Source organism: Martes martes (assembly GCF_963455335.1).
Source record: "Martes martes genome assembly, chromosome: 1".
Classification (NCBI taxonomy): domain Eukaryota; kingdom Metazoa; phylum Chordata; class Mammalia; order Carnivora; family Mustelidae; genus Martes; species Martes martes.
In genome coordinates, this window is record NC_137888.1 from 158,031,067 (window position 1) to 158,101,400 (window position 70,334).

The 70,334-nt window shown below is 40.2% G+C and overlaps 2 protein-coding genes across 9 annotated transcripts; both read right to left on the bottom strand.

Moving 5' to 3' along the window:
• Nucleotides 1–23,614: 23,614 nt before the first annotated feature.
• Nucleotides 23,615–35,078, bottom strand: ZNF35 (zinc finger protein 35). Of its 4 annotated transcripts, none has more exons than XM_080808555.1 (4): nt 34,975–35,078; nt 31,611–31,926; nt 30,489–30,633; nt 23,615–25,430 (listed from the first exon to the last, which is right to left on the bottom strand). In XM_080808555.1, the coding sequence occupies exons 2-4, from the start codon at nt 31,800–31,802 to the stop codon at nt 24,184–24,186; spliced, it is 1,584 nt and encodes a 527-aa protein (XP_080664681.1). In that variant the 5' UTR covers nt 31,803–31,926; nt 34,975–35,078; the 3' UTR covers nt 23,615–24,183. The 4 variants fall into 4 exon arrangements, with proteins under 4 accessions (XP_080664681.1, XP_080664683.1, XP_080664680.1 ...); XM_080808557.1 differs by having other exon boundaries at nt 31,611–31,929; XM_080808554.1 differs by having other exon boundaries at nt 31,611–31,929; nt 34,624–35,005.
• A 260-nt stretch (nt 35,079–35,338) lies between these two features.
• On the bottom strand, nt 35,339–59,914 carry ZNF197 (zinc finger protein 197). Of its 5 annotated transcripts, none has more exons than XM_080808507.1 (6): nt 59,776–59,862; nt 53,554–54,032; nt 52,133–52,292; nt 51,458–51,549; nt 51,051–51,177; nt 35,339–36,359 (listed from the first exon to the last, which is right to left on the bottom strand). In XM_080808507.1, the coding sequence occupies exons 2-6, from the start codon at nt 53,950–53,952 to the stop codon at nt 36,244–36,246; spliced, it is 894 nt and encodes a 297-aa protein (XP_080664633.1). In that variant the 5' UTR covers nt 53,953–54,032; nt 59,776–59,862; the 3' UTR covers nt 35,339–36,243. The 5 variants fall into 5 exon arrangements, with proteins under 5 accessions (XP_080664633.1, XP_080664631.1, XP_080664632.1 ...); XM_080808505.1 differs by lacking the exon at nt 35,339–36,359 and adding an exon at nt 37,016–41,736 and having other exon boundaries at nt 53,554–54,023; nt 59,776–59,891; XM_080808506.1 differs by lacking the exon at nt 35,339–36,359 and adding an exon at nt 37,016–41,736 and having other exon boundaries at nt 59,776–59,891.
• Between the last annotated feature and the right edge of the window lie 10,420 nt (nt 59,915–70,334).

A 70,334-nucleotide genomic window follows, 5' to 3' on the forward strand; every position in this document is an offset into this window, starting at 1 on the left:
GAGAACCTATGGAAAATGACATACACTGACCTGTGGGAAATGCATCTGTGAGGAATGGAGAGGTCCCTGACATCTGGGAAAGCACTAAAGATTCTGGAGACTTGGTCAATGTCAGAGTAATCAGCTAAGAACCGCAAGAAAGAATGTGTCACCTGGATCCCTGCGTTCCCTCGAGAATGTGAAAGCATTTTGGTGACTTAACTAGTGAACCGCAAGAAAGAACGTATCACCTGGATCCCTGCATTTCCTCAAGAATGTGAAAGTGTTTTGGTGACTCAACTAGTGAACAATGCCACAATGATATGATCTGCCCTGACAGTCGAAGGCCGAAGCTAGAGCCTCATCCTAATGCTGGCCTGCTGCTCAGCTCTTGGGGTATTCCTCCACACACCCACCTAGTGGACCCCTATGGTCAGCCACAAGGAAGTTTGAACCCTAGTCCTTTAAAAGTATGTGTGGATTCACAGGTAATGTCCATGTACTTAGCTCTGAGAAATATGCCTGACTAGCACGGAATTTACAACAAACATATTGTTTCTTGGAGATACAAGCATTTTCAGGGTATGTGTGGAAACATAAGGAGAGTAAGTCTATCTGCTTCAATCTAAGAAGAAACACAGTAGACGAAGCTTCTGTCAATTGTTAACTTTCCAGCAGCTAGAACCTTGATCATAGTATGTGCGAATGCCTAAGGGAGGTGCCATCAATGTGTCCCCTAGAAAAGGTCCTGCGGAGGATCCGTCAATCGGCTAACATCTTCTTTCCTGAAGCTAGAATTTCCAAATATATGTACAGAAGCACAAGGAAAGAGCCATATGCTTAAAATCTGAGGCACTAATCCAAGATGAATGGAGCTGCACACTAACATCTTGTTTCCTGACTGTGGAAGCAGACTCATAATAGAGGTCTGGAAGGCAAAGGAGGGGACCATGTCCTTAACTCTGGGAAACAATTCTCAGGGAAATTTTCCACAGGAACTTTTCCAAGTTGTGATTGTAAGTGTCAAGCCAGTCTGTATGCCTAAGGAACAGATGGTTAACTTATCTCAGGAAACACCACTGTGAGGAAATGTGGTTCATCATACAGCTGCCATTGTGTAGAAGAAAGACGCCATTCCAAAGTGAGTGTCAAAGCCAAAGCAAAGGGCCATATGCTGATCTCTGAGAAACAAACGTGTGCAGGGTGCCATGGTCAACCTCTAGAAGTGTCTCCCAGTGTATGTATGGACGCATAAAGGAATGTGCTATCTCCTGGAGTCTAGTGACCACAATGTTGGTGAGACTGTTTTTCGAATAACCACTTCCTCCTGAAGATAGAAGCCTTTCAGAAAGGGCTTGCCCAAACATATGGACAATTACGTCCTCTTAGCATATGCCCAGTGTGTGTGTGAGATTCATATGATGAATTCCTGTGGTAAATATGTGCTGATGTGAGGCATGGGTGAGGGGTTGAGTTGTGGCATGTAGGCAGTATATGCATGGTGTGTGGCTGCTGTCTGTGGGGTGATTTCTTTGTTGCTTGTGGAGTGTGTGTGAGGGGAATAGGTGACATGATTGTCTGTAGGTGAGTGGAGTGGAGTGTGTTTGCGGTGAGGTGGTGCTTTTGTGTTTTTATGGGTGGTGTGTGTTGGAGATATGTGTTTTGTGTGGAATAGGTGTAGAGGGTGGGAGCATAGGGTGGTGTGTGTGGTCTCAATGATGTGGGCAGGTGCATGTGTTCTATATATTGTCTGTGTCATGTCTATATTGTTTGTGATGTACATGCGAAAATTGGGTCAATGAGTGGTATGAATCGGCTGGGTGTGTGTTATACAAGGGGTTTCGGCGTGGGGTGTGTGTTGTATTTTTGTTGGGCATAGTTTCTATGGCATGTGGTGTGTGCTTGTGCTGTAGGGATGGCGTGTGTTGGAGGTGTGATGTGCTGTGAGGGAAGTGTTCCCTATGTTTGTTCTCCTTTTGGTGTGTGTGTGTGTGTGTGTGTGTGTGCTATGAGTGCTGTGTGTGGTGTTCATGGGTCTTCATGGTACATGTGTGTGTGGTGTAAGGGTGGTACCTGTCTCTGGGTGACTTACTCATGTTGGTATTGTAGGTGTGGTGTGATTCTTCTGGGTATTGTGTGTGCAGTTTCTGGAATTTCTTGGTGGTGTGCATGTTTGGCCTCGTTGTGACGTTTTGGGGGTCGTGTGTGTGTAGTGCCTGTGTAGTGGTGTGTTGCCTGTGTGCGTGTGGCATGGGTGCTGGGTATTTAGTATTGGTGGAGCACACGCCTGTAGGCTTTGTGTGTGTGTCTGGCCATGTGTGCATGTGATATACGTGTTGTGTGTGTGAGGGGTACGTGTGATGTATTTGTGAGGTCTAGGGGAGGGGAATGAGTCATCCATGAGGTTGGAGTGTTGTGTCTGTCGTGCATGTGAGTTTCAGTAGGATATGGGCTGTGTGTGCCTCTATGTGTTTGTCTGTAACATTGATGTTCCATGCACGTGATATATATGTGTAGATTATATGGGGCATTTTGGGTGTGACTGTGCTGGATATGAGGTCAATGAAATGTGTGTGTATGGTATATGTCTGCTGTGTATGGTTTTGGATGGGTGTGTGTAGAGTAGGTGTGTAGCGTGCCTTCTGTGTGTTGCATGCATTGTGTGAGTGCTTGTGATGTGTCGTGAACTTGGGGAGTGTTTTCTATATTTCTCTGATAGGCGTGTGCTACGTGTGTCCTGCGAGCATTTTGGGTGTGGCACAGGTGTGGTGTATGTTGTATCTGGGCACTGTGTGTGGTGACAGGATGGTCATATGCATTCATGTGTGTGTGGTGCAGGTGTGCTGTGTGTGGTGTATGTGTCTTCTGTGTGTTTTCTGTGTGACGTGTGAGTGCAGTGTAAATGTATGTGTTCTATGTAGTAGTTGTGTGTGTATGGTGTATGTCTAGTATGGGTGTGCTCTCTTGGTAGCGTATGAGTGTTGAATGTGTGCTGTGTGTTCTATTGGTGCATTGTTGGCAGGCTATGGGTTGTGCATGGTGTGTATGTGTAGTTTGTGCTGTTGACATGTGATGGAATACATCAGTGTACATTGATTTCATGGAGCCTGTAGGGTGCGCCTTGGTATGTGTTATATGCAGCAAGGGAGGTCATGTGTTTGGTGATTGTACAGGTAATCAGCAGTGCACTGACCACAGCACCTTCTGCAGCGCCTACACAGGGTTGGAAGACCATCATTTTTGCAGGGATATCAGACACCAATTATGGTTGCTGCAACAGGAAAAAAGCGAGAATTTGTCAAAATCTGGGACAATTCTGTGTGAGTGAGAGCTCCAAGACACCTGAATATGAGCCAAGACACAGTTCAAAATATGGAAGGTTATGGGAGTGCCTATTAAGAGGATCCACACAGGAAAGGAAACAAATGGAAAAATCAACCTGGGAAGGAGAGAACTAAGTTTGTTTCCCCTTGCACCAGGAATGAAGCCAACTCCCATCCAAACCGCTCATTTGGCCTATACACAAACGTTTCCTGCTGAGCCTCTTCAGACACCTGAAGTTTCTGGATGTCTCAGGTGTTCTGAAACCCAATTTAGAGGGGCCTTGCATTCAACATAAGCACAGCCCTGAGAACTCTGTGGAACTCTCCTCTTTCAAGGGAGCATATTGCTCTTAGAGACATGGAATGTTCCGTAGGGCTCCTCTAGTTACAGAAAAAGAGAAAAGCATAGAGGACCTGGTGGGCTCTGTGGTTTAAGTAACTGACTCTTGGTTGCAGCTGAGGTCATGATCTCGTGAGTTGTGGGATGGAGCCACTTGTCCAGGTGCGTGCTCTGTGGGGAGACTACACGAAGAATCTCTCATTTTGCCCCTCCCCCAATTCATGCACATTCCCCCATCCCTCTCTTTCACAAAAAACAATGATGTTCTGAATGGAACCACTAGCCCAATCTCCCAAAGAGCTGGAATTTTCAGGACTAAAAAACACCTCTGGGCTCTTGCAAAGGGAAATCTCCACTGGCTACGCCAGAGAGTTGGTCAGCAAGAGGCTTCCATTCTTCTTTTAGAAACAGAGGGACAAAGTCTGCCCTTGGAACTTTCTCCTGCCCTTCAAGCCAGTGCCTGGAGATAGCAGTCGCTCAGGGGAAGCAGGTAATTCCTCTCTATGGATGCTCTTGTGTCTGCAACTGGGCCTTCAGTCAATATTCACTGAATATGCGCTGAAAGAGCCCTCACCAGGACCATCAGAATACTCTGCCTGCCCTCGCCATCTGGTCTTCAGAAGGGAGGTGTTAGAGTGAGTCAAAGAATAGAGCCATCTGACCACCCATTCCAGTCCTTACTCCATGCAGTGAAGCAGCATGCAGTCACAAGAAGGAGCACCAGATTCCTTGGCCATATCTGACCCTGACTGCTCTCACTGAGCACAGGACCACAACGGAAACTTGCTACCAACCACTGAGTGTTGGCTGTGTGAGTGACAGCTCCAGATCCCATGAATGTGAACCAAGGAAAGGTTGGAAATTCAGTAAGCTTGGGAGAAGGGCTACAAGAGGGCCAATGTTGTCCATTCCAATGGGAATGAAATAACTCTGACAATTGTTTTAACTTTGTTTCCTTTTGCTACAGAAATGTGATCAGGTGTCTCTCAAAATCTCCAGCCCAATGTGGTTTTGATTTGAATCTCCCTGATGGCTAGTGATGATGAACATTTTTTCATGTGTCTGGTAGCCATTTGTATGTCTTCATTGGAGAAGTGTTAATATCTTCTGCCCATTTTTTAATATGATTGTCTGTTTTGTGTGTGTTGAGTTTGAGGAGTTCTTTATAGATCCTGGATATCAAGCTTTTGTCTGTAGTGTCATTTGCAAATATCTTCTCCCATTCCGTGGGTTGCCTCTTTGTTTTGTTGACTGTTTTTTTTGCTGTGCAGAAGCTTTTGATCTTGATGAAGTCCCAAAAGTTCATTTTCGCTTTTGTTTCTTTCGCCTTTGGAGACGTATCTTGAAAGAAGTTGCTGTGGCTGATATCAAAGAGGTTACTGCCTATGTTCTCCTCGAGGATTCTGATGGATTCCTGTCTCATGTTGAGGTCTTTTATCCATTTCGAGTTTATCTTTGTGTACGGTGTAAGAGAATGGTCGAGTTTCATTCTTCTACATATGGCTGTCCAGTTTTCCCAGCACCATTTATTGAAGAGACTGTCTTTTTTCCACTGGATATTTGTTCCTGTTTTGTCGAAGATTATTTGACCATAGAGTTGAGGGTCCAGATTTGGGCTCTCTACTCTGTTCTACTGGTCCATGTGTCTGTTTTTATGCCAGTACCATGCTGTCTTGGTGGAAACAACGTGTGTTGGAGAGGATGTGGAGAAAGGGGAACCCTCTTACACTGTTGGTGGGAATGCAAACTGGTGCAGCCACTTTGGAGAAGAGTGTGGAGATTCCTCAGGAAATTAAAAATAGAGCTTCTCTATGACCCTGCAATTGCACTACTGGGTATTTACCCCAAAGATACAGATGTAGTGAAAAGAAGGGCCATCTGTACCCCAATGTTTATAGCAGCAATGGCCACGGTCGCCAAACTGTGGAAAGAACCAAGATGCCCTTCAACAGATGAATGGATAAGGAAGATGTGGTCCATATACACTATGGAGTATTATGCCTCCATCAGAAAGGACGAATACCCAACTTTTGTAGCAACATGGACAGGACTGGAAGAGATTATGCTGAGTGAAATAAGTCAAACAGAGAGAGTCAAGTATCGTATGGTTTCACTTATTTGTGGAGCATAACAAATAATATAGAGGACAAGGGTAGATGGAGAGGAGAAGGGAGTTGAGGGAAATTGGAAGGGGAGGTGAACCATGAGAGACTACAGACTCTGAAAAACAACCTGAGGGTTTTGAAGGGGCGGGGGGTGGGAGGTTGGGGGAACCAGGTGGTGGGTATTAGGGAGGGCACAGATTGCATGGAGCACTGGGTGTGGTGAAAAAACAATGAATACTGTTATGCTGAAAATAAATTAAAAAAATTGTTGAATGGGAAAAACAAAAACAAAAAACAAAACAAAAAACAAAAACCTCCAGCCCAGCCTCTGCTGCCATATTACAATCCCCTCTCCTTCTCAATGTCCATGTATTTCTGAGACCAAATTGCAATGGATCCTGGGGCCCAACCTAATGCACAGGCCCAAGTGTTCAGCCAGACTCCCAGGTTAAAGGAGAGAATAATTCTATGAGATACGGGATCCAAATGGCCTCAAGACTGAAGCTAGTGTGGAAGGTGATCCAGTGGGTGGAAGTGGATACAGAGAGCCAGAGTTCCTCAGTAGAGAAGAGACTGTGATAATGTCAGAAAGGAAATGACTAGCAAGCACACTTGCCTAGTGAGCTCGCCATATCAGGAATAAGAAACAGCTGTGCCTCGGCAAAGGGAACCTCCATTTGCTTCACCTGAGTATCTTGTCAGCAAGAAGTCTGAATTCTATTTGCTGAATGAGAGAGAAAGCGTCTGGCCTTGGCTCCATTTCTTGTCCTTCTGATCAGTGGTTACAGGTAGGAGTGGCTCAGGGAGAGCAGGGGTGCTTTGGGTGGCGAGTCTCAAGTGTTTTGAACGGGGACTCGGGGCACTCTACCAGGCAAGGCCTCTTTCTGAACAGGCCATGCTGTGAAGCATTCGGAGCAGGGGTGAGCTATCTTTTCTTCATAATGAAGGCACGTCAAAAATCCTGCAAAGGGAGGCAACCTAAGTATGTATCAGCAGGCTGACACCAGTCAAGTAAGCAGGTGTGTGTGTGTGTGTGTGTGTGTGTGTGTGTGTGTGTATGCTTCTTTGCTCATTATATGAGGAGTGTGTGTTACCGGTGGTCGTGTTGGTGGAGTGTGTGTGACTGTGTGTGTGTAGTGGTGTTGATTCAGTGTTATGAGTCTGACAGGTGTTCTGACTTTTGAGGTGTATGTGTGGTTATATATAGGTGTGTTGAATAGGTGACTGTATCTCTGTGCTAGAGTGTTGCTTGTGTGTGTAGTTCATAAGTCATACGTATATGGTGTGTGTCTTGTGTGTTGTATGTGGGGTTGCTGTGTAATGGGGATGTGTTAGGTATGGTGTATATTTGATGTTTATTTAGTGTATAAGGGTCATGTGGTATGTAGTGTGTATGTATGCTATATATGCAATATGTCTTTGGGGTATGTGTTGTACGTGGTGTGTTTGTTACTTTGTTCCTGCTATATGTGCAGTGCGGTTTTGGGTGAACTATGTTTGCTGAGTGTGGTGTATCTGTGGTGTGTGTGTATGGGGGGGCTTGTTGCCTTTCTATGTGGTCTCTGTGTGGTATGCTTCTGGGAGATGCACGCTGTGATGGGTGAATCATAGTGTGTGTATGGTGTTTGTGTTGTGTATGCTCAGTGTGTTTTTTAGTGGGATAAGTGTTGTGAATTTCTCATATATATGTGGTGTCTGTTGCTATGCGACCTGTGCATATGTAGTGTATGCATTTCACTTATGCTGCTTGTGCAGTGTGCATTGAATTGTATAAAGTATAGATGTGTGTGTGGGTTTGGTGTGGTTTCCATGTATGCATTTGGTGTATGTCTGGTGTGTGTGTGTGAGATTAATATGATGAATTCCTGTGGTCCATGTGCGGTTATGTGAGGTGTGGGTGAGTGGCAGAGTTGTGGCATGTAGGCAGTGTATGCAGGGTGTGTGGGTGCTGTATGTGTGATTTCTTTGTTGCCTGTGGAGTGTGTGTGAGGGAAATAGGTAACGTGATTGTCTATAGCTGTGTGTAGTGTGTTTGCGGTGTGGTGGTGCCTTTGTGTTTCTATGGGTGATGTGCACTGGAGATATGTGTTATGTGTGGAATAAGTGAAGTGCATGTGCAATGAAGAAGTCAAACACTCTCTCTTTGCAGATGCCATGATACTTTATATGGAAAACCTAAAAGACTCCACCCCCAAACTACTAGAACTCATACAGCAATTCAATAATGTGGCAGGATACAAAGTCAATGTACAGAAATCAGTTGCTTTCTTATACACTAACAATGAAAATACAGAAAGGGAAATTAGAGAATCAATTCCATTTACTATAGCGCCAAGAACCATAAGATACTGGGAACCAACCTAACCAAAGAGGTAAAGGATCTGTACTTGAGGAACTGCAGAACACTCATGAAAGAATTAGAAGAAGACACAAAAACATGGATCGGAAGAATAAACATTATTAAAGTTTCTATACTGCTTAGAGCAATCTATACTTTCAATGCCATTCCTATTAAAATTCTACTGGCATTTTTCAAAGAGCTGGAGCAAACAATCCTAAGATTTGTATGGAATCAGAAGAGACCCTGAATCTCTAAGGAAATGTTGAAAAAGAAAAACAAAATTGGGGGCATCATGTTGCCTGACTTCGAGCTTTATTACAAAGCTATGATCACCAGGACAGCATGGTACTGGCACAAAAACAGACACATACACCAATGGAACAGAGTAGAGAGCCCCAATATGGACCCTCAACTCTATGGTCAAATCATCTTCGACAAAGCAGGAGAAAATATCCAGTAGAAAAAAGACAGTCTCTTCAATAAATGATGCTGAGAAAATGTGCACAGCTATGTGTACAAGAATGAAACTCGACCATTCTCTTAGACCATACACAAAGATAAACTCGAAATGGATAAAAGTTGTCAATGTGGGGCAGGAATCCATCAGAACCCTGGAGAACTTAGGCAGTAACCTCTTCAACACCGGCCACTTCTTTCAAGATATGTATCCAAAGGTAAAGGAAAGAAAAGCAAAAATGAACTTTTGGGACTTCATCAAGATCAAAATCTGCACAGCAAAGGAAACAGTCAACAAAACAAAGAAGCAACTCACAGAATGGGAGAACATATTCGCAATTGATACTACAGACAAAAGTCTGATATCCAGGATCTATAAAGAACTCCTCAAACTCAGCACACACAAAACAGGTAATCACGTCAAAAAATGGGCAGAAGACATGAACAGACATTTCTCCAATGAAGACATACAAATGGCTGTCAGACACATGAAAAAATGTTCATCATAACTAGCCATCAGGGAGATTCAAATCAAAACCACATTGAGATACCACCTTAAACCAGTTAGAATGGCCAACAGTAACAAGACTGGTGTGGGTGGTGGGAGGTTGGGTGAGTCTGGTGCTGGGTATTATGGAGAGCATGCATTGCATGGAGCACTGAGTGTGATGCATAAGCAATGACTTCTGGAACACTGAAAAGAAATTTTTAAACAAATAATTAAAAATTAATAAATAAATATGGCATCACTTATTTCCCTAATTCTGTTTTCATGCCTTCTAAGCTGTTTGTTCCAGGCCTCCTCCTGATTCTTTTTCTCTATCAGTTGTCTATCAGTTGTCCTCTAGATCACTCATTCTATCTTCTCCCTCAGTTACCCTAGCTGTTAGAGAATTTAGATTAGATTGGAACTCATTGAGAGCATTGTTAACATCTTCCCTGGTGGCTTTCACTTCTGCTCTAATCAATTACATTTTGTCATTAATGGCTTTCTCCAGCCTAGCCATTGCCTGGATAATTGTTAGCCTGAATTCCCTTTCTGACATACTGTTTATGTCCATATCCAATAGCTCTGATGAAGAGGGCACAGTCCCTGAATTTTTCCTCTGTTGGGCATTCCTCCTTCTAGTTATTTTGGTGAGAGATGGCTGAGGGGATGTGTATGAATGTATCAACCATGATCCAGGCTAGCTGTACCCTGGAATGCTTTAGAGAAATCAGGAGTCCCCACCAAAAAGAGAGAAAAAAGAGAAAGAAAGAGAGGGACAGGAGGGAAAAAAAAGGGTGGGGGAAGACCCAGGCCTAATGGACCCCAAAGGTAAGATTTCCAAATTATACAAGCAAAACAGACAAAAAAAAAAAAAAAAAAAAAAAAAAAAAAAAAGACCGACAAAACTAAAGGACAAGAAAAGAAAAGAAAAGAGAACCCAGGCAAACTGAATCCCAAGTATAAGATTTATATACTACCAGATCAAAAACAAAGACCAGAAACACTGACAGAAGAAAAAGATGGGAGGGTGGGTATAAGTTCTCAGTGTGGGCAAGGAAGGTATTTTGATTCTTCTTGGGTGTATCTTGATATCTTTGTTAAAGGACTCAATTTTCCTGAGATAAAGGGGGATTAAAACTGGTTTATATTTAGTGGTCGTATTGACTGGGGAAAGAGGATTACCTTGAAGATTATCTCTATGTGAATTTTAAAAAAATAGAAAAGCAAAAGAAAAACACAGGTATGTGTATCCAAAAAGTTCAAGTTAAAAGGTTATTATGGAATTTGTTGTACTGCACCTCTCATTGTTATGGTAAATAGGTTAAAAAATATGAAAAAATTAAAAAGAACAAGAATAGTGGGAACGAATTAAAAATAAAATTTCTATCTAGAAGTATGTAGGCTTTAGGGCAAAACTGGGAGCTTAATATCTTCTTTCCCCCTGATTTTGGGGTTTTACAGTTATATGAGGAACCTGTGGTTGCTGTCCTCTTATTTTTGGCTGGCTTTCTGGGGGAGGGGCCTGTCACGTGGTTTTTCAGGCAGTCTTGCTAGAGTTGAGTCCTCCTGTCCCCTATCAAGATTGGGCTGTGAGGAAACCAGTTTTTCAAGCTTTTGTTCTCTGGAGGTTTGTTTGTTTGTTTTCCTTCCCTTGGTGGATTTTGGCAGTTCTTCAAAGGTTTAGAGGAAAGCAAACTGCACCCAGTCCTCCACCTCAAAGACAAGCCTCAGTCTGTTCCCCTCTGGGTGGTCCAGAGCACATAGACTCCCCTCTGCCACCTCCCACTGGCAGAGCACATCCCCAGCCACAGTGTCAGGGGTTGCAGGAGCTCCAGCTTGTCTCTGCACCCAAGTATTGGTCCAGGGACCTCGCTTCCAGTGGCTGCTTTTGCTGCAGCTGTCTGGGCAGGTCCAGACCACCAGAAAGATGCCAAGCAGAGATAGCGTGCTGGCATTTTCATGTTGGCCTGGGTTGGGAGTGTTCAGACTCTCGCCAGTCCTAGAGAGCACCAGCTAGCGCCCTCATAGACCTCTCTAAAGGGAGGACATGGAGTGCAACTCAGACCCTGGTCACCCAGCACATGTGCAGAGTGTAAAAGACTGTGGTCCTAGAGAGCACCAGCTGGTGTCCACACCAGATTCTCTCATGCACGCCATCACCCAGATCTCTCATGCATGCCAGTGGTTCAGGGAACATGGCCTGGATGCTTCCCTACACTCTCTCTGGCACGGTGCTGGTGGTGGTCATCCTGGGTCTGTGGGCTTAAGCCCATGCCCCTAACTGCCTGATTCCACCAATTTCCCCTTAAGATCTTTTGCTCCTTTTGAGTGCTTTTAACCAAACTCCAAGTTAATGCTGGTCCCCAATCATAGGGCACTCTTGTATCGGGGTATTACTTTCCAATGGGTCACTTCTGGTGGCTCCCTCCCCCTTTTGTTTATCTTCTGAGATCAGTCCAATATTCCCACTCCACTTTACCTGTCCACTGGCATCTTCTCCCCCCGTACAGATCCAGAAGTGTATAATCCTACATCTCAGGCTTATTTCATGGATGTTCAGAGTGTTCTGGTAGATAATCAGCTCACTTTAGGGGACCAGTTGAAACAGCGTCTCCTACTTCTCTGCCATCTTGCCCCCCTCCCCAGCAATCTATACTTTCAATGCCATCCCGACCAAAATGCCACTGGCATTTTTCAAAGTGCTGGAACAAATGATCCTAAAATTTGTATGGAACCAGAAGAGACCCCAAATTGCTAAAGAAATGTTGAAAAAGAAAAACAAAACTGGGGGCATCATGTTGCCTGATTTCAAGCTTTACTACAAAGCTGTGATCACCAAGACAGCATGGTACTGGCACAAAAAAAGACAGATAGACCAGTGAAACAGAGTAGAGAGCCCAGATATGGACCTGCAATTCTATAGTCAAATAATCTTCGACAAAGCAGGAAAAAAAATACCCAGTGGATAAAAGACGGTCTCTTCAATAAATGGTGCTGGGATAATTGGACAGCTATGTGTAGAAAAATGAAACTCGACCATTCCCTCACACCATACACAAAGATAAACTCAAAGTGGATGAAAGACCTCAGTGTGAGGCTGGAATTTATCAAAATCCTAGAGGAGAACAGGCAGTAACTTCTTTGACATCAGCCACCTCAACTTCTTTCAAGACTATCTCCAAAGGCAAAGGAAACAAAAGCGAAAATGAACTTTTGGGACTTCATCAAGATCAAAATCTTCTGCACAGCAAAGGAAACAGTCAACAAAACAAAGAGGAAACCCACCCACGGAATGAGAGAAGATATTCGCAAATGATACTACAGACAAAGGGCTGATATCCGAGGTGTATAAAGAACTCCTCAAACTCAACACTCAAAAAACTGATAATCACATCAAAAAATGGACAGAAGACATGAACAGACACTTCTCCAAAGAAGACACATAATGTCTTTTCAAATCCTTCATTTATCCCAGCCTCACACTCAGCTTGGAGGGAGTGAGATGACTGACATTTGGAGTGGTTAGGGTGGCAGGTAAGTGAGAGGCACTGCCAGTCTAGAATGCCCTCTTACCTACTAGGAAGTTCGAGAGAATCATCTTTTCCCCAGTTGTACAAAGTGGTTCCTGCCCCAACAACCCAAGGCCAGAGGAATCAGCTTGGGCAGGCTCGAGTCTTAAAGGAAGCTTCCCTTGCTCTGGGCTGAGCTTCTTTTCTAACCCCCTACTCCCCAGCCCCTCACACCACTCCACTGACCCCGTTACTTACCCACCACCCACTCCATGTCTTCACTCTTCTCGCCCATTGGGATTCTCCTCCAGCTGGCCCTGGCGCCATCCCCAATACTCCCTCCATCCCCCACCCCAGTTGCAGACTACTCTATCCCCTCACTGACCTCAGGCTGCAGTCCCCACTTCACTTCCACTTCCAACGTGCCCCTTCCTGCACAGTACTCGGCCCTCCCTCTCCCTTGCCCATGAATGTGGCCTCTCCTCCCCCAACCCCAGCATTTCTATCCCATGTCGCCCCCTCCCATTATCCCTACCCTCCATTAACCAGAGTGCAAGGGGGTGGCACCAATGGGCCCATCACAGACCTTGGCTGACCTCAGGCTGGGTTGCTGGAGTGTACCCCCACCCCCACTGGGAAGGAAGTATCTGGCTGCAGGGTTTCACCCAGAAGTTCAAGGAAGCCAAGAGGGGTCTTCATCTTTGTGGTTCTGCAGCTTGGTTCCTCTTGCTGGGCCTGAGAAAAATGGGTCGGCAGTGGAACTAGGACCCAATACAGTTGTTACTCCAAAAATTAATTTCAAATGGACCTAACTTGAAGAACTAGGTGCTATCATGGGAGAATGTATACTTTGAAGAGGGGGAAGTCTCAGATTTGACTTTAAAACTGAAATATCCAAACATTAAAAATTTAAAAAGTATAAACTGGGGAATATTTGCAACACATATGGCAGATAAGTAGTTTCTATAATACAGAATCCATACAAACCAATTCTTTTTTAAAAATTATTATTAACATATAATGTATTATTTGTTTCAGGGCCCCCGTCTGTGATTCATCAGTCTTACACAACACACAGCACTCACCACAACACACACCCTGCCCAATGTCCACCACCTAGCTACTCATCCCCCCACTTTCCTACCATCCAGCAACCCTCAGTTCGTTTCCTAAGATTAAGAGTCTCTTATGGTTTGTCTCCCTCTCTGCTTTTGTATTGTTTCATTTTCCCCTCTCTTCCCCTATAGTCTTCTGTCTTGTTCCTTAAATTCCACATATCAATGGGTGATGTGATAATTGTCCTTCTCTGATTGACTTCGCTTAGCATTAAACCCTCTAATTCTATCCATGTCCTTGGAAATGGCAAGATTTCATTTTTTATGGTTGTGTAATATATACACATTATATGCATACATATATACATATACATATACACATATATGTGTGTGTACGTGTGTTTGTGTAATATTCATATCTTCTTTATCCATTCATCTGTCAACAGACACCTGAGCTCTTTCCATGGTTTGACTATTATGGACATTGCTGCTATAAACATTGGGGTGCACGTGCCCCTTCAGATCACTACATTTGTATCTTTGGGGTAAATACCCAGTAGTGCAATTGCTGGGTTGTAGGGTAGCTCTATTTTCAATGTTTTGAGGAACCTCCATACTGTTTTCCAAAGTGGCTGTACCAGCTTGCATTCCTACCAATAGTGTAAGAGTGTTTCCCTTTTTCCACATCCTCTCCAACATTTGTTGCTTCCTGTTTTGTTAATTTTTGCCACTCTGACATAAGGTGGTATCTCATTATGGGCTTTGATTCATATTTCCCTGATGCTGAGTGATGCTGAGCACTTTTTCATATGTCTGTTGGCCATTTGGATGTGTTCTTTGAAGAAATGTCTGTTCATGTCTTTTGTCCATTTCTTGACTAGATTATTTGTTCTTTGGGTGTTGAGTTTGAAAGTTATTTATAGATATTGGATACTAGCCCTTTATCTGATATGTCATTTGCAAATATCTTCTCTTATTCTGTCAGTTGTCTTTCAGTTTTGTTGACTGTTTCCTTCATTGTACAGAAGCTTTTTATCTTAACGAAGTCCCAAAAGTTCATTGTCTGTTTCTCTTGCCTTTGGAGATGTGCCTAGCAAGAATTTGAATGGCCAAGACCAAAGAGGTTGCTGCCTATGTTCTCTTCAAGGATTTTGATGACTACCTGTCTCACATTGAGGTTTTTCATCCATTTTGAGTCTACTTTTGTGTGTGGTGTAAGAAAATGGTCCAGTTTCACTCTGCATTTGGCTGTCCAATTTTCCCAACACCATTTGTTGAAGAGACTGTCTTTTTTTTTTTTCCATTGGATATTCTTTCTTGATTTGTCAAAGATTAGTTAACCATTGAGTTGAGAGTACTCTTCTCAGTTCTCTATTCTGTTGTATTGATCTATGTGTCTATTTTTGTGTCCGTATCATATTGTCTTGATGATTGCAACGTTGTAATAGAGTTTGAAGTCCAGAATTGTGATGCCACCATATTCGGCTTTCTTTTTCAACATTCCTTTGGCTATCTGGGGTCTTTTCTGGTTCCATACAAATTCTAGGATTACTTGTTCCAGTTCTGTGAAAAAAGTTGATGGTATTTTCATAGGGATTGCATTGAATGTGCAGACTGCTTTAGGTAGCATAGACACTTTAACAATATTTATTCTTCCAATCCATGAGCATGGAGCATTTTTCCATTTCTCTGTGTCTTTCCCAATTTCTTTCATGACTATTCTATAATTTTCTGAGTACAGATCTTTTGCTCTTTGGTTAGATTTATTCCTAGGCATCTTATGATTTTGGATACAATCGTAAATGGGATTAATTCTTTAATTTCTCTTTCTCCTGTCTCATTGTTGGTGTAGAGAAATGCAACTGATTTCTGTGCATTGATTTTATATCCTGCCACTTTGCTGAATTCCTGTATGAATTCCAGCAATTTGGGGGTAGAGTCTTTTGGTTTTGCCACATAAATAATCGTATTATCTGCAAAGAGTGAGAGCTTTACTACTTCTTTGGTGATCTGGATGCCTTTTTCTTTCTTTTTGTTGTGTGATGCTGAGGCTAGGACTTCTAGTACTATGCTGAACAGCAGTAATGAGAGTGGACATCCCTGCTGTGTTCCTGACCTTAGGGAAAATGCTCTGTTTTTCTCCACTGAGAATGATACTCACTGTGGGTTTTTCATAGATGGCTTTTATGATACTGAGGTATGTATATCCCTACACTGTGAAGTTTTAATCAACAAAGGATGCTGTACTCATAAAACCAATTCTTACAAGGATCAATAACTCAACAAAAAACTTCTAAAGAGCATGAACAAGCAAATGACAGAAAAAAGAAACACAAGACTTTGTAAACACCTGACATGATATTCAGTTTCACTCATAACTGAACACAAAATAAAACACGAGAGAAGATTTTACCTGTCAGACCAGAAAACAATAGTTTTAAAGAAGACTCATGGAAATGGGAATTTTTACACACATACTGGGAAATGCATTCGCAATTTCAATCAAAATACCAGAAATAACTACCCTTTATCAACTTACCTTGCAAAGTCACACACACAAGATGGTGTGCCAGACTATTCAGTATGGCATTGTTTGTAAAACAAAAAATAGAAAAGAACCTATGTGCTCTACCAACAGGATACGCTACATGAATCGTGGTACACCCATACAAATCACTATCACATAGCAAAGAAAAAAGAAAGAATGACGTAGATCTTATAGGCTAATACAGAACCATCTCCAAGACACACTAAATTAAAAACAAAACAAAACAAGGTGTAGACAGTGCATATCCTAAGCTCCAGTTTATGAGTGTGTTTAAAGGGAGATACATAAGACTGTAAATGCAAGGACTCTGGAAGATCAAGAAATTTCCAACAGTTACTTCCAGAGTATCCCTAACCTGGAGTGCTCTAGGCTAGGAGGAAGACTTACTCTCTGTTGTTTCCTTTTGTAAATTTTGACGAGAACGGTCTTTGGAGGGACATTGAGAAAGTAGCCTGGAAGAAAGGGGCAAATTGACTGTGAACAACACTCTTGAAAGCAGGGATTATAAAAGAACTTCCCTCCTCAGGTGAGGACTAAATCAGATAAAGAATATTTGGCATTTAGCCTCCCACACAGAAATCCCTCAATAATGGGGTGGTTACAACCTTGCTATTAGGACTTAAGTTGCTTCTCCCAAACCCCTGCCCTACAGGGGCAACCTACCCCTTGCAGGGTAAGTTGATAGAGTAGTTATTTTTGGTATTTTGATTGAAATTGCAAATGCATTTCCCACTGTGAACAAAGGGTGGCCCCAGAGAGTCACAAGGAAGCCAGGGCTTCTCAGGCCTGGGCCAGGACTCATGGGTCACAAGTCATGTTTCACCAGAGTGTGGAGGCTGATTTCTCGCTTGGGGATTTGCTGCCTGATCTTTCATGCCTCTAAGGCCTGCTCATTCCATCTGTGCCTTTTATTCTGGCCCCAACACCGCCTGAGTCAGAATCTCCCTTGCAGTCTGACAAAAGCTATCTGTATGGTCTCCAGGATTCTTTTCTCCCTCACCAGCCTCCACACTCCAACCACAACTATATGTCACAATCAGTGTGGTTATATATATTCCCTGACTGAACTCTGTCCACCATTAGGTCCTTGGTAACTGGTCTCTTTATTCCTAGTTCCTTATTCTGCGGCTCTCAACTACCAAACTCCCCGAAATTTTCTCATCACTCTGTATGACCATGATCTTGCTTTTTTGAAAATTAGCTTTTCTCCTCCTGATCATAAAAGTAATTGAGGTATATTGTAGAAAATACAGACAAAGCAGCAAAATTTAATCATGAACCATGCCATGTATTGCTGTCTTTAGTCTTTTCTATGCATGCATATTTAAGAAAACTGGGCTATCTGAACCCACATTTAATTTTGTACTTAGCATTGTCCATTTAATATTGGGAATATTTTATATTACTAAATATCCCTTAAATTATGATTTTAGTGGTTGCATAATATTCAAGCATATCATAATTTAATCATTCTCCTATCACTAATCACTTGGGTTGCTTTCTTCTTCTTCTTCTTTTTTTTTTTTGTAAAACAGTAACACTGGCAAAATATTCATTTTTAGGATAGCTAGGTGGTAGTACTATATCCAAGCATATCAACATTTTTTAAAATGTTTTAACTTCCCCTAAAATGATAATGAATTATAATGACTTAAAATGTATAAATAATAATGTGATGAGGGGAACAAATCTCTATAGGATGGAAAAATGCACTGACACACCCTGCCAAATCCCAAAGCAACTTGGCATTTGGAAACCCCAGGTATATTAAGGGTAGGAGGGAAAAATGAGGCTAAAAATAAGGGCATTAACCAAAAGTCTGTAATAACACTTGATTTTCTTCTCTCCCACTCCTTGAGAAGCATTATGTCATCCAAACCCCAGATAAAAACAGCAGAGGATTTCCGGCTAAAGAAGCATATGATCCTCACACAAAAGATCTCAGCATTCTGGCATTGGAGGTTTCCAGGGAGTTTGCTCCCTACCAAGTACTCTAGAAGGATGCCTCTTAACTGAGTAAATCCCACTCCCACAGAGATCGCAGTTGGACTTTTGATACATACACAGAGATTTATTTGTATCTGTCAGTAAGAATCACAAAATATTCAAGGAAAGTCTCCAATGAGAGTAAACAAAGAGAAAAAAGAAAGGACCCAGGGTCAAGGGCATGAAGGGGTGAGACATCAAGTGACAGAGAAATCTTTAAGAAAAGGTATCTCTAAAATGAGAATAGTATACTATAAAAAGGGAACAAACGGGGGGGGGGGGGAGGCTTTTCAGAAATTATTGCCAAAATCAGAAATTCACTAAAACAGGTTGAAAAATAATGAAGGTATTCTCCCTGAAAATAGCACAAAACAAGAACATGGTAATAACACAGAAAACAGTTGAGGATCAATCCATAAGCTTCAACATTTGATTGACAGGAATTCCAGAAAGAGTAAAAACAGAAAAAAGAATATGGAAGGGGGAATTATCACATAACACAAGAAAATTTCCAAGAATAAAAGTAGCTTGAGTCACTAGATTGAAAAATTCCACTGAGTATACTGGGGAATCGAGTGCACCAAGAATAAAGAGGTGACTTTAAAAGCTTCCAGGCATGGGGGTTTGGGAACGGATCACAGTAATGCAAGTAGTATTTACTGTAAAAGAAATAAGAATCAGACTGGAGGGACTCGGTTACGTGGCTACCTTCAGCTCAGGTCATGATTCCAGAGTCCTGGGATCAAGTCCCACATCAGGCTCCTTGCTCAGCCGGGAGCGTGCTTCTTCTCCCTCTGCCTGCTGCTCCCCATTTGTGCTCTCTCTGACAAATAAATATATAAAATTTTTAAAAAATCAGATTGGAATCAGGCATCTACAAGTTCTGGGGAAATCTTTCAAGGTAAAATTTCAGAGCCAAAGTACCAATCATGATTGAGGACAGAGAAAGATGTTTTTTGATATATAAGTCCACAATAATTTTGTCTTTCATATACTCTTTCTTGGCAAGTGACTTGAAGGTGTGCTGCAGTGAAATGATGGAATTAATGAAAAAAGAGAAAGATGTACGACTCAGGACACAATGAAGTTCCGTATAACAACGAAACAGTGGGCAGGAAAACGTCAAGGACAGAACACCGCAGGAAGCTAGAGATCTCTTGAAGAGAAAAAAGAGGAATCAACAGAGTATCTAATTGAATGGAGAATCTGAAAATCACTCAGAGTATGCTAAAAGCCATCAGTACAAGGGGAAAAGAAAGACAACTAAAAACTACAGTAAAAACAAAATGCAGTGTGCATGTGTGTGTGTAGTCATAGCAAGCTACTTAGATCTGCAATATTTATATGGTCATAATAACATCCATGCTGTTTATTTTCAATTTTTAGAACAAGTCAATAAACAAAGCATAAAGGACTAACTATGGTTACAGAATAGAGTTCAAGAATCGACTTGACATTGTCAGAGGCAGAGAGGTGGAAAGGGAAGAAGAAAGAAATGGCAGGGTATAGCCCACATCTTAAAATACAGATTTAAAATACTGTTTATAGTTAATACAATAAAACCAAATATGTAAATATAATAATTTATTCTTTTCCTGATTATAAAATTCTTGTTCCTTATAGAAAATGTGGAAATTACTTTTAAAAAATGACTTTTAATCACCCATAATTCTATAATCTATAGGATTGGGTTTGAGCCTAAGTTCTGCAGTTTACCATCCATCTGTATGGCTGTGAATGTCATTTAACCACTTACATTTTCTTATATTTCCTTCATATAAGTTATCTACTATGTTTTAACAGTATAGAGTATATGAAAATTATATGAGAACTGTACTATATACACAATTATTAATCCATTTTTCTCACTTTAAAGCATAAAGTAGATACATACCATATGCTCTTCCATACTTCTAAATATATACTTGCTAAATGGCAGTCAAAGGGCTCCCAAAGATGAGATTGGAATCAAATCTTAAAAGAAATCTAAAGCTAGGCTCAGTAGACCGGGGGGGGGGGGGGGTGGATAAGAGGTGGTGATAATAAGCACCAGAAACAGTGTGATCAAAGGCACAGAGAAAAGCAAGCCCATGCCTCCAGCCTACAGTAAAAAGTACATGGAAAGTGGGAAGATAAGGTTGGAAAGAAACTGTGAACACCTTAGTTAATCATGTTAAAGGGTCCAGAGAGGCTTCCTATGAAACATCAGAAGGATTTGGTAGGCCTTGTTTGCCTTTGGACTCCAGGAGCTAGCACCATGTTTGCCACAGAGTGAAAAGTACTGTTGTAGCCAAAGAATGATACACAGAAAGCCAGAAATACATCCTGGATTTCCAGTTTGGGTGCTGGATAATGCTGTAATTTGCTTAAGGAGGGAATCCAAGATATAGAAGGTTGTTTTGGGGCAACATCCAGAGCTTCTAGACTTTTTTTTTTTTTTCAATGCCACGGGCAATTATGTAGTACATCCCCAGGTGTGACTTTAGGCCCTAGAGGATTCAAGAACTGGCCTCAGTGAAACTATATGCTCCCACAAATGAGCAAAAAACTGAATGTGCTATCCACATTTCTTTGGAAGAGGCTTAATAACTTCCATTAGATCCTCAAAGGGGCTGTGAGCCCAGAAAGATTGAGAACACTGGATGGAAGAGCAAGCAAAGTGACAGATGTGAAAGGACACCTAACTGCCTAGGCAAGGGAGGGAAGGGACCCAGAACATAGATTAGCTTTGCCCAAAAACTTCGTCCTGAGCTTGGAGGAACCCATGGGCAATTGAGGGGTGTCAGTGTATGTATGTCAATGATGATCCTCTCCCATGCCCCCCAAAGTACAAGATTTTATTATCACTTTCACATCACTGTGCTCCCCTTAATACATAACTGTTGCACCCACTTGAGACTTCTTCGCTCTACTCTTAATACCCATCAATTATCCTGGCTCTGATAGCTCTTGGCAACTTAAGAAACAGGGCTTGAGTTCCCACTCGCTTATAGAAATAACAGCCAAGGGTCACTTTAAAAATGCCAAAAAAAAAAAAAAAGAAAGAAAAGAAAAGAAAAAAGAAGTAACAGCCAAGGGAGAAAGGATTTGACCTCTAGGAAAAGGAAAACCTAAGCCAACAGTGACAACTAAGAGTAGTCACTTCTCATCTACCCAAAACCATACCGGAAAAGGAGGGCAGTAATTTATTTTGAGGGCTAGAAATGAATTGGAAGTAAGATTTGTTAGCTGAGTAAGGATCTGGCCTGGTAATCCACTAGGCTCCCTGGGTGCAGGTTTGTGGAAATAAAGACCTGGAGATGAAATACAGTAGAAATGTAAAAAGGAATTTTGTTGAATGGGGAATATGAAAGTATGTTGTGTAAAACTTGGTTTGCTCATATATATATTTGGTATATTCACCTAAAATACAAATAAAGTTAGGGCACACAATCCTTACAGCCAAGGTACAGGACATCCAATGCAGCCAAGGTTGTTAGCATCCTGTTTTGCTGAAACCACACAAAGCCCTCTGCACATCTACATCTTTATACTAGAGCTTCCCCACTCCACCTTTGACCACATGCATTTGTGGCCTGCAGAATTTATTTGACTGAAGTGTCCCTTATCTTGGTTACACACTGGGTTCCCCTCCAGAATTGGAAAAAAAACAAAAACAAAAACAAAAAAACCCACAAAAAACCCCCCTTGACTCTGAGAATGAAAAAAAAAATTTAAGTACACTAGGTGATTCTAACATGCAGTCAAGTGAATACCATTATTACACTACAAGGCTGGGTCAGTGATTCCCAAATCTAGCTTTACATCACAATCACCTGCATGGCCTTTTTGAACTGCCTATGAACAACAATCTTTACCCACGAAATCACAATCATCCATGACAAGCATTCAAATAGGAGGATGAACATACAATGTGAAGCTAAAACAATTTAACTGTCCTAAGGATCCTAACCTGGTTGATATCTTTCAGGAAAGTGCACTTTTGGTCTTTTGACAGGTCCATGTCAGATTTATTCCCAATCTTCAGACCTGCTCTCCCTCTCTTCTGGGCTTCCTAATCCTGCAGGGAGGAAAAAACCCAACTCGTTCCTCAGCAGATACATGGTATTATTATCTTTGGATCTCTCCACTCCCAGGTGGGGGACAGGAACAGTTACTTTCAAGGTCAGTGAGTGCATGAGCCTTTTTCTCACTTTTGAATCCTATTAATTTCTTAGAATTGTCTATATGATTTTAAAGTGCAAACTTGGAAAAGGTGGTGCACATGCTTGAATGAAAGACCATGGTTGAAGGGAGAAAGAGGAAATAAGCTTTCTTGTTTATGCCTTCTGTACATCAAAGTGCTCTGTAAAATATAAAACAAATGTGCCAGCAAGAGTCCCAATGGTGGGACTTCTACATGAGTTGCACCAGATAGCTTATCACCAGGTAGGGCATTTTTTTATATGCTCTTGCTTGCCCAGCAGGGTGAAGAGACAGACCCAGAACTTGGGAAGACTCAAATTCCAGTCTCAGATTTGCTGCTTACTAGTCACACTGCCTAAGGCACATCCGAAAACCTGTCACCTCAGCTTCCTCACCTGAAAGAGACCACATACCTCTTTCTCAGGCTCTCGGCAGATCTGAGTGGGGATTACAGGTGGTTAGACACAGCACAGCAGAACAGAGAACCCGGACTTAAATCCTGGATTTGAACGTAGGCTGTTCTTTGTTGTTTGACCACTTTCAGCTAAACGGGGCAAACACTTCTTTCAGTGTTCTAAGGATTAAAGTAAGGATCTATGTGAAAGCATAAGAGAAGAATTGGGGGATTTTGATTCTATATATGAAGGTGTATAAACAAAGAATTAAGTTCTATATTAAATACAAGGCAATATATAGCTCTACCTATTGCATAGTTTTATAAATCATTTTTTCCAGGAATAAAGGCTCAATGGTAACGAAAGTTTATCTTACCTTAGCCAGTTTCTTCATCTTTCTAAGTTTTCACATTCCAATACCTTTGAACTTCTCAAAAAAGTAAAGACCTTAGGAGTCCCACTCTGCAGCCTCCCTCTTCCTGTATTTCCCTCTTTGGTCCTTTCAAAATTAGAAGGACTCCATTATTTCTTCTGAAGACCAGCCAAAAAGTGAGAATGACACCCAAACTGAGACCCCTGGCTGGGTCTGAGCAGAACGAGCATAGGTAATATGGGTATGCCTCTCTGCAAGCTTTATTCTTTGACTCCTTTATCTGGGAAGGGGACTATTAGAGGTATCTCACTATGATGGAATGCAATGAAGTCAGGGTCACTTGGAGAGTTGTTGATGTTAGCAAATGAATACTGCCTGGCAGTATTTGTGGCCCCCGTGTTTTGTCTCCATCAATCCTCAAGTGCTTGGCCACACAGACGGCAGAATGGAAGACTCATGAGATGTCCCTAGAGCTTTACCATAAGGTTCATGAGGTATACACAATTAAGAGAAACAGCTGTTTCCTACTTCTATTCATTTTAGGAGCAACAGATAGTTAATGTTTTGGTTTTCTTTCTTTTAATGTTTAAATTGCCTAAGGAATGGAAAGCTTATAAATGTTCACAGGTGAGTTGTTGGTAAATTGCTACCCCATGCAGTCTCCTTAACTAATCATTGCTTCCTAATCCAAAATACTAGAATACAAGATTCAAAGTTTAGAATCCCACCACGCAGCGCTATAGCAATAACCTGCCTGTTGCTCAAGAAACTAAGAGTTTTAAAAAACAAGATTAAGTTAAAATACCTTTCCTCAAATAGGATCTTTATCACTTAGGTTTGTATGACCCATTTCTAAAAAAAGCCACGTTCCGTTTCAAACATGACCAATGCTGGTACAGTTAAAAAGAGTCCTTGCCTTTAGGTGCTTAGCTTCCATGTTTTTTAAGTCAGCCTCTGAAATACTTCTGTGATACATTCTTGAAAACTGTTACTTTTAAGAACATGGTGGGTCTCATTTTTACAGAGGAACAAACAGCAAAGACGTGTCCAATTAGGGTGTAGTGGATTAAGATCAATGCCTGGAGTAACAAGTACTTATTACTCAACAAGATGGGTTCTGTGGTGTCGCATGAGGTGTGAGTTAGAAATGAAAGCTGCACCACACTTGGCACACTCATAGGGCTTCTCCCCAGTATGGGTTCTCTGGTGCACAGTGAGGCTTGACCTCTGCCGGAAGGCCTTGCCACACTCATTGCATGTGTAAGGTTTTTCCCCATTATGAATTCTCTGATGAATAAGCAGGTATGAGCTACACGTGAAGGCCTTCCCACACTCATTACACACATAAGGAAGATCTCCACTGTGAATCCTCTGATGCACAATAAGGCAAGACAGCTGACTGAAGGCTTTTCCACACTCACTGCAATCATAAGGTTTCTCCGCAGTGTGAATTCTCTGGTGCACAATAAGGTGTGAAAAACAACTAAAGGCTTTTCCACACTCTTTACACTCATATGGCTTTTCACCAGTATGGCTTCGTTGATGTACAATAAGATTTGCACTCTGGGTGAAGGCTTTGCCACAATCATTACAGGCAAAGGGCTTCTCCCCAGTGTGGATCCTCTGGTGGACAATGAGGTTTGAGCTCCGAGTAAATGTTTTCCCGCACTCATTACATTCATAGCATTTTTCTGTAATGTGAACTTTCTGGTGCCGAGCAAGTTGTGAGCTATAACTGAAGGCTTTTTCACATTCACTGCACTTAAAGGTTTTTTCTAAGGAGTGGATTTTTTGATGTACGGTCAGATTTGAACTCTGAGTGAAGGCTTTCCCACATTTTGAACAAACATATGGTTTCTGTCCAGTGTGGATTCGCTGATGCACAACAAGGTTTGCACTCTGAATGAAGGCTTTCCCACACTCATGACATTCGAAGGGCTTCTCCCCTGTGTGGATTCGCTGATGCACTACGAGGTTTGCACTCTGACTAAAGCCTTTCCCACACACACTACATGTAAAAGGTTTCTGTCCAGGCTGGCTCTTCTGATTTTTTAAAGAGCTACAACTAAGGCTGTATCTTTCCCCAGATTTCTGACATTTCTGATCTTCCTCTACTTTGAAGCTTTCAGGTACATGACAGTCCTTCACTGTCACATGTCTGAAATCTTTCTTTTCCCTCTTAATTCTCTGCCTCTTTAACATGTTCCCTTTTTCACAGGCTTCTCCTAACTCAGGTCCTTGAGGATTAACTTTCTGGATTCTTCCTGACTTTATGAATGGTTTTTCTGCTTCATCACATATCTCAGTTTTTGGAACCAATAACTGTGGGTTCTTGGTTTCAGCACCTGAAACAATAAATAGAAAGTACAAATGTCAGCTGACATTCTGGCCAAGAAAAAGAACAGCATCATCAAGTGATAAATATCAGGAAGTACATGACTTCAGTGTACATAAGATGGCTTCATCAAAGGAAAGAATTCCCCCCACATCACCTCTCTCTCCCACACCCACAGCAGAATCCACTGTCTTTCCAGCACTTCCGGTAGACATCCAACCTACTGCCTCATGCCAGGAAAGCCATCTTCAGACAGCTCTCCTGACTGTATGATGAAGGATCTTACAAGTAAGACCAGTTATGAAGGACACCAATCTCTACCCAGGCTTGCTTCCTTACCTTAGCCACTTAGTGTGGATTTGCTTACGACCAACCAGTTAATTAGGGACATTCCATCCCTGGAAATGAAGATCTATGCAACCTAGACTTTTGTGTATGAGGAAGCTAGATATCAAAGAAAGAATAAGAATGGACACAAAGGGTCACACTGCATGCCAAAAGGACCAGAACAGCTGAGAAACCTGAAACACTGAAAGGCTACGCAGCACAGAGGTTAAGAATGGGGATTGTGGGGTGCCTGGGTGGCTCAGTTGGTTAAGCAACTGCCTTCGGCTCAGGTCATGATCCCAGGGTCCTGGAATCGAGTCCCGCACCAGGCTCCCAACTCCACAGGAGAGTCTGCTTCTCCCTCTGACCTTCTCCCCTCTCATGCTCTCTCACTGCCTCTCTCTCAAATAAATAAATAAAATCTTAAAAAAAAAAAAAAGGCACATGGATTGTGGAGCCAGACTGCTTGGTTTCAAATACCTGCTCTGCCACTTACCAGCTGCATGACTTTGGGTTAGTAATTTAACTTCTCTGTGCCTGTTTCTTCATCTCCAAAGTAGGGATAATATCTATCCCATAAACCCTGAAAACATTAACTGAGTTAGTCTATAGTAATGCCTGAGAATAGCCTTGGAGCACAGAATTTGGCTCTGTGAGGGTCTACAGTGACTTTGAGCTATGCTGTGGGTCCATATGTCAGGGCTCAGGAGCAAAGATGAACCTTAGGGCATAGGAGTTGTTATGGTGATAGATGGCAACCCTAGAAGGGACTAAAGGATGTGAACAGAGTAAACAGCTGAACCCTTGTGTTGAACTAACAGCTTTGCTTTGTGTAAAGGAAAGCTAATCTTTCGAAGTTTGAGACATTATACAGCCTGCTCCATTATGCCAATATCATGAAAACACCAAAACATCCTAAGTTTTAAAACTCTTGACCAGTGTCTGACTGTTCTACGTTGCCTCAGAACCCCAATGGTGTCAGAAAAGGGGGCCTGCAGTCAGTAACATCATAATTCTTTACGTTTGTCTCCTCTCTACCCCTACTACCCTTGATCTAAGAATGTGCACCCATGGAGCCTAGTGTTGGAAGAATGAACCTTTCAACAGTATTGGAATTATACCAAGCTCAAGAGGACTACCCAGATAAGAAGAAACAAGGGCGAGCAGCAGTGGGAGGCAAGCCTCCAGAGGGGAGATGTTCCTACTGGTGTCAGCTTAAAAGTAAGTAGGAAAGCTGTGAGCTGCAGGTCATGCAGCAGCTGTAGAGGGGAGAATCTAGCATCTAAAAAACATCCCACCAGCACAGACCAGGCAATTCTCCAACCTAGGAGATGAGTGAGTGAGAGGGATGTTGGGATACAAAGCATCAAGGGCGGGCAGGAAAACAGCCCACTATGCCTGGTTATGACAACAGTTACATGACACTCCCATCACAATCATTCAGCTAAAGATGGGTGATGCTGGAAAAAGGCAATACCTGAGGGCTGCACATAGCAGAGCACTGAATATGCCAACAACAAATACTAAAATGCTACTCTTTTTCCAGTTATTTCTATTCCTACTCCTCTGGTATCTTTCTCACATCTATTCTGTTTTTCTCCCTGCAGTTTAACTGCCCTTACCTCATTTTTTTCTTTATTTTTTTTTAACTGAAGTATAATTAACATACAGTCTTATGTTAGTTTCAAGTGTACAACATATTAATTCAACAATTCCATACATACATTCCATGCTCACCACCCTAAGTATAGTCACCATCTGTCTCCGTATCTTCTCTCTTATTTTTTTCCCCACTATCTTTTTCCCCTACTGCCTCTTCATTTCTCCTCTCTTGGTTTTTATTTTAAAAATTAGTGTGTGAAATATTCTGATTTTTTCCTTGTAATGGTTTCATGTGTCTTCTGCTTTTCTTTTGCTCACTACTTTCTTCTCTTTTATGTTCTCTACTTTTCTTTTTCCCATACATCTCACCTAATTTTTCTCATTTCTAACATCTCTCCCCTGCTCTTTTCTATTTCCTCCTTCTTTCCTTTAGCCCGGCATCATCACTTAACCCATCCCCCATCAAGCATCTCTCCAACAAGAGCAAAGTCCAGGAATTCTTCAGTCTATGACCTCAGTTCCATCCCCTGACCTCATTCCTACCCTTTTTACCATGAGATTGAGAACACTAGAAAGACATGAAAGAGAAGACTGGTGGGAATTATGGACCAATTAGAAGCAGTAACAGAAACAATTCCTTTTATTTGCATCATGCTGTCAAAATTATTACAGAAGTAGGTACAACTGTGGCCTACAAAGGTTTCCACATAGTGGTTATTTAACAGTTGCATCACAGGGATGAAGAGCTAGGATCTTGGACAATGCCCAGGGTATAAGAAAAGGAAAGAAGGCTCATTCTGTGTACTCAAGCTCAAATCCCCTTGGGTTATTAATTAGCCAATAGTGTAGAATCTATACCTCTCACTTATTTGAGATGGTATTTTTCCTTTTTTGGATCTTGAAGGATTATTGTAACCCTAGTAAAGAAATAAACTAAAAATGTACTTATAATCAACTAGAGGATAGGCAAAGCAATAACTTTTGAAATCAATTCTTTCCTTTCATTTTTTTAAAAAGAGATCTGAAATGCCATACAAGTCTGCCATCCTGAATGTATTATACAATAGGAAAGGTAATTTAATTTACTAAATTTGTAAGTCATTAATTAGATTTACAAAAGCCATGTGTTTATCAAGATTTTATACATAAGATTAGAAAGTCTGCCTACTTAGGTGTTTGAAATGTTTTAAAGAATTGTATATTAAATTTGAAACTTAATACATTTTATATATTTTTATTTGAGAATGAAAATGAGGAAATTTTTATATAAAGAAATTGATATGTAGGTAGAATAAAATTCTTTAAAAAGTTTTAAAAAACTGGGGTGCCTGGGTGGCTCAGTGGGTTAAGCCGCTGCCTTCAGCTCAGGTCATGATCTCAGGGTCTTGGGATCGAGTCCCGCATCGGGCTCTCTGCTTAGCAGGGAGCCTGCTTCCCTCTCTCTCTCTCTGCCTGCCTCTCTGTCTACTGTGATCTCTCTCTCTGTCAAATAAATAAATAAAAATCTTTAAAAAAAAAAAAGTTTTAAAAAACTGTAAAACCTGAGGTTAACGAAACATGAATCAAAGAAAAAATACAAATATTCTCATTTTTATAAAAATTTTTCTAGATATATAAGTAGAATAAAAATAAATTATGTTTAAATGTTTAAAAACTTGGTTTTAAATGCAAAACTTTAATAAATTCAATAGGAAACTGCAGATAAAACTCTCTCAAATATTAACCACCAGTAACACATCAAAATTTCCAAAACGTATTCATGCGTATTATACATTTTATCATCAAGATGAAACTATTCTCCTTCACCTGTGTGGGAGCTTAGAAAAAAAAAAAAAAAAAAAAAGGACAAGACTGTTTTATTCACCCTTATTCACCTATCACACTACCCAGCACATAGCAAGCAGACCCCCCCCCCTGCAAAATCCTGTTTTATGAATTAATACACTCCAGCTGACAGAACAGGAAATGGAGGTCGAGAGAGAAAGGACTTGTTCAAGGTCACAGAATTATCAAATGCAGGGCAGCAACTGCACTCAGATCTTTCTCTTAATTCCTAGAGCTCTTGTCACTGCTCTTACCTGCTGCTATGCAAGCAGCAGGCAGCACACAGAAAGGTAAATTTTGGCTTGGAACAGGGTCTTGAGGAAGGAGGCAAAGAAGGAAAACAGTGACTGGGGGATGGGTGTCAGTGCTAGAGTTAACACAGTGAATGACCGCCAAAGCAAGGAAACAGAAAAGAAGTGATAATACACAAAATGTACCAGAGAGAATGGAATAGAGAGCAGAAAGTAGGCAACAGAAGCTGCTGACAGTTAGGGGGAACGATTAAAGAAGAGACAAGAAAAGGAAAGGTAATAATCCTAACCTTCTCCACAATACTGATTTAAGAAAGTGGTCAGTCTGAGGAATGGGTTAGAGAGCAGAGTGGGTTCAAAATATTCAGGTGTAGCTCTGTACCAGGCAGATTTATTGAACGTGAGTGCCAGAAGGGCCTTGGCAGTCATCCAGAGATTACTTCTACAACACAGGACCCATGGATACCATATTCTTGACCCACAGTTACACATCACTCCTCCATAGGTAAGCTTCTGCCATTGCCAGTCAGACATATCCTGAGTCCCAGCTTAGAGAGAGAACCAGGTGATAAGCCAGCCATTTGTACCATCCATGAAGACCTAGCTTCGAACATCAGCATAGCTGACACACCTGCTCAAAATCCTCTGGAATCTGCATAAAGATTTATAAAAATGAACATTTCCAGGACATTTCCCCAAAATCACCACAAAAACTGACGATTCCTATCTTAGCTAGCACCAACCAATGATAAACACAAAGCATATGAAGAGGATGTGTCTCCATGTGTAAATAGATATAAAACTTGCTAATCAGTAAATGTGATTAAAGGAGAATTTGGAGTCCACCTGTGTTTGTCTGATGTCTTAAGACTGTGTGCAAAATAAGCCATCTCCTGTGACAAATGCATATGCATCTTTTGGCATTCCTCTATCCAGCTCTCCCTGATAGTTCTGATACCTCAATACTTCATGCTTCTCAAGTTAGGAGACCAGACCACCAGTCTCTGAATAGATTTTTGAGAAACCCCAGTGGCCAGATTCTGAATCCAGAGGTTGAACCTTACCTAGAGAGGTCATGATCCCATGAGTCTCCAGTATCTCACTCTTGGCCAGAGTCCCTTGTAATGAGTAGCTGCCAATGGCTGAGGTAGCAGGTGCCTCCTGTGTTGCTTTCAGGATGACAGCCATGTCCCAGAACATGTCTGGACCCTAAAGACAAGAAAGCATAGGTCAGTTTATGAGGGGATTGTCAGTGGGAGGTGATCTGATTAGTTCTGAAGATGAAACATAAGTACCTATTCCTGGAGACCATAAAAAACACATGTTTAAAAAGATTCTTAACTTGAAAACAAAAACAAACAAATGAACAAAAATAAAGGAAAGTAAAGTCAGGGTCTTCTCTGATCCCCAGCATGAGTCAGAGAATCAAGCCTGCAATGTTCTTCTCTATCACTTTGATTTCACTGCATTGCCCACTCTTACATCCAAAACTAGCTTGCCAGAGAGTGCATGAAAAGGGCATATGAGGAGATTTTCCAGGGTAGAGTTTTCTGAGGTCTAAAGATCAGAGAAGCAAGATTATGATCTTTGGGAAAGAGATTTCCAGCTAGTGATGGTAAGGAACAATGCTTGAAAACATTACAGAACACAGTACAGTGTGTAGCCTCGCTACATGAAATGCAACCCACAGATCACCATCACCTGGGAATTTGTAGAAAGTACAGAATCTTAACCCAGACGTTCTGAATCAGAATCTGCATTTTAACGAGATCTCCTGGTGATTAAAATTTGAGATATTAAATCATATTAAATTTTGAGAAGCATAAGTTAGAGATATCAGATTCTGAAGGAGTCACCTGAAGAGTTTCTAAAAAACACAGATGTCTGAGTCACACAGCAAGATTCTCATTTAATTGGAACCAAGTATGGCATGAGCATCACAATTTTATAAAAAGCTCCCCAATTAATTCTGTGTAGCAAGGTTTGAGAACCACTGGTTTACAGAAAGCACTAAATGTCCCATCAATCAGAAGAAACTGTTTCTATTATATTCCAAAGGCCTAAAGGCCAGAGACCTAGCCAGGAAATAATACTCCAGATGTGGAAGCAGAGGGACATAGTCCCCTCTGAAACCACTTGAGGTCTTCAGGTCTCTCTTCCCACTCTCCTCCCAGACCACTATTTACCTTTTTCTCCTGTTCTGATATATCAAGGCCTGTCTGAGGACCTTCCCCAGAAGCCCAGATTTTTATGTTCTCAGAGTGTAATTGTTGGCTGGATGCCTGACCCACGAAGTTTTCTTCCTCTTCCTCCTCCTTTTTCACTGTCAATGAGCCCCAGGGAGCTAAGGCCATGGCCTCTCTTGGTTGTGCACTCATCTTCTTTGCTCAGGACAGGAACTCTTATAGCTGGGGGCTGCCCAGCAGAGGTCAAGCCCCATCTAATCTTTAAGTTTCAAAAACTTCTTTCTGAATTTCTTCCCAGGGCCAAGATGAAGGCTGTCTACTGAAAAACCAGAAAACATTGTTAGCATCAAGCAGAGGTTTATTTGGATACCGTTAAGCCTACTGGCCAATTCACCAGTGCTTAGGCAGCAGCCATTACAGCGAGAGTCAGCTCTAGTCCTCCCTCACAGGATGGAGAGAGTTCAACTGCAAACATGTAATTTATTCCCACAGTAGTCACATTACAAACAGCTTTATATAATGTTTGTTGATTTTTTCCTGATTATACAGTTAATGTATTTTTATTGTAAAACTTGAAAAATACAGAAAATGACTAAGAAATATCAGCCCTACTCCACCCTCAAAGAGCTGGAGCACTGAATCTAAGATATTTCTTTTAAGGGAAAACCTTAAACCACTGACAACTATGAATTATTAAACTTCTTGTTTTTAACTATGGGGATATATATTTTCACAATTATCACCATGGTTTTTTTTGTTTTCTTTTGTTTTTTTAAAATACACAATAGCATAAACTAAAGAATCTCAAGAAAAAGACTGAGAGTCTAGACACCATTTGGGGGGGTCATCTCTAGGTGACTGTGTTTATTTACAGGTAGTTTGAGCTTTTTCTTGTTTGATGTTTACTTTTTCCATTTCTTCCAAATGCCTCATATTACTCTTAAGATTAAAAATAAAGAAGCTTTACTTCTGCATAGCAAAAGAAACAGTCATCAAAACAAAGAGGCAACCCACGGAATGGGAGAAGATATTTGCAAATGACAGTACAGATAAAAGGTTGATATCCAAGATCTATAAAGAACTCCTCAAACTCAACACACACAAAACAGATAATCATATTAAAAAATGGGCAGAAGATATGAACAGACACTTCTCCAATGAAGACATACAAATGGCTACCAGACAAATGAAAAAATGTTCATCATCACTAGCCATCAGGGAGATTCAAATCAAAACCACATTGAGATACCACCTTACACCAGTTAGAATGGCCAAAATTAGCAAGACAGGAAACAACGTGTGTTGGAGAGGATGTGGAGAAAGGGGAACCCTCTTACACTGTTGGTGGGAATGCAAACTGGTGCAGCCACTTTGGAGAACAGTGTGGAGATTCCTCAGGAAATTAAAAATAGATCTTCCCTATGACCCTGCAATTGCACTGCTGGGTATTTACCCCAAAGATACAGATGTAGTGAAAAGAAGGGCCATCTGTACCCCACTGTTTATAGCAGCAATGGCCACGGTCGCCAAACTGTGGAAAGAACCAAGATGCCCTTCAACGGACGAATGGATAAGGAAGATGTGGTCCATATACACTATGGAGTATGATGCCTCCATCAGAAAGGACGAATACCCAACTTTTGTAGCAACATGGACAGGACTGGAAGAGATTATGCTGAGTGAAATAAGTCAAACAGAGAAAGTCAAGTATCATATGGTTTCACTTATTGGTGGAGCATAACAAATAATATAGAGGACAAGGGTAGATGGAGAGAAGGGAGTTGAGGGAAATTGGAAGGGGAGGTGAACCATGAGAGACTATGGACTCTGAAAAACAACCTGAGGGTTTTGAAGGGGCGGGGGGTGGGAGGGTGGGGGAACCAAGTGGTGGGTATTGGGGAGGGCACAGATTGCATGGAGCACTGGGTGTGGTGAAAAAACAATGAATACTGTTACGCTGAAAATAAATAAAAAATTTAATTAAAAAAATATATGTTAGTTAATATACAGTAAAAAAAAATAAAAAATAAAGAAGCTTTATATTATCATTCTTCATGGTTATTTTCAGCAGCTATACAATAACCTATAGTATTAATTCTCCTAATCTGTCATTCTCATCCAAAAAGGATCAAGAAATATGTGTAAGTAAATACATGCCTGACACACATATAAACTGTAGTTATCAGTCATCGATGTTTTCCCTCCATTTCCATTCAGGTAATGTACACCTTTACATATACTGCTTATTTTCCCCCAGAGATTAGATCACACTCGTGCATTTTTCAGCACTTAAACCCAATTTCTACATTTCGCATACTATTCCACAGTCTTAGATAGATCTTTCAGTATAATTACATGCAGAACTACCTCATTCTGGCATAGTATTCTGAATTACAGCTATATTATAACTTAACCAACCCTATTTATGAGCCATTACTTTAGTAAAAGGAGTTTTGATTGTTTCCAGTTTATATTCTTAACAATGTTAAAATTTTTTCTGTGCAAACTTTTTTCTTCTGCTGAATTATACCTTCAGGATAGAGGGATTACTGGTTTAAGGATTTCATGGTTGATATACAGTGCCAAATTGCTTTCCAAAAGGATCACACCAAATCACACCACCAACACCCTTGTATCAGAGCCAAGCCAGCGGGTCTTTATTGTTGTTTTTGTTGTTTAATCGGTGAATAAAACGAGCTTACTAGTTTACTTTACAATGAAGAAATTAAAATTTTTCTCTTCCCCTTCAGTTTTATTGGGGGGGGGGGTGCCATATTTTATTAAGTCCACTTTTGCTATTATTGAAGTAATCCCATGCTTTCTCTATGTCAACTTACTGGAAATTTACCGTACGCACGGAATTTCTTACGTAAGGCAATAATACTTTCACTCCTGGAACAATTCTCAATCCCGGAGGCTTATTCTTTCCAAGACTAGTAAATTCTACCCTGTACGAGGCCCTTCACACTCACCTCAGCTGCTTACAGGCAAGACCGCCTCGTCGAGCACTTACCAGACCGCCGACGAAACTCCCACCGCTTCCACGCAGACAGCAGTCCCCTGTCAAGAGCTTCCCTTTCAGTGCCTCTTCCCTATTTCCAGATGTGGCGACCCACCTCCTCCCCCCTTCACACCTCAAACAGCCCTGTTTCCGTGGTGAGCCTGTCCCCTGGTGCCGTCCGTGTCCAAGGCCCGTGTCCAGACCTCCAGCAGGCGGCAGCCGTGTTTCTAAAGTGGTGGGACGCGGAGCCGCCCTAGGGACAGACAACCCTGGGCCCCCGAAGGGAGGTCGCGGCAGTCCGCCCCCGGGATGGCCCCTCCCGCACCTGCGACGTCCGTGCCCACCCCCGCCAATCCCACTGACCGTGTTCACGGAAGAGAGCCGCCCGGAGCTCGCGGGCTTTGCAGCAAAAGGCTGGCAGGATCCGACGAGCTACGCCTGCCGGCGCGAGAACAATGACCGGACAGGAAATACCTCGAGACGGGCTTCCGGCTTCCCAAGTCGCCAGGCCGGCCTCTCTAGGAATCTCGGAGGTGCTGTCTTCTCGGTGGGTGTCCAATACGGCATCGGACCAGGGATGGGAGCAAGTGTTTAGGAGGGTGCAAGTGTATTGTGACCCTGAGCTTCAGCGAAGAGTACATCCCTTGACTCGGCAGTGCTTACGCGAGGCGCATACGCAGGAGCCTGAAGCCAGAAAGCATCTGTCTCTAGAAAGCTCTGATAATTTTGCCTCAAACGTTTTATTTTGAAATACAAACGGTACAGAAAAGTTGAAAGAATGGTACCATGAATACCTGTATCCTGCATCCGGACTCAACACGTGGCTACGTTTTCCTTTTCTCTATATATATACTGAAAAATATTTTGAAAGTTGTAAGCATCAAACCACTTCATTCCAAACACCAAAATGCATCCTTTAATAATAATATTATCCAAACGTTATAATACCCCCATTACATAATGGTAAGAAAATTAACAATTTCCTAATATCATCTAATATCCAATCATATTCAAATCTCCCCAACTACCCTAAAATATATATTTCATCATTTTGCTTTCAAATCGGTTTCACACAGTGCATTTGGTTATGGCTTTTTTAAGGTCTTGTTTTACCTTTTACTTTTAACGATACCCAGGAAGTTAGAAAGATAATACCCTTCCCCCAGTTTCCCTCAAGTACAACTTAAATAATTATTAATATAAAATCAGGAATTGACACTGTACAATGTTTGTGTAGATTTCTACATCATTTTACCACGTGTATTTGTGTAACCACTACCACAATCAAGATACACTACTGTTCCAACATTACAAAGACCTTCCTAAGTGCTACCCCTCTCTCTCCCTCCTATTCCCTCCCACCATCCCCAACCTCTGGCAACCACTAATCTTTCACCTCTATATAGTTTTGTCATTTTATAATATTATATAAATAGAATCATACAGAATACAACCTTTACAGACTGGATTTTTTTTTCAAACTCAGCATAATTTTCTTTAAATTCACTTGTCATTGCAGCAATGGGTCATTCCATTTTATTACAGAGTAGTAAGTATTCATGGTATAAATAGAATACTGTTCTGAAAGGGCACCTGGGTGGCTCAATTGTTAAGTGGCTGCCTTCATTCAGCTCAGGTCATGATCCTGGGGTCCTGGGATGGAGCCTCGCATCCAGCCGCCTGCTCAGCGGGAAGCCTGGTTATCCCTCTCCCACTCCCCTGCTTGTGCTCCCTCTCTCGCTGTGTCTCTGTCAAATAAATAAATAAAATCTCAAAAAAAGAAAGTTTTGGCCACTTGTTGAAGCTATTTGTGTTACTTACAGATTTTGACTATTAGATATTAATTACAGATTTTAGATCTTACTTACAGATTTTGACTATTAGAAATAAAACTGCTATGAACAGTGATGTACATGTGTTACATCTGAGTTAAGTTTTCATTTCTCTGGGGGGTAAATGCTCAGGAGTACACAAACTGGGTCATATCATAGTGCATGTTTGGTTTTGCAAGCAACTGCCAAACTGTTTTCCAGAGTGTATCATTTAACATCCTCAGCAACAGACAAGACCCAGTTTCTCTGCGTCCTTGCCAAGATTTAATAACGCTATGTATGTTTTTCTTTTTTAAAGCTATTCTGTTGGGGTGTAGTCATTTTTAACTTATATTTCTCTACTGGCTAATGATGGTAAATATCTTTTCATTTGGTTATTTCCTATCTATATTTTGGAGAAATGTTTTTACATGTATTTTGCCCATTTTTTAATTGAATGAATCTATCATTGTTGAGTTTTAAGGATTTCTTTATATAGTCTAAATACAAGTCCTGTTGGATATATGATTTACAAATATTTCCCCAGTTCTGTAACGTCTTATCACTCTTAAGTTTTTTTTTTTTTTCAGAGCAAATTATTTTAATTGTGATGAGGTCCAATTTATCATTTTTCCTTTTATGGAGCCTGCTTTTGATGTCAGTCTAAGAGTTCTTTGATTAGTCCTAGATCCTGACTATGGATGGATAAATGGATGGACGGATATATGCCTACGGATATCAAATTCCACCAGCAGCCTTTGTTGGAAAAGATATCCCTCTTCTACCGAATTACTATTGTACCTTTGTCAAAAATCAACTGGGCATTTGTGTGAGTCTATCTCTGGCACATAGCGTCTTATGGTTCTTTAACATCTTTTAAAAAATAACCTCTCACCCCCACTTCTTATACCTTTCATTCTGGAAATTTTAATACATATATAAAAGCAGAGATCAGTACAATGAACTCCCAATATTCATCCAGCTTCGACAATTATCACCTCTTCCTTTTTCATCATATTTTTGAAGAATCCAGTGCAGTTTTCTTATACAATATACCCTGTTCTAAATTTGTTTCTTGTGATGTCATTTATCTTGTCTGCTTCCTGTATTTCCTGCAAACTAGCAATTAGGTCTAAGAAGCTTAATAAATTCAGGTTACACTTTTGGCTTATTGCATCACATGAGGAGGCACATAATGTAGGTGGTCTTGGTCTCGGTGATGGTTAAGAGGTGAATGCCAGTTTAGAGTACATCTTTCCCTTTGTAATTACATAATCTGTAGTGATTCTTCTGTAGCAGAGATATAAAGCATCTCCATATACATTACCTCGTAAGAACCTCGTGAGGTAGATATTCTCCTCCCTGTTATACAGATGAGGAAATCAAGGCTCCAAATAATAAACACATCTGCCCAAGGAAAGTGGCAGAAGCTCACTTTTACCTAGGTTTTATGACTTTAAATCTTGGGCCCTTCCATTTTTCACTCTTGTTTACCTTTCAGTCTAATGAAGAAGCATTCATTAAGGAATGCTTCAAGGAAGCCCTCAAGGAACTTGGGCTGAATTAGTAACATTTATCAACACATCAGCTCAATGCAACTATTAGAAACACAATCTGGATATTAAGGTATTTATAGTCCAGCTACAGAACTGGGAGTTTTGAGAATTACAATATAAACTAGCTACTCAAGAATATAAGATGAATTAAATCTACAAATGTACAAAAGAGAAAAGACTGAATGAATGATTTGTTCACAGGCAGTAATGGGCCTGACCAGAGGGTGGATTCTGAATTGATTTAATCAGAGTTTTAAGGACTTGGTTCTGTGTAAAACTTATGTAATAAGTTGAGTACTGGAACAGAATCTTTGAGTAACAAGCTTTCATATGTCAGCAATGGTGAAATGTACATTAGAATTGAGAACGAAATGGCAGGTATCATTAACTCAGGGGTTGGAGTTGAGGATATTTCCCTATAAACAAAGAAAGCAACATAGGACTATCCTTCCATTTTGACATTCTGTATCTGCCAGGTTTCAAATTTGAAGGTTGAAAAATAGTATTCCTTGGCATCAGTGTTGGACATAATAATTTTTTTCCATAAAAGCCAATATTTCACCATCAAAACAAACTAAGCATATTATCCATTAATCCCATCAAAATTCTGAAAACTATTTTTTAAAAAAGTCTTCTTAGACTACTAAATATAAAGTTGGCTATTTACCATACTTCCTCTTACTATAAATATGAATATTTTTGAAGTTCCCAGAGCCCTAATATTGACATGATGAACAAACATTACATTGTGCCATGTTCTAGATTTTGACCATACCTCTTTTACTCAACTTCATCAACAACTAAATTATTTCACAAAGTATGTTCACAAACAGCTTTTCACTTAATCCTCAAACCCACTGAGGTAGGTCAACATTTGACTGACAGAGATACTGAAGCCTAGAGGCTGACTTAACAACATTACATAGCTAGTAAGAGAAAGAGCCAGGACCTAAACCTCAGTCTTCTAATTCCAAATCTAATACTCTTTAAGTTGTCCTCAAACTGCAGAGTCTTGCCCACTCAACTCCATGTCTGACATGCCTTGATCATACAGTCAACAGAGAATTTTTGTAGCAGTGATGCTATTTTTAAAATGTACAATATACACCGTTTCAGAAACAATGTCCACTTTTTAATACAAAGATATTTTTGTTATCATTTACAACTACATCATTACATCTCATAAGCTTCTTCAGTCTTCAAGTGCTCTAAGGTCCCTTTCCAGAGTCATAACAAATGGTCTAAGACATAGCATTCTTAACTAGAATTTGGTTTATGTTTTTTGTAGTCTTGAAAGTCTAGATTAACTTTCTTTCACATAAAAACTGCTTGTCTATAAAAGGGTCAATCATGAATTTTTTCCTCGCAAGGACCATATACTGGCATTTGTCTAACGGTTACTTAAGTAGGCAGGGATTCTATCCTATTTTACAAATGACATTAGATTTTCTGAATCTCTCTCTTTGACTCACTGGCATTTTGGAACCAAGAGAATTCCTTCACAGTATGGATTTCTTGTTGAAGATGAAGGTTTGAAGTCTGAGAGAATTCTTTTTCAGACTCATCACATTCACAAAGTTTTCCATCTGTATGAATTTTCTGATGTACAGTAAGGTTTTTTCTCTGCCTAAAAACTTTACTACAATCATTACACCCATATGGTTTCTCCCCTGTATGGATTCTCTGGTGGCCAACTAAATTCCTCTTAGAAGTAAAAGATTTTCTACACTTCTCACACTCATATGGTTTTTCCCCAGTGTGCATCCTCTGATGTACAACAAGATTTTTATTCTGACTGAAGTCTTTTCCACACTCATTACATTTATAAGGCTTCTCTCCAGTATGGATTCTTTGATGTACCATAAGATTTCTACTAGAGGTAAGAACTTTTCTACATATATGACATTCATAGGTTTTTTCCCCACTGTGAATTCTCTGATGTTCAATAAGGTTTCTGTTGTAAGTAAAGCCTTTCCCACACTCATTACATGCATAGGGCTTCTCACCAGTGTGGATTCTCTGATGCGCTATAAGGTTTGAGCGGTAACTGAAGACTTTCCCACAGTCACTGCATTTATAAGACTTTTCCCTTGTATGAATCCGCTGATGTCCAATGAGGCTTTTCTTCAAAATGAAGCATTTACCACACTCATTACACTCATAGGGTTTTTCACCACTGTGGATTCTCTTATGTTCAATGAGGTTTCTGTTAGAACTGAAAGCTCTTCCACATTCACTGCATTCAAAGGGCTTTTCTCCAGTGTGGATTCTCCGATGTACGAGCAGGCTTGAATTATAACTAAAAGCCTTCCCACAATCCTCACATTTGTAGGATTTCTCCTGTGTATGCAGTTTCTGATGGACCATGAAGCTTTTGCTCATGATAAAAGTCTTCCCACACTCTCGACATTCATAGGGCTTTTCCCCATTGTGTAGTCTCTCATGGTCAATCAGGTTTCTGTTAGAACCAAAGACCTTCCCACAGTCTTTACATTCATAGAGATTCTCTCCAGTATGGAACCTCTGATGTAAAATGAGGCTCTTCTTTAGAATGAAAACTTTCCCACACTCATTACATTCGTAAGGTTTCTCTCCATTGTGGAGTCTCTGATGGTCAAAAAGGTAAGCACTCTGAGTGAAGGCTTTCCCACATTCAGTACATTTATATGGCTTCTCTCTGCTATGCATCCTCTTATGGTCAATGAGGTTTGATTTTGAATTGAAAATTTTCCCACATTTTTTGCAACCAAAAGTCTTCTTTTCTGTGTGAACTCTCTGGTGTAAGAGGAGGCTTTTGCTTCGAATGAAAACTTTTCCACATTCTTTACACTTGTATGGGTTCTCTGCACTGTGGAGCCGCTGATGGTCAACAAGGTAAGTGGTCTGAGCAAAGGTTTTTCCACATTCATCGCATTTATAGGGTTTTTCCCCAGAGTGGATTCTCTGGTGTAGAATGAGGCTCTTCTTCAGAATGAAAGCTTTCTGACACTTGTTACATTTGTAAGGTTCTTCCCCTTTGTGGAGCCTCTGATGGTCAATGAGGTAAGCATTCTGAGAGAAAACTTTTCCACATTCATTACATTTATAAGGTCTCTCCCCAGAATGGCGCCTTAGATGTATAATAAGGCCTGAATGCCTATAGAAGCCCTTTCCACACTCCTTGCATTTATAAGGCTTCTCCCCAGTGTGGATTCTCTGATGGTTTAGAAGGTAAGCACTCTGAGAGAAGGCTTTCCCACATTCATTACATTTGTAAGGTTTCTCCCCAGAATGGTTCCGTAAATGCATTAGAAGGCTTGAACGCTGAATAAAGCCTTTTCCACACTCCTTACATTTATGAGGTTTCTCACCAGTGTGGATTCTCCGATGGTTTATAAGATGGGAGATTTTACTGAAATGTTTACAACATATATCACATTTATAAAACTTCTTTCCTTCAGTACCTATTAAACTTTCAGAAAGAGCAGAACCTGAAGTCAAGCTTTCTCCAAATTCCTTCCACTTCTGGCCTTGTTCTTCTGGTAGAATCCTTTTCTTCTTATCTCTTTCACAGATGGAAACTTTCTTTAGGGTATCTCTTTCCCCTGTTTTAGTTCCCCAATGACTTGCCAAAACTTGCCATTCACATGCTTCCTCAAAATCAAGGGTCTGAGGAATGCCTCCCTGAAGTCTTTTGGATGTTCCCTTCTGAGAATCAGCTCTTTGAGAAATGCTTGGCTTTGGTGTCACCTCCTCATTCTCAGTCATGGTCTCCCATTCTGGTAAAAGGAATTAAAAATGCAAATGTTACCATGTCCCTGTGTTAGTGAGAACAAGATCTTCAAATGACTTTAAAACAAGCCAGTAGGGTACATTTTTATATGAATACAGAAAGAAGATACTTTTCATTAAATGAAAGCACAAAGCAGAATACTACACTGACAAGATTGTGTTTTAACACAGAACTCACTCAGACACTTCTAAGCTCTCTGTCATCATGGAGCAGATGGAAAAATATAAATGATATCGAGTAAACAGATGTAAGGAAGAACCAGACAGAGAACATGGGATCATGTGTAGGTTGTTCAGACCATGAAGCTCAGGAAGCTGGATGGAACAGGGAGAATCATTTGGCTTATAAAGGATTGTCTCTTTATTTTCTTCCTGCTAGGATGGTGGAAACTCTAATGGAGAGAAAATATACCTCAGGACGCTAAAACAATCTTTAATTTTTGAAGAGTCAAGTGCACAAACATTTTTTAATTACTTGAAAGCAAGTAACCTATGGGAAAAAATCCACTAAAAAGCAACTTAATGCTTAGAATTCATCTACACTCCCACTATTCCTTTTAAAATTGAGAAATGGAAAACATGAGTTAGATTCAATTAAATACAAGAAGGAAGAGGGCTGCCTGGGTGGCTCAGTTGGTTAAGCATCTGACTCTTGATTTCAGCTCAGCTCATGATCTCAGGGTCATGAGACTGAGCCCCACATCGGGCTTTGCACTCAGGATGGAGTCTGCTTGTCCCTCTCCATTCCCCTGTTTGTTCTCTAATAAATAAATGAAATCTTAAAATATACATACAGAAATACAGAATGGAAAAAAAAATTGAAAGAGACATTTTAAAAACATAATACATCTATAAAATGATGTGGCTGAACTAGTAAACTGCCAGTTCCTTTCTACTCCACATTCTCAAATATTGTAAAATGAGAAATTAATCTTTTTGAAATGTTTTGGCAACTTACTTTCACCATTCAAATATACGGAGAGATTATGAACTTATTCCCCAAATTATCTAGTAAGTAAAATAATGTGAGTAATAGTGGTATTATCTTCTGTTAGTGGATAACAACACTGTTCTTCTAGCCAAATAGAAAAAAAACACATAGGAAAGAAATAGCTATTTTAATCCATTATAAATTTAATTTATGAGAGGGTGAGGATAGAAAATACCTAATAAATGTCAACTTGAACTACATTCTTAGGTCAGGTTCTCCAGGATGTCCCCTTCTCCAGGATTCAGGCAAGACTGCCAATCACACTGCTTCACCTGACTATAGGGATAGGCATGTATCCTATCAAATATTGGTAGTCCAGTTTCCTCATTCACAGTGATTGGATGAAGGAGTGGTTTCACAGTTTAAGCCGGATGCTGGTTTCAGGAAAGTTCTCTTTAAGCAAGTAGAAGTGTTTTAAAGAAGTAGAAATGATTTTAAGAAGTGGAAGTGCTGCAAGTGGTTAATTGAGATGAAAAATGGTTAAAAAATTAGCAATTCTTGTGGCACCTGGCTGGCTTAGTCATAGAGCATGCAACTCTTGATCTTAGGGTTGTGAGTTTGAGACTCACATTGGGCACAGAGTTTACTTAAAACAAAAAACAAAAACAGAAAGACAGAACTGCCTTAAAATACGTATTCTAAATGCCTTGAAAGGAAAAAAATGCCTGGTGGCTCAGTCAGTTTAAGTGTCTGCCTTTGGCTCAGGTCATGATCCCAGGGTTCTGGGACCAAGTCCCACATTGGGCTCCCTGCTCAGTGGGGAGTCTGCTTCTCCCTCTCCCTCTGCTCCTTCTCCCTGCTTGTGCTCTCTTTCTCTCTCCCTGTCTCTCTCAAATAAATAAATCTTTAAAAACATAAAATAAAATTCTTAAAAATAGAGAAATCAGCAATTCTTGTATACACAGTCATTAGCTTGTTAAACCATTTTAACCAATTTTGGTACAAAAATTTTTGTATAGAAATCAGACAATGTGTAGGCCTATTGAGCTTTAGCAGACTTGGTGGGAAAATGTCAGACTGATAAGAGGAAGCTGGTTACTTTCTGCAATCTTTGATGAAGCCTGCAAGAAACAAAGAGGCTTCCCTACTTCCAACCCTCCCTTTTTCTTTAATCCATGTCCATTCCACTGCCAATTATCTTTCCAATAGGTAAATTTGATCATGTCACTCACCTGCTCAAAATACACAATTCTTCATTGCCTAGAGGACAAAGCACAAGTAACCAGCACAGCCTAAGAGATGCCCTCATCTGCTCTCTGCCTATCTTTCTGGTTTCACTTCTTGCCATTACTCTTTATGCCCCTAGACTCTAGCCAAAGAGAACTACACGTAGATACCCACACATGTCATGTTTCTGCTTGCTTCTCTATCACTGTCCATGCTTTCTTCTGTTCCTCAATTGTTCTTCCTCTTCCCAATTCACTACAAGCCCAATACCCTACACCCTTAAAAATAAGCCCATAAGTCACCCCCTCTAGACATTACCAAATATTACAGAAATAAAAAGGATTCTAAGGGAATGCTAGAAATGGTTCTGCACAAATAAACTGCACAACTTAAGATGAAATGGGCAATTCCTTGAAGGTCACAAATTACTAAAACTGACTCAAGAAGAAACAGAAAATCTGAATAGATCTCTAAACTGAGTCAGTAATCAAAAAACCACCTGCAAAGAAAAGCCCAGGCCCAAAGTACTTCACTGATGAATTTTACCAAACATTAAAAGAATACCAATTTTTCACAAACTCTTCAACAGAACACTTAGGAACACTTTACAATTCACTCTATGAGACCAGTATTACTCTGATACCAAAACCAAAGACATCACAAAAAATTAAAAAAAAAAAAAAAAGAAATCTACAGACAAATAAATCTTAAGAATATAGATATAAAAATCCTCAACAAGATACTAGCCCACATAATCCAGCCAACACATGAAAAAAATTATACACCATGATCAAGTGAGATTTATCACAGGAATGCAATATGGTATAATACTGAAAAATCAATTAATGTAATATACCATATCAGTGTAATAAAAGACAAAAATCACATAATCATCTCAACAGATACAGAAAAAGCATCTGGTAAAATCCGGTACCCCTTTATGAATAAAGCACTTGACATCAGGCAGGAATAGAAGGAGAACTTCTTCAGTGTGATAAAGAAGATATACCAAAAAATCCAAAGCTAACATCAAACTTAATGGTGAACAATTGATGCTTTCTCTCTAAGAACCCTTAACAAGAAAGAGATTTCTGTTCTTGCCACTATGCAACATAGACTGCAGGATTCAGCGAGGGTAGTTAGCCAACAGAAAGAAAGAAATCATCCAGACTGAAAACGGAGAAGTAAAACTACCTCTATTTGCAGATGACAAGACCTTATATGGAGAAAATCCTAAAGACTCTATGAAAAAAAACTGTTAAAACTAAGTAAATACAGCAAGGTTGCAGGATACAAGATCAATAAACAAAAAAACAATGGGATTTCTACACAATAGCACTGAACAATCCTAAAAGGAAATTAAGAAATAACAGCACAGGGCGCCTGGGTGGCTCAGTTGGTTAAGCAACTGCCTTCGGCTCAGGTCATGATCCTGGAGTCCCGGGATCGAGTCCCGCATCGGGCTCCCAGCTCCACGGGGAGTCTGCTTCTCTCTCTGACCTTCTCCTCAATCATACTCTCTCTCACTGTCTCTCTCTCAAATAAATAAATAAAATATTAAAAAAAAAATAAATAACAGCATAAAAAAGAATAAAAGACCTAGGAGTAAATTTTAAAAAGAAGTACAAAACTTATACTCTGAAAACTACAAAACACTGTTGCACAAAGTTAAAGACTAAATAAATGAAGACAAATCCCTTGTTCATATTTGGAAGATTTAATACTGTTAAAAAGGCAATAATCCCCACACGGATATACAAATTCAGTGCAATCATCCCTATCGTAAAAATTGACAAGCTAATCCTAAAATTGATATGGAAACTCAACAAGCCTAGAAGAGCTAAAACAACACTGAAAAAGAATAATAGAACTGAAAGGCTCACACTTCCTGATTTTAAAATGTACTTTGAAGCAACAATAAGAAGACAGGGTTCCACTGACATAAGGATAGACATATAATCAAAGGAACAGAACTGAGAGTCCAGAAACAAGCCTCCACATTTATGGCTAACTGATTTTCAAAAGGGTACCAAAACAATTCAATGCGGGGTGGCGGGGGGGGGGGGGGGATGCTGCTGAGATAATGGATTAGGGCTGAGACATGGAAAGAATGAAGTTGGACTCTTACATCACATACAAAAATTAACTCAAAAGGGATCAAAGAACTAAACACAAGACTGAAACTATAAAACTCTTAGAAGAAAACACATATACAAATCTCCATGACCTTGAATTAGGCAATAGTTTCTCAGATACAGGACAGCAAACCACAAGCAACAAAAGAAAAGATAAAATGAAATTCATCAAAATTAGTAACTTTTGTGCTTCAAAGGATATCACCGAGAAAGTGAAAAGACACAGAATGGGAGAAAATACTTGAAAGTCCCATATCTGATAAGGTATTTGTATCTAAAATACATAAAATCCTACAACTCAAGAATAAAAAGACAACCCAATTAAAATATAGGCAAGAATATGAAAAGATATTTCTTCAAAGACATACAGCCAATAAACACATGAAAAGTTGCACAACATCTTTAGTCATCAGGGAAATGCAAATGAAAACCACAATGAGTTATCTCTTTAGATCCACTAGGATGGCTATAATCAGAAAGATCATAAATTATTAAAGACTGTAAATGCTGGGGAAGATTTGGAGAAACTCTGTGGTGCCTGGGTGGCTCTGTCAGTTAAGAATCTGCCTTCAGCTCAGGTCATGATCCTGGAGTCCGATGATGGAGCCCTGCATAATGCTCCCCGCTCAGCAGGGAATCTGCTTCTCCCTCTGACCCTCCCACTTCTTGTGCTCTCGCTCGCTCTCTCTCAAGTAAAATCTTAAAAAAAAAAAAAGGATCTGGAGAAAGTGGAACATTTACATACTACCAGTTAGAGTGTAAAATGGTGCAGTAACTTTGGAACAGTCTGTCAGCTCCTCATATGATTAAACATAGTTACCTTATGACCCAGTGTTTTATATGGATGGATGTTTCTATGACTTGTCTTGCATAACCAACCACCTAGACTGTATGTATGCAGGCTACAGAATCTTATTTGTGAGACTCAGGTTACATGAATAACCTTGGAAGCCTCATTATTTAAAATATATTATCTGGCCTCCAGGTCAGAACTGGCCCTCTGGATGCCAAGAATTATAAATCTAGCCTCACATCCCCTCCTCCTACAGGCGGGGCTAGCTTCCCAAGTATGTAACCCGGGAGGGGAGGCAAACATGAACAGCCCTGGCTCCTTGAAAATATAAAAACATGGTAACATAGAAACGTAGCTCACTCCAAACTGCACATAGGGGTACAAATGTTTTAACTTCAGACCCCATCATATCTGCTATATAAGTATGGCCCTTATGGGGAGGATCAGTTTGAAGTCTCACCTGAAGGGAGGATGCTCCACCCAAGCCTCTCAATCTGGACTCCAGCCAGGCTGTCTCCAGCTAATGAGGTTGGGGGTTGTGTACCCGACTTAATGTAGCTTTATCTTATTTCTCACTTACTGCTTACTACTGCTCTCATTTATGTGTAGATTCCTTTCCTCTTCTGTTTCTATTAAATTTCTATAATAATAATAAAGTTTTCTTTCCTTTTAGAAACCAAAACACAGGTTGTGCATCTTTTTACAGATCACCCAGCTAGTCCAATCCTTGGAATATATCCAAAAGAAATGAAAACATACATCCACACAAAAGCTTGCACACAAATATTCACAGCACCTTTATATAGCTCAAAGGTGGAAACAAAATTTTTATATGTCTATCAACTGATGAATCAATAAAACGTGATATATATACACACAAGAGATTATTCGGCATTAAAAGGAATAAAGTATTAATGCACACCACTACATGGATGAATCTTGAGAACATGATGCTAAGTAAAAGCAGTTACAAAAGACCACATACTGTATGATTCCATTTATATAAAATGTCCATAGAATAGACAAATCTAGAGAGATAGAATGCAGATTAATGGTTGCCTGAGGCTGGGGTGGAGGAGCATCTGGCTGAAATGAATGTGACTGCTATATGGTATAAGGCTTCATTTTGGGGTGATGAACCATTCTAACATTAATTGTGGTGATGGTCACACAATTCTGTGTATTACTAACAACCACTGCACTGTAATCTTTAAATGACTGAATTAAAAGATATGTGAATTATATCTCAATAAAACTGAGCCACCCTCTCTGTAAATCTTTCCCTAGCTACCCACTCCTGTCCCACCCTCCCAGTCCTACTATCCTAAGCTATCCTACTATCCTAAGTATGGGCTCCCACACTTGTGCACACTTTTTATTACATAGCATTTGTCATGCTGTATTGTAATTATTAGTATAAATGTCTACCACTGCAACTTGAATGTTTGAAGGCTGGGGTTAAGCTTACTATATGGGAAGGACTCAATATGACCTGAATTTCTTTTCAATTCTATTCCAATCCCTTATATAAACATAAACAAATCTTTTATAACTGAAACAGTGTGCGCAAGCCATCTGAGAATCTGCTTTTCCACCAAACAGTTTATCAATGCATGGAAATTGAAAGCACAGAATTGTCATATTTGAGAGTGTTGTAATGTAACTCCAAGTCAAACACCATGGTTTGCTTAGTACTTTATCTCGGGGGATTAGGGTGTGCCCAACTTTTAACCATTATAAATACTTTGCTGGTACTATCCTTAGACATGTTACTTATTTTCCTCTTTCTGAACCATTTCCTTAAGCCTTTCCTTAACTTTTCATCCTCAAATGAAAATCATTAGGTCAAAGGGGATAAACCCTTGGGTACCTGTTTGCTGAAGTCCCAACAATACTGCAGTTGAAGCCTAACTTATTTGTTCAAATTGATTCAAATTTCTCTTTCCTCACAGAGCTGGACTAAATAAGCAATTCCATTTTCTTCTCTTTTTTTTTTAGTTTAACTCAGACCCATCAAGAATTTATTTTGGCTTACAGCATGAGTTATATGGATCCATAGTGTTTTTCATAAAATTCACCAATTTACTCATAAAACACTTTTAAACTCTTAGAAAAGATGGATTATTGAGTAAATAGCATTACAACCATTAAAAGCCACTTGGGTTAAAAAACAAAGAAACAAACTGGATTCATATGTCATTCTATATATCAAGATAAATTTTAGAGGTAGTAAAGCTTAAACATAAAAATGAAACAAAGTATCTGAAAAAAATACAAGTGTTTTTTTAAAAAAAAAATAATTTTACTGGGGTGCCTGGGTGGCTCAGTCGGTTAAGTGCCTGACTTTTGATTTGGGCTGAGGTCATGATTTCAGGCTCACAGGATTGAGCCCCACAACAGGCACTGTGCCCAATATGGAGTCCACTTCAGATTCTTCCTCTCTCTCTGCCCCTTCCCCTCTCCTGCTTGCACATTCTCAATAAATAAAATATTAAAAATAAATAAATAAAATAATTTTACTTAGAAGATAACAAAGACCAAAAATGAAAATACTGCTAAATTTAATAGTACATAAAAGATTTCCTAAGGATTAAAAATAATAGTTCATAAATAACTCTGAAAGGCAAACAAATGGGAAAAACATATGCAATACTCGGCAAAGGTCAGCAGGTCTTATAAATAAATGAAATATGTAGAAGGGATATGAATAGAAGTGAAACATTTCACTATAAATGTAAAAAGATTTCAACCACACTAATAATCAAAGAAATGAAAAAAAAAATAATATTTGTCTTCTACCTAGCAGAGATTTAAAACACTGACCACATACAAGGGAAATGGGCCCTCTTCTGCTCTTTTCATGGGAAGGTAAGTTGGTACATCATTGGTAGAAAGCAGTCTGGTAACATGTATCAAAATATAAAATCTACAGAATATTTGGCCCACTATTGGCGCATCTAAGATAGTAAAAGATATATTCCAATTAAGTGTAAAAATTTACAGTGTAAGTTACTGTGAATAAAATAATAAGGTTGTAACACACCCAAAACAATCAGTATTTTCATATATGTAAACTACAGTCAATTAGGAAACATGAGAAAAGATTCCAATTCCAAAGAACCAATATAACCTGAAATATGCAAGATCCAGAAGAGGACAATTTTAAAATAGGCCTGAAACATAAAAGCAGTGCTGAACAAATGGAAAGGCATGTAATGTTCCTGAATAGAAATTCAGTATCCTAAAGCTGTCATGTAAATCATGATACACAGACAATGGGATAGTACACAACTATTTAAGCTGACACTATAAATCTGTATTTCAGTCCAAATGAGGTAGTGCATTAGTTGATTCCTCAATTTTTAATGTATATTTGTCCAAACAATAATCCTTCCTTTTTCTTCAAAGTCTAGCACAAAGTTACCTCCTTTATGGCCTTTCCTAATCTCAGGAATGGTACTGGTTGCTTGGTCCTCTTCATTTCTATCTTAAAAGGTTTGTCACACTCTTATACTAATTATTTTACTTTGCCTTATTTATTCTTTCTATGCTCATCTCCCAAACCATGATAAGCTACCTAAGGGCAGAATCATTTCCACAGTTGCTATCACATGACAGATATTTTCATGTTTGTTGGAAGCACAAATGGCTACTAAATATTTTTAAATGTTCTTACTTTATTACTAGTGATAAAAGTCCACCAGAGAATAAAGATATTACAACTTTTAAAAAATTGTATCAGCAACAATTTAAAAGAATGGGATTACACAGTACCAATGAAGGCAGAGCAAAAAGAGTGTTATGTATCTCGCCATGAGGACAGAGATCACCTGGGAAAGCAATTTGACAGTATGAGAGAAGAACCTTAAAACAATTCAAACATTTAGGCCTAGTAATTCTACTTCTAAAAAAATAATGAGCAATAAGGAAAGACCTTAGCTACAGAGACAGATGATTATTACAGAAATTATCTAGAATAAGGAAATGGCTGAATTACGGCACAAATTACGTAGCCAATTAAAAAAAACTCATACAGGAAAATATAGAAAGGTAATATGTCAAAATTTTGATAGTAGTTGTCTACAAAGACTGGGTTTAAGTTGTATTTTCTTCTAATATCCTATGCTTTCCAAAATAAGTATATTCTACCTTCATAATCAGAAAACAAAGGCTGATGAAATAAAGGTAAGAATGATGCGAAGACAGAATCCTTACCTAGGGAGGTCACATTTCCATAATTCTCCAACATCACATCCCAGTACAAAGCCCTCTGAATCGGGCCCAGACATTCCCATTCCTCTGAAGTGAAGCATACTGACACCTCCTCAAACATCACCAACTCCTGAAATAACAGGTATGTGTGAGATTATCCATGCCCAGGAGCTCCCCTACTGAAAAGTTCCTTTCACTTTTAGTAAAGGATACATTATGAGGCCATGAGGTAAGCAAGGGCTATCAGAGAGACATAAGGAAACCCCACATAGTCTACCTTCCAATCACATGGACTGTGATTTACAGATAGGAACTGACTGGGCCCCAAATACTAGGATGACAGAGAACACCTCAGCCACAGTTTGGTAGTGCAGAGAGGGCCTTAGGAAGGAAAGAGAATGTAAACCTACCTGGGGCTGGGCTGTTAGGAGCATGAGGGCCATTAATTGATTTCTTGGGTTCTCTTCCTGGGAAAGGGCAGAAGCTTCAGGTGCAGGGGAATCTGAGGAAGGAGCAAAAGCTGCATGTGAAATCACTGCTATTCCTGACTACTAATCCAAGTCCCGTTTCTTCTACAAACAAGGAATTCAGAAAGACCCACAACTCCCAGGACTAGACAATGATGGCTATAAAATGACTTATAACCTCTTCTGAGTGACCTCCATGTACAGGACTGGAATAATAAAAGAACAGCAATAAGAATGGATAAAAGGTCAGAGAGACCCAGGAAAGGATAGGTGGGAGAATAACAGAAAGAACTTGGTACCATAAGGGTTTCATGTACAACAAAGAAGAGGAGGCAACTAACTGCTAGCTGTGGAAGGACCCATAATAAAGATCCTGAGGGACGCCTGGGTGGCTCAGTTGGTTGGGCGGCTGCCTTCGGCTCAGGTCATGATCCCAGTGTCCTGGGATCGAGTCCCGCATTGGGCTCCTTGCTCAGCGGGGAGCCTGCTTCTCCCTCTGCCTCTGCCTGCCTCTCTGTCTGCCTGTGCTCAATCTCTCTGACAAATAAATAAATAAAATCTTTAAAAAAAAAAAAAAAAAAGATCCTGAGAAAGTCCAAAGCCAGGATCACTAAGTACCATGTTGAGGATCCTGGAGATTGAACTTCACTGGGTCAGTAAAAGGATTTTGGCAAATTTCAGTTGCTATGTGGCTGCCAATGGGTGCATGAGGAACTGCTGTTCCTGTAGTGCTCATCCCTTTCTGAAGAAGGTCCTGGTCCTGAACAAGAACTGGAACCTAGGAACAAAATAAGCAAAATAAAATAAGCAAAACAAAATAAGCTGACTCTTCTTGTACCTCCAGAAAACAGACTCACCTAACCACTACAGACCTCTTTCTGCCCACAATCTAGAACTATGATATCAAAGATCCACCTCAAGTATCAAGCATCAAAACAGCAGTAAACTTTTGCCTTGAGAACAATGGAGCTGGCCCTCTAGCCCCACTCATGGCACCGGTGACCTCTCTCACTGAGACTGAACAGAATGGTGGAAACAGAAGTAAGATCTGGGTGTGGGCTAAGGAGGGAATGGGAAGTAATAAGTAATAATTAAGAGTATGGGTTTTAGCTTCAGACCTGGTTTTACATCAGACTTGGCTGGGTTCAATACACTCTTCTACTTATTTACCCCTTTATTATCCCTTCCTGCTCCAACAGAAGAAACACCAAGAGTCTAAACACATGGTTTTGCTGCTAGCTAGATATATGACATAAGGAAATCCAGTGAATCTTTCTCTGCCTCCACCTTCCTATCTCTCAAATAAGGAGTGCCTTGGAATGAAATATATAGCTCTAAAATTCTTCACTTTTATGATTAAAATAAAAGCCCCTCCTCAGTGCCACTCCCAAGTTTAAGTTATGTTTCAGACTTTTTATATACTAATGTTTCTAGTAGACTACAGACTGACAGAAAGAGATCTCACACACACTAGGAAATATATTAAGATCCCAATTTAATGGTCAAGAATAATAAAATCTTTCCAAAAGTAAATATCTCAACCCAAGCCCTCGGCTCACAAAATCCCTATTAGGGGCACACAAGGGGGAGGTCCTGCCAGATTTAGAAAGCTTCAAGAAAAAAGCTTCAAGAATGAAGCTTTCTAAATCATTCTTTTGTACTCCAAGCCTATATCATCATTCTTAATAAACTTATACTAACAATACATATGCTTCTGTTTAGGGGAACACTTAGAAACACTATGTTCCTCAGGTTATTCAACCGAATTCTGCATTAGCAGGCATCACCCAGAGGGATAAAATGCAATCACTGCCTTTTTGCTAACTCTGAATTAGGCCCAAGATGCCAATCATAAATCCATTTCTCCACAGATATTCTATGATCTGAAATAGCTCATGAACCTGTTGTAATAAGCATTAGGGTTGCTAATGAGCTATTAATTGTTTATGAAAATTACAGGATCACCCTCCAGCCCAGCTTGCCCTGCCTTAATTCTCTCTTTCCTTCCATCCCAAAATTTTCCCCTCCCCCTTTCTCACTTTTAGTGCTGGTCCATCAAGGTCTTTTTGTAGCTCCTCTACCAGGGCCACGGCCTCCTCACCACTCCCAGGGCGATGGATCTGCACCCAGGTCCGAATCTCCCCAGGCAGAATGCTCAGGAACTGCTCCAGGACCAGCAGCTCCAGGATCTGGGCCTTAGTACGGGCTTCTGGCCTCAGCCACCGACGACAGAGCTCCCGGAGCCGGCTCAGTGCCTCATGGGGTCCAGATGTCTCATGGTAACGTAACTGTCTAAAGTGCAGGTGGGACGTCTCCCAAACAGAGGAGCTGCTTCCTTGGAAGCTGGTTCCCCATTTCCAGGTATCATCCTTCCCTTTAACAAGACCCTCTTGTCTCAGAGCACTGTGGGCCCAATTTTCTCTTGTCATTGTTGTCATTTAAGAAAGGCTCCTCTCCAGGCCCTCTCAATTCTTGCTTGACTTCTTCCTTAAAGCCTGGAGAACATCATCTAGAAGACCTCAAGAAATCATTGATAAAGTTAACCCAAAGCAATAACCAAAATTTCCAGACCCCAGTCAGTTTCCAGTGATGAAGAGAAGCTCCCTGCATGCAAGGTTCTAGGTTCTGGGCAGTGCCTCCTCCTCCTCCTTAGAGCCCTGTCCACGGCTCTAAGGACACAGACACTGATGTTACCCAGACCACTGTTGCAACCAAAGTTATGAAATCCCTTTAGTCTTTATTCATAATGTCTCCTCCACCTAATTATAATAAATCTTTATCTACCACTCTAACAATGGGCATCCTGGCTACTCCTGTGTGATCTTGAACAAGTTACTTCACTACTGAGTCTATTTCTTAACCTGAAGAATAGGGGTAATAATAGGTCCTACTATACACAGCCTTGTGTAAAAATTTTGATATTTACATACATTTCAAGTTTTGAACAGTACCTGTATATGGACTCAAATGTCAATTATCTTTTTTTAAAAGATTTTATTTATTTATTTATTTTACACAGAGAGAGATCACAAGTAGCCAGAGAGGCAGGCAGAGGGAGAGGGGAAAGCAGGCTCCCCGCTGAGCAGAGAGCCCGATGCAGGACTCAATCCCAGGACCCTGGGATCATGACCTGAACCCAAAAGCAGAGACTTAACCCACTGAGCCACCCAGGCGCCCCAGTTATTAGCTTTCTATAAATAGAACTCTTTCCTATGTTCCTTACAGTCAACAAGTAAGGTCTTCATTCTGATACACGTGAGACAAAATCCTAACACCTTCTCAATTAACACAAAAAGCTAAACTAAGTTAGCTTTACTATACACACTTTAAATTCTCTGAAAATTGTTCATTACATCAATAAAAGTATTCAGATAAATTTTACTTTTATTATATAAAAGTTAGGCTTATGGCTCTCTAAAAATCTTTTTTTGGAAATAACATTTATTTTTCTTATTACAAACATAAAATTTGTAAAATCGGAGAAGACAAAACCAGAGAATAATCACTGCTATTGTTTTGTACTACATTCTTCTGATCATCTGCACCAATTTGTATCACAAGACTGGAACCAACAGTACATCTCTGTAACTTGCTTTTCACATATATCTTGTAAACATATATTACATAATCTTCATCATTATTTTAAGAGCATATGAGACCATTCATACTTAAGTACTCCCCTGTTGTTAGACATTTAAATTATTTACAATTTCCTCCTATTATAAATTAGGCCACAATGACTATCTTTGCTAGGGAATTTTTGGTTACATCGCTGCTTATTTTTTCAGGAAAAATTCCCAGAAAAAAAATTGCTGGGCTGAAAGGTACAAATAGTTTTAAGCTTTTGAGATTATAACAGTTACATTACTGTCAATGACATATGAAAGCACCCTCACTAATTTTATTTAACACTTGGACCCTTACAGAGCATGTTTATAACTAAGCAGAAGAGGCAGAAATGTAAACACAATTTCAATATAGTATATAAATAAAATTAATAGGAGGTCATACCAGCACAGAAAGAATTCATGAAAGGTTATTTTGGATTGGACTTTAAAGAAAAATAAAAAGACCACTGGAGTATTAGGCAAGCCATTCCAGGAAGAACTGTATTTCCAAAAGCATGGTACATACAGCCCTATTAGAAATGTGCTTTATATGGAAAGAAGGCAGGCAGGCAGGGAGGGTACAGAGATTACTTAGAAGATCACTTAAAAATAAAATCCTTAAAAAAAAAAAAATGTATCTTAGGAGTCTTTCCTGTCACACACAGCCCCTCCTGTCTTTTACTGATGCATGGTATCACTATACAGGTATATCATAATTTATTTACCCACTCCATTACAGATGGGCAGTTTTCAATTTTTTCTCATTAAAAACAGTATTATCATTAAAAACCTTGAGCATACATCAATTTGCATGTGTGTAGGCATAAACGTGAAAAGTTCCTCAAAGAATTGCTGGATCAAAATTTATATGACCTTATAATTATTTTTTAGATTTTACTTATTCATTTGACGGAGAGAGAGAGTGCTCGCACGTGCATACAAGCAGCGGGGGAGGAGAGAAGAGAGAGGGTAAAGCTTAGCAGGGAGCCTGACATGGGCTGGATCCCAGGACCCTGGGATCCTGACCTGAGCCAAGCACAGATACCCAACTGACTGAGCCACCCAGGTGCCCTGCAACTTTATCATTTTGATATTGACTATTGCGTACAAACTGTTTACACTGTAAGAAAATTAGTCCTTTGTTATAATGGGAGTGGAAAATCTTTCCTTTTCTCATGTCTTTGCCATACACCTTATGTGACTTTGTTTATATTTGTTTTGCCATGCAACCAATCTTTTTCTTCATGCTCTAGGTTTTGTGTCATAGTTAGAAAGGCCTTTCCTACTCCGAGCATGAATGTAGTATTAACTAACAGGGTCAAAAATCTATATGGGAGGAATGATGGGGGAGGGAGGGCTACATCTCAGGAAGGCCAATAAAGTTTTACAATGGTCTAAACAAATGATTAAGTTCTAAACTATGTAGCACTTGGATAAAATAACTGAGAAAAACTGAACAGATTCTTAGTAACTGATCTGAGGGTGATGGAAAGGAAATTTCAAAAAGGATTTCTATCCCACGTTCACAGACAGAAAGATTCAATATCGCCAAAGTGCCAGTTCTTCCCTACTTTATCTATAGTTCAGTGCAACTCCAATTACAATCTCAGCTGTTATTTTGTGGATACCAACAAACCCATTCTAAAGTTTATGGTAGAGGCAAAAGACCCAGAACAGCCAACATGACATTGAAGAAGAACAAAGCTGAAGGACTGACACCACACATGAAGAGTTATGATAAAATTAGAGTAATCAAGATAGCGTGGTGTTGGTGAAAGAATAGATAAATTAATGGATCAGAATACAGAGTCCAGAAATAGATCCACACAAATAAAACTGTTATTTGATAAAGGAAGAAAGGCAAGAAAGGCAAGAAAATACAGTGGAACAAAGTATCTTCAGCAAATGGTGCCAAGATAACTGGACATTCACATACAAAAAAAAAAAAAAAAAAATGAACCTAGATAAATCTCACACCCTTCACAAAAATTAACTCAGGATGGATCTCAATGTGAAATGTAAAACTGTAAAATTCCTAGAAGATAACAGAGGAAAAAATTTAAATGATCTTGGTTATGGCGGTAATTTTTTTTTAATATTTTATTTATTTATTTGACAGAGAGAGATATCACAAGTAGGCCGAGAGGCAGGCAGAGAGAGAGGGGGAAACAGGCTCCCCGCTGAGCAGAGAGCCCGATGTGGGGCTTGATCCCAGGACCCTGAGATCATGACCTGAGCCAAAGACAGAGGCTTAACCCACTAAGCCATCCAGGCGCCCCTGGCGATAACTTTTTAGATACAACACAAAAGGTGTGATCCATGAAAAAAACAGTAAGTTGGACTTTGATAAAATTTAAAAACTTCTGCTCTGTGAAAGACAATGTCAAGAGAAAGAGAAGACAAGCCACAGACTGAGAAAAATATTTGCATAAGACATACATATCTGATAAAGAACTGAACTCTTAAAACTCAACAGTAAGAAAACAACTCAATTTAAAAAATGGCCCAAAGACCTTAACAGACACCTCACCAAAGAAGATGTACAGATTCTAAACAAAACATGAAGGGATGCTCCACATTATATGTCATCAGAGAAATGTAAGTTAAAACAGTAAGATACCACTACACACCTATTAAGATAGCCAAAATCCAGGGGCGCCTGGGTTGCTCAGTGGGTTAAGCCTCTGCCTTCAGCTCAGGTCATGATCTCGGAGTCCTGGGATCGAGCCCCACATCGGGCTCTCTGCACAGCCTCTCTCTCTGCCTGCCTCTCTGCCTACTTGCGATCTCTGTCTGTCAGATGAATAAATAAAAATCTTTAAAAAAAAAGATAGCCAAAATACAGAATACACAAGAACACATTCAGACAACACCAAATGCTGGTGAGGATGTGAAGCAAAAGGAACTTTCATTCATTACTGGTAGGAATGCAAAATGGTACAGCCAACTTTGGAAGACAGTTTGGCAGTTTCTTGCAAAGCTAAACATAATCTTTACCATACAATCTGTCAATTGTGGTCCTTGGTATTTATTAAAAGGAGTTAAAAACATATCCATACAAAAACCTGGACATAGATGTTTATAGCAACATTATGCATAACTGCCAAAATCTGGAAGCAACCAAAATGTCCTTCAGTGGGTGAATGGATAAACTGTGGTCCATCCCAACAATGGAATATTATTCAGCACTAAAAAGAAAAGAACTGTCAAGCCATGAAAAGATATGGAGGAATCGTAAAATGCCTATTACTAGGTGAAACAAGCCAATCTGAAAAAACTATATACTGTACAATTCCAACTACATGACATTCTGGAAAAGGTAAAACGTTGGAGTCCATAAAAAGGTCAATAGTGGCCAGGGGTTGGGAGGAGAGACGGATGAACAGGCAGAGCACAGAGGATTTCTAGGGCAATCCTAGTATTTCCAGGGCAATATAGTATTGTCTGCACAATACTATAATGGTGGCTACATTAAACATGTCATTTTACATTTGTCCAAACCCATGGAATGTATAACACCAAGAGTAAATCCTAATGTAATGACTATAGAATTTGGGTAATTATGACATGTCAATCAAGGTTCACTGATTTTAACAAATGCACCAGTCTGTGGGGGATGTTTTTAGTGAGGAAAGCTACACATGAATGGGGGTGGGAAGTATAAGGAAAATCTGTGTTTTCTGCTCAATTTGGGGGTGAAACTAAAACTGCTCAAAAGAATAAAGTTTATTTTGAGATAAAACTTGGGGGGAAAAGGATTTTCTACAATAAATTATTAAAATTCTATTTACTCTAACTTCACAGATAAAAATAAATCCTAAAAAATACAGTTTGTTTGCTTCTTATGAAAGGCTTGTGAGCTGTTAGTTAGAACAAAAGACGGCTCAGAGGAACTAAGCAGTTCAAGGCCACCGGAGTGGTTAAGTTGTGGGAGCAGATTCTGAAATCATGGAACTGAATTCCAAAAGTCCAAAATACTTTCATCTAAAGACCTCCGAAAGCCAAACAACATTCATTCTAAAGCAACAGTTTCCAAACGCTAGTTCGTTATAAACACTTAATCTGGCAAACTGTAAAACGAAAAACACAGTAACTATACACAGTCACTGATACAGGTTGGCAATGACCTTTCTTGCAAGAATGGCATTTATTCTGAATTTACAGTGTCAGTACTTAGCGTTAAAATATACTCCCTTAAGTAATGCTGGTATGGGTGGTGGAAGTTTGCTTTGTAAATACCATTATAATACCAAATTAAAAGACGGAAATTATTCCATCCGTACCAGAGAAACAAGTCCCTAGGACTCCGCTTGCCACAGCTCTAGGGAGTCTTGAGCTGTTTCCATCAACCTCAAGAAAGACTGAAAAAAAGCAGGAAGGCCTGGCTACCGCGGTAGCTGTCCTCGGGACTGGACTCCAGCACCACGGACACACACGGACTCAGATCTCTGTCCTCACTACCCTCCCCCAGCCGGCACTGCCCTGCGCAAGTCGAGGCAGGGCGTCCACGCCAACACCGAGCTAAGGGGGGGTCGTGCTGGGGGTCAGCGCCGGGGCCGGGCCGGCGAGGACTGCGCAGCCCTACGGAGCTTAAACCCCTACCCCGGGCCGCCCTCCGCGCCCGCCCAGCCGACCCGAGCCCACCCCGCTCACCGGGCATTCTCGCTGCGCCTCCAGCTTCGGGTTCCTCCGCCCGGGGGCCAGGACGCCGAGGGATGACCCAGGAACCGCACGCCGCGGCCGCCGAGCTTCGAAGTAATGGCTGACCCGGGGAGCGCTGCTTCCGGTTGCTAACCAACCCCTCCCGTCCCTGGCTCTCTGGGAAGACACGTCTCTATGATTCCTGGGTTTCGCCCGAGCGGCGAGAACGTCGGAGTTTCGGTGCCTTTGGGCTGTCATTTCTCCCAGCTGCCTGGTGGGAGCCGTTGCATTCCCGACTGAAAGATGCCGACGTGCTTCAGGACGCCTGTTACCTCCTAAATGAATTGGACCTACTAGCTTAGCTTGTACCACCTGGAGTTCTGTATAGAAGGTCATGGCTCTTAAATGAACTATGCTTTGGAGAGGACTACAATTGCCTACAATTTCAGGCAGTGGTCCTGAAATTGACCTAGTATCTCCTAGCCTTAGAAGTGGCTGGGAAGCTGGACAAAAGGTAACTGAAACCCTTCCCAGTCCAAGGGATTGTGCAGATACTTCTTTTCTGGGTCCTGGAAAATAATGGAAGTAGTTACTACACGGGCGAAAGGATTATTTCTTGAGACTAAATTATTTGAGTCAAATAATTAAAAACAGGTTTTGCTTGTTACCTGAAGAATATGCTATCTGTGCTCTGTACCACAGTCACCTCTGCCAACCTGCGATTTTTGTGCAACTCTTGTGGAATGGTTCTATCCATCCTGACAGCCTTCCATTTGTCCATTTGTAGTGTGCACTATGACAACTCAGTTTGGGTTTTTTTGTTTGTTTGTTTTTGTTTTTGTTTTGTTTTGTTTTTGCTTCAGGACTTTCTCTAACCAGCCAGGTCTCAGGTTCTGCCTGGAAGAAGTGGTGAGAATAGCAGCCCCAAAGCAACCCTAAAAGAATGACAAAAACAATTGGTGCATAAATGCCCAAGCTTCTTGTACTTTGACATGAAAATTCTCAGCTACGTCCTACTTGGATCCTTAGTGATCACCAAGTGAGGGTGAGCCTTATTTGCTCACAGTAGAATTACTTAATAATGCACACTTTATTGGCTTGTCCACTATTGCCTGTCTTATTCTGCCTGCTGCCTCTCTACTGCTTTTTGAGATCACTTACCAAACAACCTACCTATCCCTAAGGACTTGGGTCAGGCTCTGCTTTTGGAGAAACCTAAACTTCTAATCAACATTTTATATTAAAATAAGAATGTGTCCTTCCCAATTGCCCAATTTTGTCCTTCCCAAAATGCCCAATTTTGTGAACACTCATGTATCAGTCTGATTGGAGACTATCTTATTTCAGAGGATCAATTCTTTAACTTCTTTAACTTCCAATTCTTTAACTTCTAAGTTATATAGGACTTTACACAGGGGCACATATTATCAAGCTTTATTAACACATTTCATTCTCCTGAATGATACAATAATGAGGAAAAGGAAGCATCCCCGGTCAAAGAGGGGTCTATGGTTAAAATTTCTTACCACTATGACAAGGGGTCCAAGCCCAACCAGTCTCTTATAAGAGACTCTGAGAAACAGGTCCTCATGGAGAATGTACCTTGATGGATGGCACTCTGGGAGCCTCAAGAACAAAAATAAATGAATTTTTACCTCAGTGTTGCACTGTGAATGTAACTTAGTTGCTCCATATATGTTTCCTCTCTACTTTTCTCACTGCTGCTCAGCTGTGAAGAAGAATCTTCTGTCCCCCTCACAGCTTCTTCTTCATTTCAATTTCTGTTCCATCATACCTTATTTACTGTGGCTTCTAATGGCGTAGCTTCTTTCCATACATCATTCTGTTAGGGTCCATGATCAAAGGAACGAGACTGATACAAAGCGAAGGTCAAGCAAAGCTTTATTTCGCGCCAGCATCAGAAACCAACCCAACTGGTAAGGGCTATCTCTTACTAAGAGATGATGATGATGACCCCAACAGGGCCGCTCCCCAGAAGGACATTCCGGATGAGGCCGCTCTCTGGACAGGTCGCTCTCCGACAAAGCCGCTCTGCACGAGGCCACTCTGGATGAGACTGCTCCAGACGAGGCTGCTGCCGAGGAGGCCGCTTCCCAGAAGGGCACTCCCCGGAGGGAGGCTACTCTGGCAAGCACTCCCGTCAACTCTGACAGCTCTTACTGACAGCCCTTACTGCTCTCCATGACTCCTACAGCTGTCCGCTCTTGCTGACAGCTCTTACAGCTCCTACAGCTGACAGCTCTTGCTGACAGCTCTCAATGGCTCCTACAGGGGACAGCTCTTACTCCCCGGAGGGAGGCTGCACTGGCAAGCCCCCCCCCCCCCCCACCACCACCGACAGCTCTTACAGTTCCTACTGCTCCGGACAGACTGCGAGAGACTGCCTCTACTAGCCTAGCAAGCCAGCTTTTATAGAGGCACTTTTAGCCGGGCTATACACAGGTAGCCAATGAGATTGCAATACACAGGCGGCCAATTGAATTTCAATTTACACTAGTAGATATATGTGTGCCTCTCTGATTGGATGTTTTCACCTGGCCTGACCCGCCCCTCCATCTAGGCTTTGCAAGGAAGTTCCTCTAGGAGGGGCAGGGTCAATCTAAGTTCACTGCAACAATATGGCTCCCCCTGCTTAAGTAAGCCCTTACAATTCCACCTTCAGTTCCTGCCTTTAACTGTCTTGTCCTTGCCCTACTTCTAATTCAGAATTTCCATAGAGAGGTATTCCTGTTGACTTGGCCACTAAATATAATTTCTGTTTGGGCAGAGCTTTGTCCCCGCCCCCACCAAGCCATAGCAGAGGATGGTAATTAACCTAGAGATAAGCTACAGATGGGTCTGGTGAATGGCTTTGGTCCAATCACCTGTGGTCCATTATGGAATAAGTAGGGTCACTTGGAAAAAAAATATGGTTCCCTCAGCTTCCCCCTCAGCCAAAACTGGGTCAGGAAAGCCTCCTGGAAGAGGCCTTTTGGCAAGGCAGTTTCTGTGATTGATTAGGCGAAGACAGTGGTCAGCTGTAGAGACGGTGGGCTTAACAGTCAGGGACTCAGATTTCTCACATACTAAAATGGCATGATAGTTTATGGCCTTGGTTAAAACTAGATTGAAAGGAATCAAAATTTTCATGCTTAGTAATCATGGCCATGATTACTCTGTCATCTTGCATATTTGACTTGAAGTGCTTGTCACCTCTTTGTCTCTCCAACACCTTATCTGAGAGCCATGGTACCATATGATGTCATGGTTGGAAAGGACCTTAGAGTTACTCATTTTACCAAGGATCTTACTTCTGTAACATAACCCCACAAACTTGTCTCTTCCTTTTCCAATGCCCTAACTTGACTGTGATGGTTCAACATTTGTCTGTCCTGATATCTCTTCTACTCCCCTGACTTGATCAACTTCCCCTTTTCTATTTTTTTTTTCTGTCGCTGAAGAAAAAAAATTTAGCTGTTTTCAATTTCCCCTCCTGTTCTCAATGTGTTTACTCATTCCTTACCCATAATGTGAAGGTTTTTGTTTTTATTTGAAGGTATAGGTTTCTTGATGATCCTGTTTCCACCACAGGACAAAAATTAATAAAAGTAGTTTTATTCTATCTTTTGGCAGCAGATGAGAACAGGATGCAGAGTTCAGAGTTTACTCCAAAGAGGAAAATTTCTAAAGATCAGAATCATCTAATGGTACATCAGGAGGACTCTGTGGGGTGGTTCCTAGGGGATCAGAAGCTAGATGCCTGTAAAGAACGTTAGAGAAACTAGAAGCCAACCCTCACATGAAGAAGGAAGTAGATTGGAAAGTGATTTCTTGGAAGTAATAGACAAGGAGGAATCTTAAAAACACACTAAAAGGGGGATGTGCTGAATGTAAGGAAATACGGAACATCCTAATACATCCTTCTGAACATCAATAAGTTCTGAAGGTGTAGAAATTCTATCTATGTGGTAAATGTGGCAGATCTATTAAGCAGAACTCACCCCTCATTGGGCATTAGAATCTGCACTGAAGAGAAGCCCTATGAATGTAATGAGTGTGGTAAAACCATCAGGCAGAACTTTCCATCCAATGTATTTTTTATCTCGGACACTATAATTTTCATGTCTAGAATTTCAGCTTAGGTCTTTTTTATTTCTTCTATGTTTGAAAGTTCAATCTTTCCTCTGGTTTTTGATTATATGATATATAGTTATAACTGCTTTAATGTCCTTGGTTGATTCTAATACTTGTAACAGCTGTAGGTCGTTTTGATTGATTTTGTGTGTCTGTAAATATAGGCTGTATTTCCTATCTGTTTGCATGCCTGGTAATAAGTGTACGCCAGATATTTTGAATTTTACGTTGTTGGGAACTGGATATATTTTGTTCCTGTATATATTCTTGAGCTTTTTTTTTTTTTAAGAGAGTGATGCACTTAAGTTACATTATAGTCAGAGAACACACTTTATTATTTCAATCCTTTTAAAAGTATTGAAGTTCATGTTATAGCCTACTATATGGTCTATCCGGGAGAATGTTCTATGTACACTTGAGAGAAATGTATATTATGCTGTTGTTAGGTGGATTGTCCTAGAGATGAAATAATGTCTCTTTGGATAAAGTGTTCAAGTTCCACATTTCCTTGCTGATCTCTGATTTTTCTAACCGCTCTTGAAAGTAGGATATCGATGTTTCCAGCTATTGTTGAAGTGTCTGTTTCTCCTTTAATTCCTATCAGTTTTTCTTTCAGGTATTTTGGCGGTCTTTTATTAGATGCATATAAAACTGTTTTATCTTCCTGATGGATTAACTCATCTCATTTCATATTATTATGAGATGTACCTCTTCATCTCTAATGACATTTTGCCCGTTTCAAAGTCCATTTTCTCTGATATTAGCATAACCAATCCAGCTTGTTGCATGATAGAAATTTTTCCATCCCTTCACATTTAATCTGTTTGAATCTTTGAACCTAAATTGCATCTCCTATAGAAATAAATACATATATTGTTTATATGACCTCTCTCCTTTTTTATTTGATAGCTTAACCCATTCACATTCAATGTCATTATTTTTTTAATTTAAATTTATTTTATTTCCAGTGTTCCAAAATTCATTGTTCATGCACCACACCCAGTGCTCCATGCAATACATGCCCTCCACAATACCCACCACCAGGAATACCCAATCCTCCTACCCACCGCCCCTCCAAAACCCTCAGATTGATTCTCAGAGTCCACAGTATCCCATGGTTTGTCTTCCCCTCCAATTTCCCCCAACTCCCTCCTCCTCTCCATCTCCCCATGTCCTCTGTGTTATTCCTTATGCTCCATAAATAAGTGAAACCATATAACTGAGTCTCTCTGCTTGACTTATTTCACTCAGCATAATCTCCTCCAGTCTCATCCATGATGATACAAAAGTTGGGTATTCATCCTCTCTGATGGAGGCATAATACTCCATAGTATATATAGACCACATCTTCCTTATCCATTCATCCGTTGAAGGGCATCTTGGTTCTTTCAACAGTTTAGTGACTGTGGCCATTGCTGCTATGAACATTGGGGGTACAGATGGCCCTTCTTTCCACGACATCTGTATCTTTGGGATAAATACCCAGGAGTGCAATTACAGGGTCATAGGGAAGCTCTACTTTTCATTTCTTAAGGAATCTCCACACTGTTTCCAAAGTGGCTGCACCAACTTGCATTCCCACCAACAGGGTAAGAGGGTTCCCCTTTCTCCACATCCTGCCCAACACACGTTGTTTACTGTCTTGTTAATGTTGGCCATTCTAACTGGTGTAGGGTGGTATCTCAATGTGGTTTTGATTTGAATCTCCCTGAATGCCAGTGATGATGGACATTTTTTCATGTGTCTGTTAGCCATTTGTATGACTTCATTGAAGTGTCTGTTCATGTCTTCTGCCCATTTTTTGACATGATTATCTATTCTGTGTGTGTAGTTTGAGGAGTTCTTTATAGATCCTGGATATCAGCCCCTTTCCTGTATTGTCATTTGCGAATATCTTCTCCCATTCCGTGGGTTGCCTCTTTGTTTTGTTGACTGTTTCTTTTGCTGTGCAGAAGCTTTTGATCTTGATGAAGTACCTAAAGTTCATTTTCGCTTTTGCTTCCTTTGCCTTTGGAGACATATCTTGAAAGAAGTAGCTGTGGCTGAAGTCGAAGGGGTTACTGCCAATGTCTCCTCTAGGATTCTGATAGATACCTGCATCATGTTGAGGTCTTTTATCCATTTCAAGTTCATCTTTGTGTGTGGTGTAAGAGAATGGTCGAGTCTCATTCTTACACATAGCTGTCCAATTTTCCCAACACCATTTATTGAAGAGACTGTCTTTTTCCACTGGATATTTTTTCCTGCTTTGTCAAAGATGATTTGACCATACAGTTGCAGGTCCATATCTGGGCTCTCTACTCTGTTCCACTGTTCTATCTATCTATTTTTGTGTCAGTACCACGCTGTCTTCATGATCAAAGCCATGTAGTAAAGCTTGAAATCAGGCAATGTGATGTCCCCAGTGTTGTTTTACTTTTTCAACATTTCCTTAGCAATTCGGGGTCTCATCTGGATCTATACCAATTTGAGGATTGTTTGTCCCAGCTCTTTGAAAAATGCCAGTGGTTTTTTATTGGGATGGCATTGAGAGTAGAGATTGCTCTAGGCATTATAGACATTTTAACAATGTTTATTCTTTTGATCTTTTTGTGTCTCCTTCAATTTCTTTCATGAGTGTTCTGTAGTTCCTTGAGGACAGATCCTTTATGTCTTTGGATAGGTTTATTCCCAGGTATCTTATGGTTCTTGGTGCTGTAGTAAATTGACTCAATTCTCTAATTTCCCTTTCTATGTTTTCATTGTTAGTGTATAAGAAAGCAATTGATTTCTGAACATTGATTTGGTGTCCTACCACATTACTGAATTGATGAATGAGTTCTAGTAGTTTGGGGGTGGAGTCTTTTGGGCTTTCCATATAAAGTATCATGTCATCTGTGAAGAGAGAAAGTTTGACTTCTTCTTTGCCATTTGGAAAACTTTCTTTTCATTTTTGTTGTCTGATTACTGTTGCTAGGACTTCTAGTACAATGTTGAACAGCAGTGGAGAGAGTGGAAATCCTTGTCATGTTCCTGATCTCAAAGGGAAGGCTGTCAGCTTTTCCCCATGGAGACTGAAAATCACTGTGGGCTTTTCATAGATAGATTTTATGAAGTTGAGGAATATTCCCTCTATCCCTAGACTCTGAAGCGTTTTAATCAGGAACAGATGCTGGATTTTGTCAAATGCTTTTTCTGCATCAATTGAGAGGACCATGTGGTTCTTCTCTCTTCTCTTATAGATTTGTTCTATCACTTTGAGTGATTTGCAAGTGTTGCATCCCAGGGATAAATCCCACCTGGTCATTCTGGATAATGTTTTTAATGTACTGTTGGATCCTATTAGCTAGGATCTTGTTGAGAATTTTGCATCCATATTCATCAAGGATACTGGCCTGAAATTCTCCTTTTTGGTGGGGTCTTTGCCTGGTTTGGGGATCAGGGTAATGCTGGCTCCATAAAAAGGGTCTGAAAGTTTGCCTTCTAATTCAATTTTTTGAGACAGCTTCAGGAGAACAGGGATTATTTCTTCTTTGAAAGTTTGGTAGAATTCTCCAGGGAATCCTTCAGGTCCTGGGCTCTTGTTTTTTGGGAGGTTTTTGATCACTGTTTCAATATCATTTGTAGATATTGGTCTATTCAGGATGTAGATATTGGCCTATTCTTCCTGATTCAGTTTTGGAAGTCAATAGGTTTCCAGAAATACATCCATTTCATCTACTATGCTTAACTTATTGGCATATAACTGTTGATAATAATTTCTGAGGATAGTTTCTATTTCCTTGGTGTTAGTTGTGATCTCTCCCTTTTCATTCATAATTTTATTAATTTGGGCCTTATCTCTCTTTTTTTTTTATTAGTTTGGCCAATGGTTTCTCGATCTTATTGATTCTTTCAAAAAACCAGCTTCTAGTTTTGTTGGTGCATTCTACTATATCTCTAGTTTCTATCTCATTGATCTCTGCTCTAATCTTGATTATTTCCCTTCTCCTGTGTGGGGTTGGCTTAATTTGTTGTTGATTCTCCAGTTCTTTAAGGTCTAATGAGAGTTGGTGTATTCCGGATTTTTCAAATTTTTTGAGGGAGGCTTGGATGGCTATGTACTTCCCCCTTAGCACTGCATTTGCCATATCCTATAGGTTTTGGACTGAAGCATCTTCATTCTCATAGGTTTCCATGAATTGTTTAAATTCTTATTTGATTTCCTGGTTGACCCAAGCATTCTTAAGCAAGGTGGTCTTTAGCTTCCAGGTGTTTGAATTCCTTCTAAACTTTTTCTTGTGGTTGAGTTCCAATTTCAAAGCATTGTGATCTGAGAATATGCAGGGAATAATCTCAGTCTTTTGGTGTCAGTTCAGGCCTGATTTGTGACCCAGTATGTCGTCTATTCTGGAGAAGGTTACATGTGCACTCGAGAAGCATGAGTATTCTGTTGTTTTTGGGTGGAATGTTCTGTATATATCTTTGAGGTCCATTGGTCCAATGTGTCATTCAATGCTCTTCTTTATTGATTTTCTGCTTGGATGATCTGTCTATTACTGAGAGTGGCGTATTAAGATCCCTTACTATTGATATATTTGTATCAATATGAGTCTTTATTTTGATTAACAATTGTCTTATGTAATTGGCTGCTCCCATATTGGGGACATAAATATTTACATTTGTTAGAACTTCTTGGTGGATAGACACTTTAAGAATGATGTAGTGTCCTTCTGTATCTCTGACTGCAGTCCTTAGTTTAAAATCTAATTATTCTGACAAGAGAATAATTACCCCAGCTTTCTTTTGAGGTGCAATGGCATGAAAGATTCTTCTCCATCCCTTCACTTTCAGTCTGGATGTATCCTTTGGTTCCAAATGGGTCTCTTTTAGACAACATATAGATGGGTCCTGTCATTTTATCCAATCTGCAACCCTGTGCCATTTTATGGGAGCATATAGGCTGTTCACATTGAGAGTGATTATTAAAAGATACATTTTTATTGACACCATGTTGTCTGTGAAGTTCTTGTTTCTATAGATTGACCCTGTGATTTTCCATTCTATGTCACTCTTAGGTTCTTTGTTCTTTTACAGAACCTCTCTTAATATTCCTTGTAGTGCCGGCTTGGTTGTCACATACTCTTTTAAGCCTTGCCGATCTTGGCAACTCTTTATCTCTCCATCCATTTTGAATGTCAGTGTTGCTGAGTAAAGTATTCTTGGCTGCCTGTTCTTCTCATTTAGTGCCCTGAATACATCTTGCCAGCCCTTTCTGGCTTGCTGGGTTTCTGTGGACATTTCTGACATTATTCTGATGGGCCTTCCTCTGTACCTAAGGAATCTCTTCCCCCTAGCTGCTCTCAAAAGCTCTTGTTTAAAATTATGATTTGTCAGTCTCACAATCAAGTGCCTCAAGGTCTTTTCCAGATTCTTTGATCTTGGGGGATATTCTTTCTACCTCTAGGACACAAACGCTTGTTCCATTGCCCAGATTGGGAAAATTTTCATGTACAATTTGTTCAACTATATACTCTAGTTTTCTTTCTCCACCCACTCTGGGATCCCAATAATTCTGACATTGGAACATTATTGGAGTCATTTATTTCCTTAATTCTGTTTTCATGGCTTCTAAACTGTTCGTTCCAGGCCTCCTCCTGATCTTTTTTCTCTTATCAGTTTTTCCTTTAGATCACTAATTCTATCTTCTGCCTCAGTTGCCCTGGCTGTTAGGGTATTTAGATTAGATTGGATATCATTGATAGCATTTTTAACTTCTTCATGGGTGGCTTTCACTTCTGCCCTTAGAGATTCCATGTCATCACTAATGGTTTTCTCCAACCTAACCATTGCCTGGATAATTTGTTACCAATTTGTTAATTGAATTCCCTTTCTGACTTACTGTTTATGTCCATATCCAATAGCTCTGATGGAAAGGGCACAGTCTCAATTTTTCCTCTGGTGGTTGTTCCTCCTCCTAGTCATTTTGGTGACAGGTGGTTTAAGTGATGTGTAGCTGAGTATATCAAGCACGATCCAGGCAAGGTCCATCTTGGAACACTTCTGAGCAATCGGAAGTCACCACCAAAATGAAAGAAAGAAGAAAAAAAGAGAAAGAGAGAGACAGAAAAAAAAAAGGGAAGACCCAGCCAGAATGGGCCCCAAAGGTAAGATTTATATGGTATACAAACAGAAGCGGATAAACAAAAAGACCAAAAAAAGTAAATGACAAGGAAAAAAAATGAACCCAGCCAAAACAAACCCCAAGGATAAGATTTATATAATACCAGAACAAAACAAATACACAGAAATCCTGACAGAAGAAAAAGATGAGAGGGTGGTTTTAAGTCCTTGATGTGGGCAAGGAAGGTTATTTGATTCTTCCTGGGTGTATCCTGATATCTTTGTTAAAGGACTCAACTTTATAGAGATAAAAGAAGATTAAAATTGGCTTATATATAGGGGTAGTATTGATTAGG

Excerpts from the sequence above, each read along its gene's own strand:
- ZNF35 (XM_080808555.1), bottom strand. The coding sequence starts at position 31,802 with ATGAGTGCACAACCAAGAGAGGCCATGGCCTTAGCTCCCTGGGGCTCA. Across the intron at positions 30,634-31,610 it reads TATCAGAACAGGAGAAAAAG|GGTCCAGACATGTTCTGGGA; the intron begins GTAAATAGTGGT and ends TCTTGTCTTTAG. Across the intron at positions 25,431-30,488 it reads TGGGATCATGACCTCTCTAG|GTGCTGAAACCAAGAACCCA; the intron begins GTAAGGTTCAAC and ends TTATTGTTTCAG.
- ZNF197 (XM_080808505.1), bottom strand. The coding sequence starts at position 53,952 with ATGACAACAATGACAAGAGAAAATTGGGCCCACAGTGCTCTGAGACAA. Across the intron at positions 51,550-52,132 it reads TCTCCAGGATCCTCAACATG|ATTCCCCTGCACCTGAAGCT; the intron begins GTACTTAGTGAT and ends CTCCTTCCTCAG. Across the intron at positions 51,178-51,457 it reads TCCTAACAGCCCAGCCCCAG|GAGTTGGTGATGTTTGAGGA; the intron begins GTAGGTTTACAT and ends CTGTTATTTCAG.